Raw genomic sequence first — 72089 nt, forward strand, 5'->3', positions numbered from 1 at the left:
CACTGTTGGTCCTTAATAAGGACACATGCTAATGCTGGTTCATTCTTTCCTGCTGCTCGCCGATTTGCTGCTCTGACAACGATTTTGCTACCAAACACTAGCGGTGACCAGTGGCAAGCCGATATATTGCTCACTCCACCACTTTGTCCAAAGCGGCAGATCACTAGAGTTGTTGAATTTAGGCGTTGCTGAGTGGCAAAATTGCTTTCAAAGTCATGCCACTAACGCTCCGCTTGCAGACAAGTACAACCGGCATGATGAAGCAGCTTGCTACTCAGCGGCAAGCGGCAGAAAGTATGAACCAGCATAACAGCATGTAAACTCATCTGTGGAAAGAACACTGAGATCATACATACATACACGATGCACTAGCCAGGCCAATAAACTGAGACTATACATCAAATATAAACAGTCTCAGCCAACCCAATGGGCACTACTGTTTCCTTTCTTACAGTGCCTCTGATTGGTTAATTACATGATACAATCTTCTGAGTAACCAATCAAATTGGAGCTTTCAAATCTCTTAGCAAATTTAAGCTTGATCCCCTTCAGCCCCACGACTCTTACCACATCTCTGATTGGCTAAATACATGATAGCCCTCTTTGTAACCAATCAAAATAGTTCATAGAAGCTAATCATTTAGCCAGTAGTGCCCATTGGGGACTAAAAATAAAGAAACTACATCAAATGTGTTGCAGTCTATGTATTAGCTATAAATACAAATATTATGTTCAGTATAATGTGTGTCATGATCAGGGAAATGGGTCTGTTACTAGAGACTTTCAAAAATGCTACGTTTTGATACAAAATGCATGGAAATTGATCTTCTTGTTTCCAATTTGAAGGTAATTTATCAGTTACCGAGCACAACAGGAAATAGAAGAATACCTTGTTTGCCTGAAACTCAAGAATCACTAGATATTAGCGATATTAGACTCTTCCCTTGATCATGTCAAATATATACAGCTCACAGTTAATCATCATAATCCCCTCATAAGACACTCCTATAGCGCAATCAGTGCCCGGTTTGGTACCAATGACTCTTTCTGTTATACCCTGGTGATGTAATAAATTGTATCAAGCATACTAATTAACATTTGCATAGTGTTATCATTTTCAATTTTAATCAAAAACGAAAGCACTGTGCAAGTGTTCAGGATACAATAGTTCAGCCATCAGTGCCTATCGGGGCACTGATAGCGCTATAGGACCAAATTAAACATAGTGCCTTATTTTCCACTACATTTTAAAATACAATATGTGTGTTAAGATGGTAGCCTACTTTCGAATGTAACTTACAAGCGAGCCATCAATTAAATTATGCTACAAGTGAGTGTGTGCTCACACGGGACTTACTTGTTGTAAGCCAACTCACAAGTTAGCCGTCAAGTTAGCGTGACCTTCACTGGTAAATTACGCCATGCTTATGCACAATCACAATAGGATTGGATCATCAAGGTCATGCTTACATGCAAGTCTTGTTCACACTGGTCTTACATTCGTAAGTAGCTTACATGTAAAATCATTTAAAGTAACTTGCATGTAGCTACATGCGAGTGTGTTTAGACAGACACTACTTGTAAGTTTACATTCAAAAGTACTTACAAGCGACTTTACAAGCGATCGTCTAAACAAGTCTAATGTTAACGTAACTGATTACTGTCACCACATAGTTTCTTCCCATAAAGTTTACATATATAAAACATATGAAATTATACAGGTCCAATATCGAGAAAAAATACGGTTTCAGCCAGAATTAGTAAATATCAAAGTAAGAAAGCAATGATGAACAGTAGGACAATAGGATGACTTTTAGGCCCCGTATCCATAGGCTGTTCCCTTGTGGCGTGTGCCCTTGTTCCGTGTTCACTTGTTCCCATGTGACCTGCTACACAGACAACCTATGTATACGGCCACTAAGCACTAAGCAAAACAAAGGTTCGTTGTCTGTGTGAACAAGTGAACACGGAACAAGGGCACACGCCACAAGGGAACAGCCTATGGATACGGGGCCTTACTGGTATTTGTTGCAGCATGCACAACTCAACTTTTGTTTCACAGAAAAATAATACATTTTACTATCTTCTGATTAAATTTGGTTATACTGTTGTACACAAACAAATTATTCATAAACAAAGTGGAATTCACTGGCCAGTGGTGTTATATATATCGTCGCTGGGTGGGAATTTCAAAGATAAAATGCAACCTCATATGTATCAGTTACATAAAACCTCATATCATGTAACAATTTTGTCATTTTGCATGAGATGCAAAACAATGCTCAAAATCTATCACAGGATTTTTAGAAAATAGTGTTGGTTATTTGTTCATTTACAGACACTAATGGAAGTACCACAAAACGTGTTGGGGCATTTTCTTCAAGTTGTCATGTAAACAAAGAATTTGACCAAATGTGTACATTTGTGACGTGTCATGTCAAAAGGAGACACTTTTGGGCAGGTTATCAAATTTGAGGTTTTTACACATCTTAAATATACAGATATTTTGCTCCACAACGCGGTTTTCCCCAATGCAATCGGACATACCTAAGCGAAGATATTGAGTTCGTAATTTATGGTATTATAAAATTGGAAATTGAGATATCGGCCTTTGAAAATATTATTGACAATGTTGAGAGTAGGAATTACCTTGAAAAATGTCTCAAAAAATACAAGATGCCAATTATATTCCGGTCTGAAACTATCAGACAATATTGTACACATTAATAACATCACAAATTCGCAATAAAACCAAATTGTGAAAAAATCACCAACGGGCAGATTTTGGGCTATTTCTCCATTTACAATCCTGCCCAAAAGTGTCCCTTTTGATATGACACGTCACATTTGAGGTTTATGTAACTGGGGCCCACTTGTTTTACGAGGTTTTGCATTTGACACTAGGTTTTTCCCACCCAGCGATGATATGTTATTTTGTTACACGAGAAAACAATGTATCATTTTGAAAATAAGATATAATATAAGATATGTACCTTGTGCTTTCATCTTCCATCATATAATACTATAGAAAACTTGGGTACTATACCTTCATGTAAGTAGGGGTGAGTTGCCTGACAGTATGCGCACGCATCGTCACAATTTCCATTGTATCATATTTTGTTCAGGGCTCATGTTTTTAAAACTCTCGCCACATCACAATAAGGCTATTGAACAGTGTAGTGGTTGAATGGGGTTCACTCAAGCATATTGATTTAATTGCCACTCCCTTGCCTTTGTCGATAAACATTGAGGTCAACTGATCTATAAGGCGACGAAAAAAGAAAATCCTGTTCTACGGGCCCGACTGACCCAGAGTTTGAACAAATTGGGAAAATTTTTTTCCTGTTTTGGTGATTTTTTGGGTCATTACAAAAAAAAAAGCCGACCGACCCTACTTGAAAGGTCCGTCCGCCCATAGAACAGGGTTCCATTTCATTTTTTCGTCGCCTAATCACAAATTTTAAGATTCGGTTTTAGGGTTTAGGGCTAGGGTGTAGGATTAGGGTAAGGGTTGGGCTAGGGATACAAAACATTTTGTGATGCTTACATGAAGGTAAGCCTAATACTTGATACAAGTTCACATTGGTAACTAGTCAAATTTGGTATGACAAATTTGAAATGCCTTATGGGACGGTTTTTGCCACTTTTAGTACAGCTGAACGAACATTGGCCAATTGGAAATATTTCTTTTTTTGCTTAAAAATATTGTTTAAAATGATTTATTACAAAATTTAAAAAAGAAAAAAATACTGTAAACTCACAAATTAATTTTGTAATCTACTACATGTACAAGTAAAAAAGAATAACTAAAGCAATTTTCCCGATAGGTCACAGTTCAACCGTACCAAAACCGTCCCACGATGCATTGCAAATTTGTATTGCAGAATCAACTTATTTCTTGCACTTGTGCTGAAAGGTATATACAGGGTGTAACAATAAAATTTATACAATTGAATTTTGACTTCTCAGGAAAAACCTAAAAGACTTATGGCACAAATATTATATGTAATACAATCAGTAATATCTGGGCTAAAAGAAGACGTTTAGTTGGTTTCTTTACTAGCTTGGGCTCAAAAGTTATGTCCGATTAATTAAAACGTCCAGAAAACGTGTTGGGCCACTTTTGCCATGTTTGCGCATATCAAGTTTGAACCGCGTAGATATGTTGATCGTGCATTAAACATCAAAGAACTGCAACAAAAGAAATATAAGTGGTGTTTCTTCATATAATTAAAATGAATTTAATTATAATATGATATTTCTTTAAAATCTATGGAAGTCTTGAAATTTCTTTCAAATTATCTTATAAATAAAGTAATTTCTCATATCCCTGAGATATCATTGGTAAAACTGAGAACAATTTTTGCATCCATAAGTACAAAACAATAAGATTTTGTTCAGCTGGGCTTCTAGCTGTTCTGGGGCGACCACTATTGCCAGCATTTCTGTTAATTCTACATACTTCTCATAGTTATATATATGTAATTGTATGCCTTGATGGAAGACGTGAATTTGGAAAATGAGCTATGAACAATCTTATGGTTTCTGCTTGACTCTATGTGCTACCGAATGTTACAACCATAAAAATACGCTCTTCCAACGTGAATTGGGGTTGAAGTTGTTGAGCCATGATTTCTAGTAAATGATTTCTAGTAAATGATTTCTAGTAAATGATTTCTAGTAAATGATTTCTAGTAAATGAGGTTGTTATGTCAGTGCTTAGTTGTGACTTTCAAAAACTCAAGGAGATATTCTATTATGTAATCATTTCTACCACTTCGAATACCCCATTGTTTATAACTACCTATCATAAGATCATCGTCCATGGTTCAACTCTATTCAGTCACGTTTGTAACACTTTAGACAAAAGTGGCCCAAGCGGTTTTAAGACTAGGTTACATAATTGGCCATATCTTCACTTTTATACCGTCGGTTTTATTGGAACAACGCTTAGCTGGTGGCTAAAGAAATTATCTTGATAGACATAAAAATATAAAACCACAAAATAACGGCATACTTGTGTCATTCTAATTTCAAAATTGTACAAATTTTATTGTTACACCCTGTACATGTCAGGATACGATTCTACACCTCCTTACTTCAGCTTGATCCATCGCTTTTCTTCTTCAGTGGTGGTACCTTCCAGATCTCATAAAACACCCACCTTATTCCACACAAAAATATGGTTAAGGAAAATATCTCTAATATTTATTAATTTATTTGGCTTTGTAGACTTTTATAACAGCAATGCACACCTAAGCAGCCACCGCGGTGCTTCCAATTAGAAAATAAAAGTGTTGTTTTAAGACCCAGCCATGTATCTATCGCCTGATATAACATGCCTTTTTCGGGGTGGGGCAAATAAATTCCAATGGGGTCAAAATTTGACAAAAATGGTCAAGAATAGGCAAAAAGGTACAAACAAGGCCTGTAATTCTTATGATTATTAGGACGGTTAGCAACTAACAGTGGGGGGCAAATGCAATTAGACTTCACAAGGAAGGTGGAGTGGGGATGGTGGGGTGGGGTGGGGCCCTGGTTATGCCAATGCCTCTGATTCTTACAAACAGTGCACCATACACTGAATAAAGCACAGCTGGTGGGTGGGATACCTGGTTGTACAACCTAGTCAAAATTTGACCTGAAACCCATACTGATAAAATACATCAATCTGCTCTTTCTTACTGATGTCATTTTTTCCTAAAGGGTAAGGCACCAGAAACAAATATGTTTGATCTTTGGATCGACCATCGATGCTGCTTCAATGCTTGTTATTAATGAACTATCAACTAATTAATCAGAATTAACGCTACATTTATATTGGTCAATATCTATACTAGCACAAATTACTATTTTATTACAAATAACAATAGTAAATTGATTGATTTAATAAATAATAAGGATCGACCAAGCATCGATGGTCGATCGAAAGATCGAACTAATTTGTCTCTATTGCCTAAAGGCAAATTAGAATTGCACACAGACCTTGTTCTTCACAATGGGCTATAGACATGACCTTAATATTCCACACAGGGAGTATCATGTGTGAATATGATTCCAAATGGAGTTACCTGAATGGTGACTCCATTTGAAATCCACACTTCTTGTGTGGCAGATACGCGGTGTAGGGAATTCAAATGGAATAGCCCATTTAAGCTATCCCATAAATTTCAAATATTTTAACACTTTAACAATGATTAAGGCTGGCATTTTCGGTCGGGTAAACGGGTACCCGCCGAGATTACATTACCGGGTAGTTAAGTTTTTATTTTTTCGGTTTTGTAGTGTCCCTGGACCTAGACCTAAATGCTAGGATCATTCATGGTTGACCTAAAAAAAAAAAAAAAAAAAAAAAAAAAAAAAAAAAAAAATTCAAGATATTTTGTTATTTTTAATATGAAAATTGATAATTTGTATTCATGTCATAGTCTATTAATGATTTCAAAATGCATTCAAATTCAATGCACACCTGAGCAGCCACCGCGGTGCTTCCAATTAGAAAATAAAAGTGTTGTTTTAAGACCCAGCCATGTATCTATCGCCTGATATAACATGCCTTTTTCGGGGTGGGGCAAATAAATTCCAATGGGGTCAAAATTTGACAAAAATGGTCAAGAATAGGCAAAAAGGTACAAACAAGGCCTGTAATTCTTATGATTATTAGGACGGTTAGCAACTAACAGTGGGGGCAAATGCAATTAGACTTCACAAGGAAGGTGGAGTGGGGATGGTGGGGTGGGGTGGGGCCCCTGGTTATGCCAATGCCTCTGATTCTTACAAACAGTGCACCATACACTGAATAAAGCACAGCTGGTGGGTGGGGTACCTGGTTGTACAACCTAGTCAAAATTTGACCTGAAACCCATACTGATAAAATACATCAATCTGCTCTTTCTTACTGATGTCATTTTTTCCTAAAGGGTAAGGCACCAGAAACAAATATGTTCGATCTTTGGATCGACCATCGATGCTGCTTCAATGCTTGTTATTAATGAACTATCAACTAATTAATCAGAATTAACGCTACATTTATATTGGTCAATATCTATACTAGCACAAATTACTATTTTATTACAAATAACAATAGTAAATTGATTGATTTAATAAATAATAAGGATCGACCAAGCATCGATGGTCGATCGAAAGATCGAACTAATTTGTCTCTATTGCCTAAAGGCAAATTAGAATTGCACACAGACCTTGTTCTTCACAATGGGCTATAGACATGACCTTAATATTCCACACAGGGAGTATCATGTGTGAATATGATTCCAAATGGAGTTACCTGAATGGTAGACCCAGCCATGTATCTATCGCCTGATATAACATGCCTTTTTCGGGGTGGGGCAAATAAATTCCAATGGGGTCAAAATTTGACAAAAATGGTCAAGAATAGGCAAAAAGGTACAAACAAGGCCTGTAATTCTTATGATTATTAGGACGGTTAGCAACTAACAGTGGGGGGCAAATGCAATTAGACTTCACAAGGAAGGTGGAGTGGGGATGGTGGGGTGGGGTGGGGCCCCTGGTTATGCCAATGCCTCTGATTCTTACAAACAGTGCACCATACACTGAATAAAGCACAGCTGGTGGGTGGGGTACCTGGTTGTACAACCTAGTCAAAATTTGACCTGAAACCCATACTGATAAAATACATCAATCTGCTCTTTCTTACTGATGTCATTTTTCCTAAAGGGTAAGGCACCAGAAACAAATATGTTCGATCTTTGGATCGACCATCGATGCTGCTTCAATGCTTGTTATTAATGAACTATCAACTAATTAATCAGAATTAACGCTACATTTATATTGGTCAATATCTATACTATAGCACAAATTACTATTTTATTACAAATAACAATAGTAAATTGATTGATTTAATAAATAATAAGGATCGACCAAGCATCGATGGTCGATCGAAAAGATCGAACTAATTTGTCTCTATTGCCTAAAGGCAAATTAGAATTGCACACAGACCTTGTTCTTCACAATGGGCTATAGACATGACCTTAATATTCCACACAGGGAGTATCATGTGTGAATATGATTCCAAATGGAGTTACCTGAATGGTGACTCCATTTGAAATCCACACTTCTTGTGTGGCAGATACGCGGTGTAGGAATTCAAATGGAATAGCCCATTTAAGCTATCCCATAAATTTCAAATATTTTAACACTTTAACAATGATTAAGGCTGGCATTTTCGGTCGGGTAAACGGGTACCCGCCCGAGATTACATTACCCAGGTAGTTAAGTTTTTTATTTTTTCGGTTTTGTAGTGTCCCTGGACCTAGACCTAAATGCTAGGATCATTCATGGTTGACCTAAAAAAAAAAAAAAAAAAAAAAAATTCAAGATATTTTGTTATTTTTAATATGAAAATTGATAATTTGTATTCATGTCATAGTCTATTAATGATTTCAAAATGCATTCAAATTCAATACATTTTGAAATCATTAATAGACTATGACATGAATACAAATTATCAATTTTCATATAAAAAATAACAAAATATCTTGAAATTTTTTATTTTTTTTTGTTTGTTTTTTAGGTCAACCATGAATGATCCTGATGGCATTTAGGTCTAGGTCCAGAGACACTAAAACCAAAAAATAAAATTTTTTTTTTTTTGCAATTTGGTACCGGTTACCCGCCCGAAAATTATGGCGGGTACCCGGTACAAAATTACCCGAAAATGCCAGGCCTAACAATGATCACTATTAAATAGTCCCAAACCACAACCACCTTTGTCCATCTATGTCCACAATTACATGTTACTCATTTCGGCAACAAATGGATGGTTTATTTTGCCCTCCATAATAAATGTGACCTGATCCAGTCCACTCAGGCTAAAGTCATATTTTTTGAGTTAATTTCAGGTTTACATGAAGTCAAGTAAAAAATTCTCTTTCTATCTGTCAAAACCCTGTGTTTATAACTGATTTGGTTGCAAATATTTCAACATGACAATCACGGGACGTGTTAGCAAGCACTCGATCAGTGAACTCTGAATAAAACCAGAGATCTCCGGATTTAATATAAAAACTTTACTTTAATTAAATTTTACTGTAATTAAAGCAGGTTTAGTCTTTCAAGTGGTATTTTAGTACACCACTGGATATTACGATCATGCAAAAAGTAAAAATTCAAGAAAAACTGAGGGCAACGCTGAGAGCAAATCACACATTATGTCCTTTATATGCAATGTTGACCAATTCAAAGGATACATTTCCATGTATGATGGTACACAGACAGTTTCTTTGCTGAATTCCACATCACACTCTAATTGCTGCAACTGTTTCTCATACATCTCCAAGGCAGATTTCATGATGGCTCCATTGCCCTGCATGGGTACAGAAAACCAAGATGACAAATCAGGAAAGGAAGTTTATAAAAAACATTTTTAATATTAAGGACATCAAATATGGGAATGAACCAAGAGGTGCAAAAAAAACCTGTAAGGTGACAAAAAAAACCATGTTCTACAGGCGGACGGACCTTTCAAGTACGGTCAGTTGGTTGGGCTCTTTCTTTTCTTTTCACAAAAAAAAAATCACCAAAATCTGAAAACAATTTGCAATTTGGGGAAAATTTGGCTCCTGATATTTTCGAAATTTGGGTTGGCATTCATTTGCACAGGAAAAATGTGTTTCCCAGTTCTTGTAAAATCTGGGTCAGTCTGGCCTGTAGAATAGGGTTTTCTTTTTTCGTCCCCTAATGGACCACATTAAACACCGCTGACCCCTCTCCTTCCATCATCTATATATAACAAAACAAAATGTGCCCCCCTCCCCACACACAAACACACCTATGTAAGTACTGTGTGTCAACCAGGCACAATTATTGGCAAACCAGAGACAATAATATTACACAGTTTAAGATTTTAACGCCTAAGAGGCGACATTTTGCAAATTTATTTTTTCACCATGGGGACCTAATAAGGGACTTCATATACCCCTCCCTTAGAGGTCGGCAGTTATAAAAAGGTCAATCTTTGGCATATTTAAAAGGGGTAACATAGTGAGAGTGCATGGTGACAATTTATATGACACCAGTTTGTTATGAAGTCTCTAGAGAACAGATCTGTTCGATGTAAAAAACACACAAATGTCCCCTTATTCAGGAGAAACTTGCAGAAACATCCATACATATATACTGACCTGTGTGAAATATTTTCCATCTGATTTCAGAACTTTCATTGACAGCTGCAGAATAAGGCGTAAAAAGTCCCACTGTGATCCTGAAAAACATGAAATATGTGGTTAATTTAATATTTGTGATGCGATCAAGCAAAATAAGTTGGAACTCGGAAAGTTTTCGGTTTCTTAAAGGATAGTAAAAAGCATTTGCAAAGCTGCATTTTGCAGAAAACCCCATTGAAATCGAAAAACTAGTTCCAAAGATATGAGCATTTAAAAGAGTTTCCAAAACGACAGGAAATATTGCCTTTGTTTAGCTATACCTCAAAATCAATACTTCCGAGTTCTGACTGTTTTGCTTGATCGCATCACATTTACTGTTTTGCATTACAAGTGTGTGGGCTGATGTTTTTGAAATGGTGTTTTCTATACTTGATGCCTATATCACCCAAACAATCTGATTCTAAGTGTTAAGGTGAGTTGGAGCAATGCATGAGCTACCGGTGTTCGTGCCCAAATATTGCAAAAAATAAAGCCCACACTCATAGGGAAAGGTATGGGTGGTTCTAATACTCATTATAATGCATGTCAGGTCTAGGAATTATATATTATGATATATGTACATGCTCTCCGGAATGTGGACCAGAGACCATGAGCGCCCATCCATCTTACATGTACTTCAATCAGTACATAGTGCTAGTGATGAAATGAGTTTCATATCTCTGAATGCATTTGAAGAGCGTTTTTCCAAACCTCACTCAGTCCACCACCACCATGTTCCTCATTTACTAATACTTGGTTGTAGGTAAACAGGGAGCATGGTGGCCGAGCAGAATGGGCTTCGACTCATAATCGAAAGGTTGTGGGTTCGAGCCTACAACCTTTCGATTAGGAGTCGAAGCCCATTCTGCTCGGCCACCATGCTCCCTGTTTACCTACAACCAAGTATTAGTAAATGAGGAACATGGTGGTGGTGGACTGAGTGAGGTTTGGAAAAACGCTCTTCATTTGTGTTCCTGCATAGCCAGATTTAGTAGTGAGCTGAATGGGCAGTTTTGGATGCTTTGTCCAAGATGTATATTTAGTATGTTCTATCAAAGGTTTATTATAGTAAATTCGCCTTCTCTCACTGATATTACATCAATAAATGATGTCGACTATTTGACTTACCTCTGGCTTCTGTTGTGATGGGAATGGCTGTCAAGTCATTGATTACATAATCAAATTTCTTGCCCTCTTTAATGTAGGTTTCCAAAATTGGTATGCAGTCTTCTACTAGAACCTGTTGACAAAAGAGAAATATGTAGTAAGTCTTTTGTACATGATTTAATTATCACTAAAGCTCACTAAAACCACTCTGCGTGTATGCATTCCATGTGACGCAATCAGCCGAAGTCATAAATACCCAGGGAATTGATGCCCGGGGCAGCCAAACCTCTGCAGCTATATGTCGGTGATCGAGTGCGTGGCATGCGAGGGGTCCCGGGTTCGAATCCCGGGGGTACCAAGTGACTTCTTTCTTCACCTTCTCTCCTTTTTCGTTTCTTCTTTCCCTTCCGATAGCAAAAAAAACCATGTGTAGGATTAGGGTTAATCTTAAACAAGGTGCTCTATCAAACAAAAATATATATTACATACAATTTCATTAATCTTTAGGCAAGAAAATTTCAACGAGTGTACTATCAGATTGTTATTGTTGTCAAGCATTCGTCAGGCGTGACTCAGGTGTGTCTCCGACTTTCACCAGGTGTGACTCAGACTTTACAAGGCAGGGCAACAGAATGGCCACCACTGCTCGAGTAGAGCACCAACCACATCAGATTGATATATGTGGGAGATCACCTGGAACGCAGCAATAGAATTATGAAATGAAAGGCATAAGACCGATCTGCAAACTTTACAACCAAGGCAGGACAGAAGAAGCACCGCCACTGCTCAGAGAGCACACTCCAGATCAGATTAACAATGGGAGATCACCTATGCACAGCTCTGAAATAAAAGGGATAAGACTAACGGCAGACTATATGGCAGGACTGAAGAATCACCACTACTCGGGTAGAGCACCCATCACCTCAGATGAAGAATGGAAGGTAATCTGGTCCAAACAGGAGCATTGCCTTATGACTGGGTTACAACAGTTAGTATCACTACCATATTCAAGAAAGGCAACTATTTGACTAATTTGATCCCATACAGACTAACAAAAAAAAGCAAAATACAATGGTAAATTATCTAGAAGTACAATTTCTATGGCACAAATTAAAACTACCCTTGAATTAGATTTAAATTGCTGGTTAACATCCAGATCACAGTAGGTCCATGTGGAAAGAATATTTGACCCAGTTCATTCACAGTCTAGCCTGGAGTTACCTTAACTTTTAGGCAATTAATCAACTGTAATCTAAAAGTATCTCTTACCTCATAGTTGGGACCTCTTAGTGAATCCATAGCATTATAGCAAATTCCCCTTAAGTGCTTGATGGCAGCATCAATTACTACTTGATCAATGTGATTGGTATGGTTAAGGAAAAATATAATATGATGAAGTACATACATTATCAATTATTAAGTAACAGAGTTTGCCTAAATCCTAAGGAAATGTTTTATTTTCCCCTTGCAAACTGACACTACACCAAGGGTGATAATATAAAAAGAGCTTTTCTACCAGGACTCTGCTTGGGAAAAAAGTGAGTCCTGGTTCACCAGAATTTAGTCGCACGGACTAGGACTCACTTTACAAAACAGGACTCACTTTTGTTTTAATAATCAATAATTAATAAATTCTAGCACTATGCAAATATAAATGTTTACAGCATTACTTCTTGACTTGTCAAACAATTCATAGAAAGGATATTTCCACCATGGTGATAAACTTAGGTTTTTCTTTGAGAACTTCATGCAGTATTCCGCCATCTCCACCTCCTAGTATAAGTACAGTCTTGTCTTCAAACTTCTCACGTCCATTTCCTGTGATAGCTTTGGTGTAAGAGATATCACTCTCTGCCAAATCTGCATGAAAGGTAGGTAAAACATTAATGGGTTTGGTTAGGGTTTTTAAAAGATTCTTAACTTTATAATCATGGTTATCCTCTTAGCTTAATTAACACTGAAATTAATCTTTGGCAGAATCAAACCCTAGCAGTTAGTAGTACTTATTTTGTAATGATATTGAACATTGACTAAATCAATTTTCAAATGTCCAGAGAGCATATCTGGGAATAATACTGATGAGCAAGATTTGCAAGATGACACCTGTACATTTTCAACCAAAGAAGATTTTCACATCATCCCAGAATACACCATGTGCTGCACACACCACTTAAAGAAAAAAAATTAAAACTTTTTTAGCCAGACCAAACCATGACATATTTTTTATACACACAAGAGCCAGGAAAGTACTATATTAATGTCCTTTCATGTGCAAATAACCAATTTCACACTCTAATGGATTTGAGTATCTACCAGGAACTAACCTATCACTATGCTATATAATAGCCTTCTAAAATTTATGGATTCTAAATACATCAGTGAACATCAAAAGAGAAGCTAGGTTGATCTCTGGTGTCAAAAGATTACTGGTTCCCAATTTTCATTTCAAATTTCATAACCCTATTTTGCCTTAAATTTTACTTTTGCAAGTTCTTAACTTTTGAACACTTGCAATGAGTGCATGATATCCCAGTTACTTATAAATACCATCCAAAACCCAAAAGCTCCAGTGCTAAGCGAAAATTCACATCCATAGGCGTGGTCTCTAATAAAAATAATAATAAAATAAATTGTGTACATGTTTAATGGGATCTTGCATGCATACACTGCTTGTGTAACTTTAATTGCACAGAGTATGTGGCACACTTGCAGCGTAACTTTAAGTTTCCAAAGTTCATGAATAAAGTACTTACTAGGATCCCCATCCAGAATAAGCATATTGCCATACTGTGGTGAATGCATTATCCGAACATGCTGGTATTTACTGTCAGCGTCAAACACAACTCGATCAAAATCATACTCTATCAATCTGTTGTCTACAGTCGGGACATAACAATCAACAGCGCCCCCTCTCTTTATCGCTGGAAACCTGCAGATGACAGGAATGACAAAATCAGAAGACGTTATAACTTTACGACAATCATGTGTATAAAAACAACATTATGCTGATCTGGCCATTGCAGCATTTTGAAAACCATTTGTGACCATCCAGCACAACTGAGCCCTGAAGTCGCCAATCATCATTTTTGAGATATTCAACCAAAATATTCTGCTTGAAATTAGCTTTAAAATGATGTATATCATGTCTATAGTACAAGTTTGACATTTAAATAGTGAAAAATCAATAAAACAGTCAATAAATCCTTTGTTTCCTATTGTTTATTGTTAAGTTCAATGGAGCATATCTCAATAGTGGCACTGCGACATCCGGGCTCAGTTGTGGTGGGTGGTCACATTTCATAAAGCATGTAAAAAGCCCACTCTGTTATAAATATAATCAGTGTCTAATGCTAGTGTACGTAACGTACCATGCTAAATTCAACAGCCTAACTCACACTATAAGAAAAATAACTAGAATTTTGCTTTTGCAGTTCTCAACACAAAGCTACTGTTGCAATACATCCACCTTGACACACATCCTTGTAAATAATCAAGGTGATTTCACTTGGAGCTGGGGAGGGGAATGTAAAAAGACAAAAATACAAATTAAAAAAAAACAATAAATGAGAAATTGAATAAAATAAAAAATAAATTTATACAAATAAGCTATATCAAATTAGCAAATTTTGTGACAAAACCGAGTGGAATTTGTAGACAAACAATTGTCACCCCTTGCAAGTCACATGCCTTACCAGTTCTGAGAAACTGCATGCAGGGTAATTTATGCAAATTAGCTACCAAATTAGCATAATTTATTTTGCGTTGCAAACCTAAATAGAATTTGAAGACCTCCACCAACTCACATCAGTATACGCCTTACCAGTTCCGACAAATTTGCACTCGCAACCTCGGACGCAGCCCTCGAATTAATCCCCAGTGCCGTAATGCCCTCAAAATATGTCATTTACCCAAGGCAGTCACTTGCCGTGCCCTCTACAGTCTGTCCACCTCGAAGTACAAACCAAATCTGTGGCATTGGGGGTCGATGCTTTGCGTCACACGCACTGCGTGTGAAAAAAAATGTGACGCCAGAAAGAGAGTGGTGCGCTTTCGGCAAGTACAAATCGCAAGCGCCAGCAGTTATCATGTGAAAAGAAGCATTTACACACGCATTGCACTCTCATACCTCCCGTTTCCGAGGTCTGTTTACTTTGTACTTCGAGGTGGACAGACTGTAATGAAGTTGCCATCGGTGCCCTAGCCCTGCCCCTTTATTATAAAATCATCTATCAAACTGTTTGTGTGTGTTTTCTTCACTTTTGAGAAATTGCCTTGGTGCCCTTCTCAAATTTTCAACAGTTGCCATGATGCCCTCTTAAAATATTACGAATTGCCGTGCTGCCTTGCCTTTTCAGTGAAAATCTAAGGCAATTATCAACTTGCCCTAAAAAAAGTTGCCGTGCCCCTTCAGATCCTTAATTTGAGGGATGCTCGGACGGACAACCAGGAAACTTATACCTCCAGTGGAGGCATAATAAAAGTAGATCCATACTTTAATATTCCACCAAACCTTCATTTTTGATATCAGATTTGGTCTTTTATCAGATTCTGAGGCTCTCCAGCTTTTACTTTAAAAAACCTGAAACTGGTGAGAAAAATCTGAAAAAGCACATCAATGGTTGCCAAAAAGCCCCAGAATTATTGCTTTAAAACTTTAAAATTAAAGCCCTGTGAAATTTCCTATTATACCTTCCTACCTTTTGCTCTTATTACTTTTAAGCACTTCACTGATTTTCTTCTGCAACTCTTCAATATCTTCATCCCCAAAGGACTTGCCATGCTTGATAGGATTTCCTACTCTTTGAATGTTGACAGTCACCAGATCGGGTCCACAGCTCTGTACCACAGCATTCCTGTTCAAACAAACAAGCAGTGATTACAGAACAGAATGCACTCTCAATAGGGGTTATCCGTGTTCTATAAGCTGCATCCTATCAGCGACTGCTATACCTTGTTTAGGACTTTCAAAAGAAGTACCTGCATGTGCAACCATGACTGTTTCATAATAGCCCGCCAAAGTCATGCAGGTAACTCCGAGGTCATGCATTGAATTGGTTTGAATAAGGAATACTACGGGAACCAGGGCCTTTTGTTCAAAGTCACACATGAGTGAAGTGGATAACCTCTATTAACAGCCAAGTGAAAATCTGGAAAATGTCAAGTAACTACTGCTTGTAACCACTGGGTGGTGACAGAAATAAGTGTTTGTGATCAATTTATTTTTTGGCTGGTATAAAGGACATCTGTGGTGGCAAGCCTTGAAAAACGCAGGCACTGGGAGCAAATTTGCCCTCGTAAAGCCCCAATTGCTTCTGGTCCTTGTAAAATTCACATGAACCAAGAACAATTCTCTAAAACAAATTGCTCCTGGTTCCAGTTTTGCACTTGATGCAGTAGTGCTGATATGCTGTATTAAATGCAGAAAAGGGTTTACTATTTGAAAATTGCTCAGAATTTACTCCTGGTGTTTGTAGAATCCCATTGAACCAGGAGCAATGTTCAAAACCAAATTGTTCCTGGCTTATTTCAAAGCTTGTGTGGTGGGTATGTGTCATTGAAGATTTCACATCACCAAATAATGTCTCTTGTGGGATTCCGTCCTGATCTGCGGTGTTTTTACACCTATAAATCAATATTAAAAACCAAAAAAATTGTGCAAATTTTGGGGAAAATTTGTGCCAGGTAATAAATGTAGGCTTGAATCTAAGCATCTGCCAAGATTGGAAAAGATTCTGGGCTTTAATTCAGATTTTTCATGTATTTCTCAAACCGGCCGCTTCTAGGTAAAATCACAAGTGCTTCTGCTTTGAAAATTGGGTGAAAAAAGTGTATTGCATTTGTGGTCCGGTAGCTCGAAAATTCAATGGTCACCAATATATTTCATTTGTTTGTTTACTTGCTTGTTTGTTTGTCAGTCAGGAAAACATCACTTTGAAAAATTGAGTCGCTTCGTAAGGTAGGTAGAGCCATTTGAATAGAGGCCATTTTGTACACTTAAAGTATAGGGAAATTTATTAGTATTGTGCACCCTCAAACTACATTATAAACCAGACACGCATTCCAATTGGGGCACACAATGGAAAGGCTCAGGCAGGTCAGAGGGAGCAGGACTTACAAATTACATCGTAGTGGTGTTTGCACTCTAATATTGAGATAAATAAAGTTGACATGATATGGTATGGAATGGGTTCTATAAAGGAGATCCTAAAGGCTTATACATGTATAAAGGTGCCACTTCCTGCCCATGTGCATTACTTTTAATTTTCACAGGGAAAATGCCCAAATCTTTTGTTTTGATATATTATTGGCCTTGACTCAACCGCAAGACCTATGGAAATATAAATGCAAGTATTGGCTTTCCTATTCCTATACGATGAATGTATGAATATTAAAATTAAAGGAGTATTTCGTGATCTTCGATTTCTTTTTATGACATTTTTCAGTAGATATCCACGAAAAAAGCTTATTCCCAAAATTTCAGTTGATTCCGATTTTGCGTTTGCGAGTTATGCATGATTTTGTGTATTACACTGCTCCATATGTGTTGTAATTTCGTTCTGGTATACCATTCCAGAACGAAATTCAAATTTCACGATATCTTTGCTAAACGAATTCATCTGCAAGAAATGTTTTGCACATAAACATTATGTACATGTAGCCAGAGGTTTCCAGTGGTATAAAAATCTCAACTTTTTTTGAGAAAAGTGGGGGATGAGGCTGTGGATCACGAAATGCCTTTTAAGTACGGTACCTTGTACTAGGTTTTAGGTAAATGGCTAAATGAAGCAAAAAGGTCACTTTAATGAAGTAAAATGAGAAACAGCCTGTCAAAGTTGGCTTTTTAAATCATGGCTCACTTCAGCAGCCAAGATTTAATTGTCACTGGCTCCCAACTTTGAAAGCACATAATTCCTTTGGACCCCTTACTTAGCTACATACGATACCACAACATCATTAAGTCATCTACCATTCAGTGGCTTTGACCAAATCCAAGCGATATGGAAACTTGGCTGGCTCATGATCAGATCAATTGGGCTGGAATGACTCCTCACCTCGAAGGTCAGTATTTCACCTTTGACCTTTTCATACGTGTTACCGTACCTGCCATCGTCTCCACAGAACATGAGAAGGAATTCTGCCTTTTCTGTCATGTGTCCATTAGTACAAGTAGGAAGATTAACTATGGTTAAATGGTTAAATCCATAAGCATTGAAGATGTCAGCAAGAGAATTCTGTGCTTTATCCCACTCATCTGAAATAAATAAACCATATTCAACCAACCTTAATAACAACCGTAGCTTTTTTAGGCTAAAAAAAAGAGTTAATGTCTCAAAGCCGCCGCATGAGTTTGTTTTTCTACTCGTATCAAAATTTAGTGATGAAACAAAAATTATGAGCACCTCAAGACACATGGCCTTATCTTTTCTTAAACTTGAAGAAGGTTTATAAGACCTTGTTCGAAAATTCTAACTTTATAATCAAATTAAGTAATTCTTGGCCAAACTGGAACATGCGCGTTGCGTCCATGTAGTGTACTAAGCGTGTACGCAGTGTAAGGTCTTCTGTACTGCGCTATATTCGCGTGTGTTTATCGCGGAGCCACTAGCGTTCACAGTGTTCCAGTTTGGCCAAGAATTACTTAATTTGATTATAGTATGAACAACCGATAGCTTGTGATACTAAAGTTAGAAGGTGCAAGTATTTGTTCTCATGTCACGTACCTTGTTTGGCACATGTACACAGTTGCCATGCAGGGCACAATTTCATGCATATGAATAAAAACTTCTTCCTCAAGTTTATAATTGTCTCAAAAATATGAGGATATTGTTCTTGACATATTTAGTGACACATGCGCTATATACCTTCATCAATTCATCATGATTGTACTTACTAAAAGCGTCATTTTGTGTCAAATTTCCTGGCGTGATCGTAAGACATCACATAGTCCCCATTGTAATTGGTGATCAACACGTGTAGTGCTGGGCTCACATGTTCAAGAACCGGAAGGATATCACCATCAGTTTGCAATGACAAGTCAACCTTTGCAAATCCAGCACTGGATTTTCTCAAATCTTTAATCAGCGCGCAGTTGACAGGCGCCAAAACAACTTTGATCAAGCAAGGTTGCAGAATTAAACAGACTCATATAAATATGGTCGGAATTTGTACTTCAGCGCCTGTGTTTCCGGTTTAAAGTAAGCAAACACTTCAGCTAAGATACATAAATGTTAGTCCAGCCAAATTGGACATTCGGAACAATTGTTTTAAAAGCGTAGAAGAAGTGACAACGCTACACAGACGAGTTTTGTAATACCAGCAAGTTCTATCTTATGCACACAGTAACTATTGTGTCGGCGTGCATAAAAGATAGAGTTTTCGATCAAATAAAACCTGTCACCTTATAATGCAGCTATAATTGGAACTGGTAGGGCCTAATGTCATACAATGGTGAACAGTTTCACCACCGCCTTTGTTGGAAAGAAATCTTTCAAAGTTTACCGTAATGTTTTCAAGTCTGTTAAAAAGTTTTCAGAAAATGTTTTTCACTGACATTGTCATTAATGTCATTACTTTTTCAGAACTTTGATGAATAAAACATGTGGGTTGTTTCCCATTAATGTTTGATTGGTAGACCCTGGAAGATAGGTTCTATGGTTTGATAGAAAATGTTTAAGATCACACTCACCCCCCCTCTCTCTCTCCAATAGGCCTACACATACCCCCCCTCTCTCTCTCCAATAGGCCTACACATACACCACACACACAAAAATAAAGAAAATCTCAAGTAAGGGGCAGACACAAAACTGTTCCGGTTGTCCTAGACGTACTGCCTGCATGTCTTAGGTCCTATCCTTCAACATACTGACATTTACTGGGCCCTTTCAGTAATCAGATAATGTCATAATGTTAAATAAAGATTACTGAGTTACAGTTACTGGAACTACCGGTTGTCCAAACACTCAAGCATCAGAAGGATGGTCCAATAGACTAGAGTGATTCAAGCAGCATGAATAGGGGATTAAAAAGTTGTGAAGCTGGACGGACCATGGGCTCCCAAGCATTGCCAAGTATGTGCTTCTTTTGTCCAATTCATGATGAATTTGCCATGATGATTTCGAATCATGGAATGTAAACAGTTCAGACCCGGCAGGAAATGATTATTTTGTTCTGGGATTGATTCTTCAGACTAAACAGATTCCTGCAAAAAATAACAGTTTTTGAGAAAATCTCAGAGATTTTTGACAAAATTTGAAGATCCTGACTCGATCTACACCCATCGTATGTGTGAGTTACGGCTTTTCACAATCCTTTGGTTTAGGCCTACATGTATACATATGTATACCGGCTCCATACATTCGAAGGATAGACTCGATCAAGGAAGTACATAGAGTGGTAGATACTACATGTAGTACAAGAAACTTATACGATGTCCTTATTCACAAACTGATACTATCTGTCCATCGTATAAGACTGTTACCGTACGGCAATGTGGTGAAGGAATATTACACAGTCAAGAATAGGCTCCATCATTTTTTTATTATGATCCCTCCCAGTCTCCCGAAACATCAAAACATCAAAAGCGTTGCACTTATACTTACTTAAGACTGTCCTTTTTCACATAAGGCCGTGTAAAATTAATATTTTGGTTCTCGTCCCGCCCTCCTCAATTTCTGGGATTTGTCAGATTTTTTTTTTTTTTTTTTATAGATTTTTCAATTTTTTTAGACTTTGGAATGATTTATGAAATCTTCATACATATAAATAAGTTTATTAGAGAACAAGCATCACTTCCAAGTCTTTTTGTGGTACTCTAGGGGGTTTATCCCTCAGAATCTCACATTTGAAAAAAAAAAGGGCCTCATCGTTTCCTCGAGCACTGTTGGAGAAGACCGAAAACTACTGACAATGCTAATTTTACATTGGAAAAAAAAAAAAAAAAAAAACACCTCCTCCCTCATCAATTCATGAAAATCCTCTGGGCGAGAACCAAAACATTAATTTTATACTGCCAAACGCAGACAAAGTAGGGCCAACTTGCCTAGAAATGGTCAAATTTTGGCAAGAAATATCTCTGTGTAATCCTATGTAAGTCCCATATCACATCGTTATCGGCGATCGAGGTTTTTTTTCTGAAGTTTGGTTGGTACCCACCAGCGTCATGCATCATACGTGTGCATGTGACGTGACACAGCTAAAATAATCGACCGGGAATCGGGGATCGTTAAAACGTCAACAAATTTCAAAACACAGAAAGCAGTAAACTTAATGGCGAGCGGTCCGAATTTTGAGCCATACAAGTTTACGTGGTGAACTAGGTAGATACATCAGGCTAGCGGCACTCTGTACAAATTGCCTATACCGATTCCAAAGACAAAACCTGTGGCACAGTCGCATCCCCTGCTTGTACGTGTTTATCTAGGTCGACGTGACGAACAGTCAGGGTCAAAGAACAGCGCAATCTGTCTGCTGCCAAGATCCGTAATATATTTCTATTAGTCACCTTTTTGTACCGTTCGCAGATACATGTAGTGTGACGTCTGCCCAACAACAACAATATGGGCATATTTTATTTTATTTATTTATTTGAACGGACGCTTTTAGGCCTATATCAGTGGCACACGCCTTAATTGGCGGTGTGCGTTCATATAAAAGACAAAAAAAACAAACATTTAAAACAACAACAACAATAACTCATAGGAAAATGAACCACATACATCCAATGACAGCGCCTTTTCGTACATGCGTAGCTACGTCACATTATAGCTCATTCATATCATATTCATTACATATTCAAAATCACCTTTCAGGATTTGTGGTGTGACGAACAGACTCTTATACAGGTATCGAGCTCACGCTGTCCTCACTTGAGCGATCGATGTAGCGCCTCTCTTAATTCAGTACTCTCAGGATACATTACATGGAATAAACTTCCTATTTTAAAGAAGTAGTGAATGTTAAGACAACAAACCAATTCAAGGGCAAAATTGACAAGTTTTGGAGCAAGAATGGATATGGGGAACTAAAAGGCTTAAAGCTATAATTTTAACCCATCAAATCTAAGTGTAAGTGTAAGTTAGTCCGAATAATCAGACCCAGAACAAATTATTAATTTCTGACATTATCGTGTACTGGGTCTGAACTGTTTTCATTCGAAATCTTGATGGCAAATTGGACAATAGAAGCACATGGTGCTACTTCACAGTTTTTAATCCCCTATTCATGTTGCGTGAATCACTGATTTAGTCTCTATTGTGGACCATCCTTTTGATACTTGAGTATTTGGACAAGCGGAACAGGTTTGACAGGCCCCTTTGTCTACCTCTCTGTTTGTAAACAAACGAGGAGGTCGAAATCGTCCTCCTCGCCGAATACGAAAGTCAGCGTAATAGTACGGCACTAAGTGTAAGTGTAATTCAGCTTCAAATATGTACCGTATGTAATTTTAAGCTTATGTTATTGAAAAACTCATCATCATGAAACATGTGAAATCAATCATACAGTCATCTTATCTCTTTCTTCATTCAATCATCGCAGCATTTGTCTCATTCTCACTAACCTTGATCGAGATCAGCAGAAGGCTGGATATTCAATAAGGTTGTAAATGCCATCTTCGATAATGTACTGAATTTCCTGATCGATTGAATTTTGTTATTTACATCCAGCTGCCAACACATGGGAAGCCTTTTTCGGCACCACGTAGAGCAGGTTATCAATATTAATGAAGTGACGTCATGCACCGTGTTTCGTTGGATACATTTTCTAGAAATTAGAAAATGTTTTGAGCATGTTTTAAACAGATTTGAATAGGAGTACACTGATCAATATGCCTTTTGTTTGGAGTAAATCGGACATACGGTTTTCATAATACATCAATTTATATTTTCTTTGTATCCTATTGTTTTTGTCAATAATCAATATAATGAGCTAAAAGGACTGGAAAGGCTCATTAATATGTAATTTTTGCCAATATTTTGCTAAAAATCAATGCATAAATGTTCAGGGTACTTTTATTTTGCATACTCATTTGCCCTGAAACTTGGTCAAAGTGTTTCTAATATGTTCTAATGTATTATACAGTGAAGCCGCCCTCTAATTTGCATATTTGCATAATTAATGAGCTAATTTGCATAAATGCTAATTAATTATGCAAACACATGTTCGGACTAGCGAACCCTCGGACTAAAGAACCTTCGGATTACAGAAGCGTCGGATTATACAGCAGTCCCCTGTGGAACACCATTGTAGATAGCTGTAGATCTCTGCTTTGGTTTTATGTTCACGCCAGGATATATTTCGAACCCTCATCAACAGCCGGGTGTAGGTACCATCAAGACGGTCCTGAAGATCTTTCTTCATTGTCCAGGTCTCACTTCCATAGAGGATACTCTCTACGCAGGCTCTAAAGAAGGCAAGCTTGGTATTTCTTGATATGTTGGACTGCCAGATGGTGTGCAGCTTGTTGCAAGCTTTCCATGCTTGAGCTACATGGGGACTGCTCTATAATCCGAAGGTTCTATAATCCGAAAGTCCTTTAGTCCGAAGGTTCGCTAGTCCGAACACGTGTTCATAGCATTCGCTAGTCCGAATTTTAAAAGAGGTTCGCTAGTCCGAAAAAAAATTGAAAAGGGGTTCTTTATTCCGACGGTTCTTTATTTCGAAGGTTCTTTAGTCCGAATTTTAAAAACGTTCTCTAGTCCGAATATGAAAATAGTCTCTATAGTCCGAATTTTAAAAAGGGTTCTATAGTCCGAATATAGAAATAGGCTCTATAGTCCGAATTTTAAAAAGGGTTCTATAGTCCGAATATAGAAATAGGCTCTATAATCCTAATTCAAAAAAGGGTTCTCTAGTCCGAAATTGCAAAACGGTTCTATAGTCCGAAACGGATACCGTGTTCATTAGTCCGAATCAGTAAATAGGTTCTATAGTCCGATTTTTTAAAACATTAACATAACCTCTAGCTAGATAAGACTAAAGCAGAGTTTATGATAAACGAGATGACTCTACTGCTAAAAGGGCGTACACCACCAAATCACGATGTATTATGTAGGCTAGATGGATTCCAGTAAAAATAAAAATCTTTTTAGAGATTTTTTGGCCTTTCTGTGGAAAAAAGAGAGGCATATTATAGCTTAAATAAATATTTGAGACCTACACATGAACTTGAATCGCCCAAAAAGTTGCATAACACAATTTTTGAATAAAGTAGGCCCTCGGATTTAAATATGGCCAGAAACGGGTTTTCAGGGTAGAGAACGGGTCAAAAATGATGATGATTTAATCACAAGACTACCCGTACATTGAAACATTTTTCAACCTGGGCACCACCCCCCCAAGATAAAACTATACTTTAACTATTCTATAAACTCATTTGTTTAAATGACTAAAATTTGTTTAAATGAAAAAGCCGCAGCATTTACATGCCGGGATGGCGCTATAAAAATTTGAACTCGACAATGCCCGAATACATCGTAGAGTATTACTAGTATATAATATTATAATGGAATGAAAAACGGATAAAAATGAAGAAAATATCACCAGAAAAAAATAAAGGTGAACGTCAATGTACGATACGGAAAATATCCAGAGAAGCAACTATGTTGAACAGCAGCGGATTTGTATTTAACAATTGATGAATTGACACTGAAACAAATGATAAAAATAACATTCGGACTATGGAACCCGTTTACCAATTCGGACTAAAGAGCACGGTGTCCGTGTCGGACTATAGAACCGTTTTGCAATTTCGGACTAGAGAACCTTTTTTTTTAATTCGGACTATAGAGCCTATTTTCATATTCGGACTAGAGAACCGTTTTTAAAATTCGAACTATAGAACCTTCGAAATAAAGAACCGTCGGAATAAAGAACCTTCGTAATAAAGAACCGTCGGATTAAAGAACCTTCGGACTAAAGAACCGTCGGACTAAAGAACCGTCAGACTATAGAGCTTCCACCCTCTACATACGAGGGTTGGTCAATAATATCCCGCAACCATTATTTATCTCCGCTCATGCATGACTTAGATGACTGTTACTTACGATCAATAAAGTTTGTACCTTTGTCTTTCAAAACGCACAACAATTAGTATCAGAGTACCTTTAATTACGTAATCTCATTTGCATAAAGTCATTGCTTTATGTACACTGACAATTGTCAACATTGGCGGGAAATTTGAATTGACGTTGAGGAACGTGTAATAAAAAGAAGCAGAAATAAGGACCAAAGCATTTTACAAGCCTTATTTTTGGTATGAGGTAATCTGAGTATATTCAATTGATAATTGTGAAAGAAGAAATGTATCCGTCAGCAGATGAGGAAAGGGACCGTCTTTGAACTTTACCAAAAATAGGCCTATAACAACAAGCAAAAATGGTGTAAAAATCGCAAAAAAGAGCCCACACGGCAGAAGAAAGAATCCAAATTATCTCCAAAATAAAACAAAACCAAATATGGTTATTGGTATGGTATTAGAGATCATAGTCAGGACAATAGAACTTGTTGCCACAAAAATGGAAATATGCGCATGCGTTGATGGTATGCATGATTGAATGTACCAAAAATGTATGAAAAACATAAAATTTCATCAAAAAAGCGCTAAAAATATGACTAATACATGGTTTGCGGAACAGTAGCTTTGTGAGTGAATCGCTATACCAAGTATTATGCTAAAATTAGACACACCTTTCGAAATTCAAATTTCTTATTCAATCCAGAGCCTCTATGGTGTGATACTTTAATTACAAAATCAAGACCTTTTGAAAACAAGGGTTCATTAAGAAAGAAATGTTTATGATTTCACCACTGGGACCTCCCTTATTAATAATCAGTAGATCCCCAATCAAACCAGGTACCATTGGTTAAATTTTGTCATCGATTAATCTTTCTATCTCATTATGTAAAGAACAATGGGTGATAAAGCCTACTCAAAATTGGAGATATTCGACACGATTTCTTTTCTTTAATAAAAATGGTATATGTCTAAAAAGAGTCCACCATCATGCCTATGTTATCGGTCTATAAAGCTGCAAAAACCGGGCCATATTTCATACTTTTATTCTCAAGATATTTGGAATTATGTAACAATACTTCAATTTGGCGCGAGATTTTCTTGACTACTTTTCACCATAAATCAGGCAGTGCCTATACGCTATTGTGTTTATGCTAATGTCATTACGTAATCAAGCATTCAGCATCGCTAATACATATTCGTTTTGAAAGACAAAAGTGCAAACTTGAATTTAGCGTAAGTAACAGTCATCCAAGTCATGCATGAGCGGAGATACACCTTAGTTGCGGGAATTTATTGACCAGCCCTCGTACATGGTACATTGTAAGCATAGTCCACAATTAATGACATGGATCGAAAGCAGTATGCAGACTCCGAGTATTAGACGTACAATATTGTATGTAACATATCTACGTTATTTAATCTATTTCCAGTAATGTTTAAGTTCTAACGAATGTTTGATGACGTAAAATCAATAATATGTTACGTATAATATCTGGTAGAAATATATTATCGATTTTATGTCATCAAACATTACTGGAAATAGAATGGCAATAGATTAAATAACGTTATGTTACATACAATATTGTACGTCTAATAAAAAGTCTGCATACTGCTTTACTTTAGTTAACACAGTTATCGAACTATTTAATTGATCAATTGTATCACATTTTACTTTTTATTTCTACACGTAACAATAATTGTTTGAAATAGAAATAGAATCATTTTTGGGCGGGTGCGGCGTGCCGCACCCGCCCTATATTCTCTGACTATTGACCTACTTTTTCACATGCCGCAGTGTTGAGAAAATATTCGTGCCGGTTATATCCCAAACACCCACAGAGGTGATAGTTTACGGCGAGTTTTGTAATTATTACTTGATTTTGATATGTAAGTAATACGATTAAGTCGTCATAGGCAGGAATGTGTTTGTATTAAAAGAAATAACAAAAATAATTATTTAAGTAATATAAAAACTGCCAGGCACACCACTGGTTCAATCGTGAGCGCCGTGGCGCGAAGACGTATACGGGTGTATTGCGGAGGCCCCCTGATTGGATCCAGGGGCAATGCCCTGGCAGGGTCCAGAGGTGGAGTCTCCATGAAGCTGATGGATTTGAGCCTAGGGGCACAGTGCCCCAAATGTTAAAACCAATGGATATTGGAGTCCATAATATTTGACCTTTGGAGCTTATGTACCCAGTGATATCAGTGGAACTACTTAGAGACCTGCCCGGGAGACCTGAAGCTGCTTTAGGCGAGTCTGTACAATATCGCCACCCACGGCGTGGTGACCACGAGCCCTCGCCGTTAGCTCGTAACCCAACCGCGCCGAGTTGTATGCTTGGCCACTGTAATGTAGGCCTAAAATTAGAGTAGTGAGATTGCAAATTTTCCCTTCGCGAAACACAACTTTCGCTTGCAATAGTACGAAGTCCAGGAACACTATAGAATTGAACTCCTCACTATTGGGCCCGCGCTAATTTGCTGACAGGGCCCTAAATCCGCCACAGCGTTTTGCCGCCATCTTTTTGAATCGCGTCGCGCTTTTACCCGATGCAGGGGACAAAATTTGCTGAAAATATTTCTCGTTCAATAGTGGTTTCTGCGTACCTGAATGATGTGTGGCACAGTTTTGTATCACCGAAGCATTTTTAAAATCTGATCTATAGGTAATTACATTTGGTAAACTACAAAAGTTACCCCTGATGTCATCGCCAATAAAACCATCTCTATGTATAGTTGTCCAATTGTAACGCTGTGCAATAACACCAATGAAGATAGGCGGGAAAGGAATTAAAGTCATATTCCAAGAAACTTGGAAAATTCTTTCAGTTGCTTTCCTTGTAAGCACAAGTCCAGCTTCTAACGAACACAATGGGTGATATGAAATATTGGAAAATACGGTGACAAGTTTCCCTTGTAGCATTTCAAGGTTTGCGGGTTGTACTTCACGTAGCATCACCAGAAGCCGTTCGTATGACACAAAAAGTAAGTCATCACCGACGAAAATAAAATTTGCCCGGGAGCATTTTGAGTGTACCCACTTCACACCCATCAGGAGTTTTAAAGTTGAATTCAAATTAGTGTCTAGAAATTGTCCTTGAATTACATCTTGATATCTTTGGCTTTCCTTTATTACCAAGTCTTGTATTTTGCTGGTATTTTTGCCTTCCACAGAAGGTAATCCGATAACAAATACCAAGCTAACTTGCGATGCAACAGTATCAGTCCTTCTGCCTTCATAGATAACAGCTTTCCGTAGAGCTATTCTGGAATCAAATGATTCTGGTGAGGAAAAAATGACTGATGTCAAAATTCTGTTGTTGCCTTTTCGACATTCCGGTAATAACGTGACGGGAGTTAGCGTCTGTGTTAGAAGAACATCATTCACGTTTGGAAGACCTTTAATTGCCTTTCGCAGCGGAGCTGAAATAGTAAGCTCGGGTTTGATATCATCATTACATGCATCACGTGTATTTACCATAAGAATAATACCAATTTATAAGTAACATCATGAGTACATATCTGACAAGTCGGTTTCCTCGAACCATTCTGAGACATACAGTGCCACAGGATTGAGTGACGTGAGAAAGAATGTCAGTGACGCTTTAAGTTATATCGCAAAATGTGTTATACAGCCTGTCTCAAAAAAAATTGTGCAAGTGAAAAGCGCCCTCTCTGGCAATTAGAAAACACCGTTGTGAAATAATGCTTACATCAACGTCAAGGGTGTAGTCTTAGCTCTCAAATGCCGTTTGTTCTGTTCAATTTGCTTGTTTAAATCTCGAGATATATTTAGTTTAAGACAAAAGGGTAAAATCACAATTGTGCCACTTTTACTAGGGAAAAGGGCTTTACATGTAACAGTGATAGCATCAAGTTTATCAAGAGTTCCTTCGTGAAATCAAAAGATTGTATCAATTACACAATACAAATATTTTTTGACTGTTTTAACTGTTTCGTCATGATGCAGGAATGATGATTCTCTTTTTCCACTTAAAAGAGATTAAAAGATAAATAAATATTTCACATTCTGCTGTAAAAATTGATTTCACATTCTGCTGTTCTGCATGTGCATGTCAATGATTTTAACATGGTAAATACTGTTCTCTTAGTCACTCAAGACATGTTAAAAGACAAACAAATATTATGCACTTATACATTATGTTATAGGTTAATGAACGCGTATTACTTGTTGGGAGATATATTAGACAGAATAATGCACGCGTGCTGATGTTGATGCGTCTAATGCATGCGCCCCGAAAGGGGGAGTGCATATTAGACGCATCAACATCAGCTATCATTGATTTACATGTACAGCTCTCTTCCCTAGTAAAAGTGGCACAATTGTGATTTTACCCTTTCGTTGTTAAATAAACATATCTCGAAATTGGAACAAGCAAATTGAACAGAACAAACAGCATTTGAGAGCTAATACTGCGCCCGTGACGTTGATGTAAGCATTATGTCACAACGGTATTTTCTAATTGCCAAAGAGGGCGCTTGTCACTTGCACAATTTTTTTTGAGACAGGCTGTACAAGAACAAGTATGAAATTTAATTGTTTCACTTGCGCAAATCTGGCACACTAATATACGCATTGAGAGGTCAACACAAGTATTGTCCAGGTGTTAGAAAACAGTGAGATTGATTTAATAACACATGCATTATTACCTACTTTATTCACAATATTGACAAAATCCCAGCTGTTGGTAATTTTTAATTCATCATATTCTAAAGTTCTTTGGATATTGTCCCACATTGTATGTTAAATTTCATTCAATACTTCATTCAAATAAATATATGAATCTTAAGTATACCAAATTTTAATCAAATTAAATTCTACATTTGACCAGGAATTACCTAGGGCTTAGAATCGATCAGTCCTGTTGTTGCTATGCACATCCGATTGGTTCAAATATCGAGTACGAGTATCTGGTCGACTCGCACGCGCTGAATCGTGTCATATTACACGGCTTAGAACTAATAAGATGGCAGGAAAGCTCAGGAACGTTGTCAAGTGTTTAAGAATTTATTTTAATTTACAACTGTGCAGGTCTCTCTGTTTACAAATTCATTCATTCCTTCTTCATATATACCCTTGTCTCAAAAACTATGAGAGGAAAACAACTTGTCAAATGCTTTCCGAAGAGCCATTTTGAGTTTAGTGAAGAAGAAATCACCATTACCAACATCATGTGTTTGTCTTTCCGACACTCATGTAATGATTACCGTGTGTTTAGATGAACGTAATTCATATGACGTTAAATACAGTCTTTTAATTGTTTTTAATAGCGGAGCTAAAAAATTATTATCACATAATCGAATAATTATATATATATAAATGTATAAAGGGAACCCTTTACAACTTTTAAAAGTATGTATCCTGGGGTACTTATTTGTGTAGAATTCAAATCTGGCATCAGAAAACTTGTAACTCATTTACTTTAAAAGATGTAGGACCCTCACAATGCAACTTCGTCCATCCAGGACCAACTTTGGGGGGTCAGAACTCCAAAAGTAAAAATAATTTTATGTCCATTTTTTTGCCAGTCAGAGCCCTTTGGTAGGACATTACTCTTATCCAATATTGAACCTATTAGAATACTTTTAGCTGAGATATTACCCATGCAAAACCCCATTTTGTACATTTTGACCCCCCTGAAAACCAATGTCAGACATTTTGCCCCACCATAAACTTCAGGTATGTTGAAGATATGTCCTTGGACAACATTTCTGAGAGATATTGGCTTGGGGTCTTGATGGCTTCAACACATCACTTAGGTTTGCCTACTCCATAGAGTTGTACACATTTTTGATTTCGCATGTATAATGACTTATGTACAACTCTATGGAGAATGCAAACCTAACTGATGTGTTGAAGCCATCGAGACCCCAAGCCAATATCTCTCAGAAATGTTGTCCAAGGACATATTTTCAACATACCTGAAGTTGATGGTGGATCAAAATGTCTGACATTGGTTTTCAGGGGGGGTCAAAATGTACAAAAAATGTACAATTGGGGTTTTGTATGGGTAATATCTCAGCTAAAAGTATTCTAATAGGCTCAATATTGGATATGAGTAATGTCCTACCAAAGGGCTCTGACTGGCAAAAAAATTGACGCTAAAATTATTTTTACTTTTGGAGTTCTGACCCCCCCAAAGTTGGTCCTGGATGGACGAAGTTGCATTTTGAGGGCCCTATATCTTTTAAAGTAAAGGAGTTACAAGTTTTCTGATGCCAGATTTGAATTCTGCACAAATAAGTACCCCAGGATACATACTTTTCAAAGTTGTTAAGGGTTCCCTTTATACATTTATGGACCTCCAAACGTCGTCTTTCGCGTTGCGACACATTTTTTCCCCCTAAATTTCAAATTGATGCCAGCCACGGGAAACGAAATGGAGCATGAAGCTCAAATTTTCGGGATTTTACCCTGGGATTTTACTTTCTCATCAATATCTACCACCACACAGAAAAAGAAAAAAAAATTGAAGAGGTGCTGCGGTGCACATCCCTGGAGTTGACATGGAATGGGTCAGCATTGGGTCAGCATTGCTGATCTGAACCACAAACTAGGAGCTGCCAGTGAAAAAGGCTCTATCACTAGCACCCTTCTTCTTGGAAAGAAGCACCAAGAAGGAAATACTCGTCTGATCTTGTCTGGTGTTGATCTTGTTAATGTAATATAGGTTTATGTAAACTCGTTTGACAAAATTCAGTAATTTGGCAATTATACGAGAGTTTGAATGAGAATCACTTACTTTTTATAATTTACTTTTGAATATTTATGGTACAATTTGTGCAAGGGGTATTTTTTACTCTTAAAATACAACAAGCTGCGATTTTTTACACCAGAAATGGAAACTAGAGACCTCTGGTAATTGATCTTGTAAATATATAAATGGTATAAAACAAGTTCAATAAAATTAGGAAATATAGCAATTTGTATTTTTTTCATTTTATATTGCTGTAAACATGAGTGTATGAGTTTAAAAATGAAAATCATTTTAATACTTTTGAATATTATGGTACACTTTGGTTATAGTGTTAAAGGGGTATTTCGTAATTTTAGCATCCTATTTTTAAGATACGGTTCAATAGATATCCACGACAAAAGCATAAATTTAGTTGATTTGCACAATTGCATATACTCTTATTACACGGTTGTTTGATGTGATCATTTATTAATTTTCTAACAAAACATTATTATAATGTTCAATTCTTGACCTGAATAATACCAACAGCTAGCACACTCATAAACTGTACCTACACATATATTTTGTAGCAATTTTTAACATAGGTTTTCGTTTCTATATCAAATTATTCATCTTTTTCTGCGGTAATTTCAAGTATATAAACTGCATATTTGTGTGCAAATTGAGGGCGCTATTTACATATATTTTAAATTTAAATTAGACAAATAATTTGAATTATTCCTTACATTACATGATAAAAAGTTTTTTTGAAAATTCCCTTGTCATTTGTTAGTCTGTTTGCTGATGTTCTAATACCATTTTACAAGTGTAAAGAAGCAAACAAGATTTTAGATAAATAGCGCCATCATTGTTCAACTTTTCTTTAAAATGACACAGTTTTACATGCCATCAAACAACCGTGATTACCATGATTACGGTGCCCCATGTGACACATGACCAGCCCAGCGAGTCAATTGCCTGATGAAATCTGATGGTATCAGACCCAACGTAGCAAGTTGTAAAAGTAATTTCCTGTAAAAGATTTAATTCAAAACTTTGTGATTTTAACAATGACTGAGAATATTCACTATATAGAAATAGGTTTTATTATAAGTATCTATAAAAGACATACAAGCAACATAAAAAGAGAAAAAAGAAAAACGGATGTTGAGCAAAAATTGATAATTTGCATAAAACAAAAATGCCCGCTTATGCACTTTTCAAAGTTGGTCGAACCTAGATAAATGTATTCCTCTCATCATCAGGATAAAATATATGAAAATAGTTCGATGACCGAATTGAAGCTGATAAAGTTGTTATTTTGCAATTACTTAGAGTTCTTTGACCACTAACACAACAGATGTCTTTAGTTGAGTTATCATTGTTATATTATCTTATTTTGTTTATTCGGAATGATGGTTAGCATGGTTAGGGGTCGGTGTCAATCGATGCCAATATTACGTTAAACTTTTTTTCAATCTCACGTTTGACGGTAAAAAATGAACTGACATCTCAAGAACCGCAAGGATCAATATTGAGTCCTCTGCTTTTCATTAGAAATGAATGAATGATCTCTGTAATGTAGGTCTACTTAAATTGAGGTGGAGGCTATAATACTGTACGACACATCAAGCAATAATGTGTGATTTGCATAAAGAATAGATTCCTATTTAAATGTTAGTTTCCACTGATCACATTATCCCATTTTAATTTCGAGCCAAATAAATGAGGTATGCACACAGTTTATACGTCAAGACGTAAGACGAATACCGATATGCACAAATTTTATACGTCAATGATTCAATGCACGCGATGTGTTTAGCCATCACTAGATCGGTGAACTATGAATAAAACCGGATATCTCCGGATTTAATATAAACTTAAATTATACTGTAATTAGAGCACTTAAGACTTTAATAGTCTTTCACGTGGTATTTTAGTATACCATGGACATTGCAACCTACAATGCATGTATAAGGTAGAAATTCGACAAAAATTGAGGGCGTCGCTGTGAAGAAAATCACACATTATGGCTTTAACTGGAACATTAATTATTACCTGAACAAAACCGAAAAGGCTCACTGGGTTTACCCTATTTTGAGCTATGAACTGCGGAATCCTACTTTCGGGTATTCCGTGACAGATCATCCAATGGGCTTAATCTGCCCATGATGCAGTCATGTCTACAGTAGAATTCACCACGACCTTTGCAGGACTTAAACCCCATTAAAAGCTATTAAACCAAGATAACACTCATTGAAAACAGCTAAACTATGTTACGATCAGATCTTCTCTGGTTAAATCCACACACACATGTGTCTGTTTTACTTGTGCAATGAGCAATAAGCTGGTATTATAGTTTCAGTTGGGTGAACGATTATAAAGCAAACGCAAGGTAACAATTACCGTGTGGCCTTTGTTCACGAAATGAGACAATACTGTGCATATTGTTAACCACATTCTTGAAAATGAGAAACATAATGGCTGTGGGCCGTAACACGGTTTGGAAATAATTTCTTCATATTTGTTGGTGTTATCTGTCGTTTACATATCCTTCCTAAAACACCAAAGTGCGAATATTTCCGAACACCTAAATTAGCTATAAATTTAGGAAATGTTACAAAACTATATTTTCGAGAATTTTAGAAGAGTACTTTAAATATTGGCCGGTTATTTTTCACACAGTGACGTTAACTAGGCAATGTACTATAACCTATAACATACACTAAAACACCAAAGTGCGAATATTTCCAAACATCTAAATTAGCTAAAAATTTAGGACATGTTACAAAACTATATTTTCTAGAATTATAGAAGAGTACTTTTAATATTTGCCGGTTATTTTTCACACAGCGACGTTAACTAGGCAATTACCCATACTTCTAACATACGCTATTTGTAGAGGTTACGCGTCAATGGTAAGAGCACTGTGTATTGTGTATAGGAAAACGGCCAGTAACTGCAATATGCCCTTTCAAATTGGCTATCTACGACTAAGACTTATCAGTCTGGAGATATAGGTGAACAGTTCAAATGTCCTCTATATAACCCGATATTTTAAACGTTTTCTGGCAACCTTTTGTGTTTGCTGGGATGGTATCAAATATCGCTAATATCATTTGCCATGCGTATCGCAAACATTGGTTAATAAACACGTGATTAGAAGTGCATAAAACCAGTTAAACATTACCCATCAAAACCGTTTCCAAAATTTCACTAAGAAGAATGGATGCAGTCAAATTCGGTACGGCGGTGCTCCTGTGTATCACAACACTTGCGCTTCCAGTTATCACTGCTGAACCCTCTGCAGAATGGTTATGGCCACCAAGACCAAACATAATTCTTTTCAATGCTGACGATATGGGATGGGCGGATATAGCTTCTTACGGACATCCTTCACAAGAGTGGGGTCCCATCGATGATATGGCGATACAAGGAATGCGATTCACAAATTTTTACGCACCTTCTTCAATTTGTACTCCAAGTCGAGCAGGTCTTCTGACAGGTTAGTCTCACGTGGTAGTGTGATGGAGTAGTGGTACGCGCGCCAACCATGAATGATATCATAGAATAGGCCTACTATGACCGCCTGACTGTCTATTTGTCCACCATGAATATTTTGGACACACAATTCAATAATTTCTACAATTTACATAAATTTATTTCTCCAAAATTCATATTTTCATTTTTTTTGCATTGCATTGCATATTTTTTTGCGTATTCAATTTGATATTTCTCAAACACGATACATTGATCGCCCCTCGGGATATTCCTCGGTTCCAAAGCACAATGTTTAGATATTTCACAGTACCCTCAAAACAACTGATGCGCAGTCATTAACCTCTAATTATGATGAATTACGCGATATGTTTAATCCAATCACAGATAATAACTTTTAAATACGCGGTCGCAAATTCAGGTCATTGAAAAAGTATAATAACCGCGTCTCGTGACGTAGCTAAAAGTACCCTTTACAATGACCGCGTTGCGTGACGTGTTATGCATTCGAACAACTTACGCGGACGCTGGCCACCGTATTTGGGCATCAAATACCCGCTTGGGCTTGGTCGCAAGCCAGGGGCTATTTTAGAAGAAAAAAGTCACTGCACGTTAGCAAAAGTAAAATCTAAAAGATCGGCTAGCGGAGACAAGCTTGAGGGGAATGGGTTGCTGGCAGAGGGGTTGTCTCCCCTCAAGTTCTGTAAACTTTTACCAATCACGCGTTACAATCACGCATTTTACTGACTCATTTTTGACGTTAAGGGCTGAGAGCAGAGAGCACATCACTCAGACATACCAAATTGCATTCTGAATACGAGGAATAGCCTTAACTGATATCAAATAATTTTGAATTTTTGAAATTTGCGATATAATACAAATTTTATGACAAATTATATTAAAAATGACATTTTGACATTAACAATCCCCGAAGTTAAGTTTATCAATCTAATGATATGCACTTAAAGTTGAAAATTGATTCATGTCTGGTTCACTAATGTATTTCACTAATTCATTTCATTTATAATTACCTACAGCTCCATGAAAGTACACACTAGGATCATAAACGTTATTAAGTTTATGGTATTGATATGCAAAAACGAATACAATCTCTGCAAAAATGAATAAAATGCGCACAGGTGCCTAAAATTGCACAAATTTATATCTGTAAAATATAATAATAATATAAAAATCCTTTTGATTTACTTAGAAAGGTAATAGGTTTCATTTAAAATGTCATCCATTTAATTGAATTGTCATTTTTGAAAACTCCATAAAAGTACACAGAACCTCTTTATTAAATGTTGAATGAAATGCACATGTGTCCCTACCATCTTTTAACTTGTCGCACAGTAGCGTAAAGTTCTCACAATGTGAATGTGATAAGATTTCTGCAACTTAAGTAATGCAAAGGTGCATAAGTTGTCGGCAAATTGCATAAAAAAGTTGCATACAAATTCATTACAAAAGATTAAACACACTCTTCATGAACTAAATGTCTATAGTGCTCAACTTAAAACACTAGAGCAATTTACAGGGTGAGTCCAAAAAGTCCATCTTTATTTTATAACCAGATTGAACTTTTAGGATTTAAAACACATGATAATTAGCACTTGCCGTTCTGTTTTTATGACACATTTTACAGCTTTTTAATGCTTGTCCGCGAGACATCTAAACTTTGAATGTCAGCACACTTTACTATGATTATACTATTTGGAACAACTGCCATTTTCTTAACCTCATTGGCACTGAAGTAAAGTGGAGCACCCAAAGTTTTATTGTCCCTGGTCTTGTATAAGTAGAGGAAACATTGCTTTTAATTGTTGTTATTTTCCTATTTACCCTTACGTAAAAATGTTCATTCTCTATAAAAGAAACATACAAATATATGCGCGGGTTTTTCAAATGTCGAAAGGAATGTGTGCAAATTGAAGTGGTGTAAATTACAAAATATCCAGTATAAGTTGGACACATTACAGGGAATCGAAAAATTGGAGTTGGAGTTAGATGAGGTATGAAGGACTTTAAAAGTACTATTAAAAAGTTAGTTTGAACCGACAAAGGAATTGAAAGAACGCAAAAATCAACCTTGATTTAAGTTAAAGCCAGTTTAAGATCTGGTGTCCTTATTTCGCATTGTGTGCTCTCATTCAAATTATGGTGCCTCGTGGACAAAGAGTTAAAATGGGTATCGCCGTAAATTGACTCATAAAAGTTTAAGGGTTCACTTGGTTTTTTTTACAAGTTGTGTATGATGGTGTGGCATTTTCAATAATGGGAAAGTTCAACATGGTTCTTACGTGGATATTGATTCGTTGACCTTTTTTACTCACCCTGTATATACGTTTAATACGAAAATGATTTGAAGTGTTTATGTGTTTAGTTAAGCGTTGAAAGTGTTCAATTTAGTATTTACCTCTATACGTTTACCTTGTAAGCACATAGAAGAGTTTAAACCGGCTGATATCACATGCATTTAGCAAATGACAAAACAATCAATTTTTTTAAATAATTATCATATGGTTAAGCAGTGCTTTTTTCACTGATCTGGACTCCACTCTACTAATATATCGCAAACAGGCCCATAACCAGGATTTTGAAAAAGTGGACCTTTTTTTTAGAATTTTGACCTTTTCGGACTGGGACGGATTTTGAAAAAGTGGATTTTTTTTTCCAAAATTTGGACCTTTTTTGACCAAGAAGGCTTAAAAGTTTTTCGCTCGCTACGCTCGCAAACGGGACTTTTGGGAGTAAAAACAGGGATTTTTTTGGCCATTTTGGGATGGGGGCATCATCCCAAATTTCCCCTGCCAACTGAATGTTTGACTGATCGCCACAAACCATACAATATAGGATTTCCCGACTAGATCAGACTTACTTTGTGGAGGAACTTCTCTTTAATTTCTTAGTCATTTTTCGGGCTGAAACTATTTTAGCACGGATTTTTTATTCTCACTGCACGGATTTCTATTCTTACTGCACGAACGTGCCAGGAGGCACGTTAAAATAGCCCCTGTCGCAAGCGGTATTTCCCTACAGGGAAGATATGTGTAGTTAGAATTGTCAAATTTAAAGGAATAAAATGTGATGACATGAATTGAATTAAAAACGTGAAAAGTGACGGTTATGAATGAGGTTAATGACTTTGCATCAGTTATTTTTCTAAACATTGTGCTTAGGAATATCACTCGGGCTGCGCCCCTCGAGATGTTCCTCTGTTCCAAAGCACAATGTTTCGGGGAGCAACGTGGCATACTGGTTAAAGTCTTTGCCTTTGGTGCAAGAGGTCCTGGGTTCAATTCCCCGCAGGACCAAAAATAAATAAATAAATAAATAAATAAATAAATAAATAAATAAATAAATAAATAAATAAATAAATAAATAAATAAATAAATAAATAAATAAATAAATAAATAAATAAATAAATAACAGTCGGTTCCGATCATGGTGATAAGCCCGATTGTTGGCTACACTTGACTGTCCTGCAAAAATTCTCTACGGCGACACCCTTCGTTCACCAGGTCACTTGTTTCGTCAGCGTTATCTCCTAGATTTCAGCTGTTAATGCCTAGATATGCTCGACATAAAAAAAGAAGATATTTCACAATACCCTCAAAACAACTTATGCGCAGTCATTATCCTCTAATTCATTCATGTCTTCAATGTAATGCACTAATATTTCTATCACGTGGAATTTATCTAATCCATTGTATTATTCAGCCAGTATTTTATGGAGTCTTAGACCGTCGGTATTGGCTCTCATATCAAAAGGGGTTGAAATGCGCGCAGGACCGGAGTGGAACCTTATTGTAACATATAATTCAAATAACCCAAAGCTCAACTAAGGTGGAAATAGCACGAATGAAAGCTGATAATCTTCCTTTAATAGTGTGCCAAAAATGATTAACGTTGGAAACATTGGTGGTCATATTCATATTTCACACTTTTAGTCATCCAATTATAAATAATTGCAAACGTATGTTTTTCAACAGGAAGAATGGCACAACGTAGTGGTGCATATGGTCCTGGCAGAGTGTTCTGGCCAACTTCTACCAACGGTTTGCCTCGGGAGGAGGTAACCATAGCAGAAGCCTTGAAAGACGAAGGTTATGCTACAGGCTTCGTTGGCAAATGGCATTTGGGTATGTATATCAGTACATTTTATTCAAAATGATTATGATCAACCCATGTCGCAGTAGGACCTACAGGTCCGGGATGAAGAGGTATTTGTAAGTTGAAATCAAACAATTTTAAATTTTATTGTGTGCACTCAGCCGGATTCGAACAGGCAACCTGCGTATCTGCAGACCTATAGTTTGACCACTAAGCCACGTAGGCATATTGATACCGTATGCATAATACACCTATTATGCACAGGGTGCCTATCTAACCAATCGGTTTTGTATTGGAAGCTTAGAACAATAATATAACTGCATTTTGTGAGTTGCAACAAAAGTTGCGTGTCACTCGCCCAAAATATTATGGAATCTGTATCGAAGCTGTAAGTAATCGAGGGTTGTGGAGACGGAGCTTACGATACAATAAAGCAATTAATAATATTGAAATAAATGAGCAGGTTAAAAATGAACAAATGTAATTTGGGGATTTTGTTAAACACTACTACAAGTGGTATTAGTTTTCCCTCAATTAGGAAAACAAGATATTCCTGAGAAAAATTGGTGTCAGTTCAATCGGACACGGTTATTATTATTATTCAATTGCGTGAGATAACAAGCAGACTTTTAATGGAAATACATGTATTGCAGAATTTGTATTGAAGGGCTGGTTTGCATTCATTATAAATAAATAAATAAAATTTCTTTAAAAAAAAGTAAAAAAATAAATTTAAAAAAATCTCTTATTCACAGTGAAGCTATGCAATTTGATAGATTGAAATTCACAATATGCAATTTGATTAGGGTGAATCTATTCCAGAAGGAGTATGTAAATTAAATTGAACAGCCATTTCAGAGGGAGTATGTAAATTAAACGGAACAGCTATTTTGGGGCCATTATATCAGAGGGAGTATGTAAATTAAATGGAACAGCCAATGACAATGGGTATATAATTTTAACTGAAACAGCCTAATTGATATCGATATCAATATTGACGTCACAGATTCGATTTGTCACATAATCGTCAAACCTGAATTTGATAGATTGAATTTCACAATCCGGGTTCACAATATGCAATTTGATTAGAGGAAATCTATTCCAGAGGGAGTATGTAAATTAAGTGGAACAGCCATTTCAGAGGGAGTATGTAAATTAAATGGAACAGCTATTTTGGGGCCATTATTTCCGAGAGAGAGTATGTAAATTAAATGGAACAGCCAATGGCCAATGGGTATGTAATTTAACAGCAACAGCCTAATATTGACGTCACAGATTCGATTTGTCACATGATCGTCAAACCTGTATTAGAAGGTGTCATTTCTCAGGAACTGACACAAAATACCCAACCTGGTCTCTTTTATATTCAGTCTATATCGGACGGAACCCACATTCGATAATCAGTCGATATCACACTGAATACAGGGGGGGGGGGCGGCCAAGATTGGCTCAATTTTGACGTCGTCATTGGTTTTACACGTAAACACAAAAATGTCTCAAATTATTCCAAAACTGTACCTATGTTATTAAGCACTATTTTATCAGTCTAAATCCGTTGAGGTTCGCCAGTGAACCTCATTGTAAGTACTGTTTTTTTTAAATTTTTGTTGTATGAATAACGCACGATATGTTACGATATATACTGAAAATTTCCCCTACGTGTATCAGTGACTTTACGTGGTGTAATGGTTACGGATCTCGCCTCCCACGCAGAGGGTCCCGAGATCGATTCCCATCTCCGGCGATGATTAAAAATTTATCTTCTTCTTTTTTCTTTGAATTTAAAATTATTTATTTTCATGTGAAAATGTATATATTGCACTGGGAAATATAATTTTGTGCAATTTTTTTGTAATGGGGCCACCCGGCCAATAGAGCTAAAAACGGATCTTGGCTCCGGGAAAAAATAATTGCATCCATCGTGCAGGCAGTGTTGCCGTCATATTGTCTGTTTTGTTTACGCTTTTGGCTGTTGCCACATTGAATAATGTAGTCCACCGTCGTCTGACTGAATATACGGCATAAATAACGCCCTCTGTTGGTGCAATGTTACATTAAGGATACATTTGGTCAAAATTATGGGGTGAACTTTGTTGGGAAACAGGCTCACCAATTTTCTCTTTCATTCTTCGTCAGAGGGGCAACTTTCTCTTTCATTTTTTGTCAGGGGCGGTGTGCACTCTTCCCCCACCTGCACCACCGCTGGCTACGCTACTGGCTTATACGTCATTCGCGGAGGAGACAGGAAGTTTTTGATATGCTTATCATGTACATTTTGCGTGGTTTCAAAAACCAATCCCAGACGGGAACTACTGCTAGTGTGACAAAATCATCAAAAGAGTCCACACAATAGTGATTAAAATTAATATTAAGAGGCGTCGTGTTGTTTCCAAAATAATATAGTACCTCCATCTAACTACAGGTGTCAACGCACACAGCCACAATGATGGGGAACATCTGCCTTACAACCATGGATTCGATTATGTTGGCACAAATCTACCTCTAAGTAATGGCTGGTTTTGTGACGAAGAAAAGGTATATATTGGCTATAATTATAGGCGTGCCCAGAAACCGGCTACCCGTGATTGAAGTGCACCGGGAGCTGAGTGGTTGAAATATGCCCAAAATATAGGCTGATTTTGCATGATTTCTCAGAAAACCCGGCCCCTAAAGCCATCACTGGACACGCCACTGCTGCTTGATACCTTTGTAGCTAATGCACATATGATGCCCTTCCTAAGACACTTCTCTTCAAAGGAGGATTTCCTGATTCTAGCATCCTCTTTTTATTCAATCGGGTAAAAGGTCATCGACCTTTAAACAGGGGCGAATTTCAAACTTGTTCAAATTGTGTTAAAGGCATACACATACATAATCTTCTGATCATAAGTATATAGAAAATATTCACATTCACAAACGTCACACTCGACAACACGCCAATTGACAAAGTGGACGACTTTGTTTTTCTGGGTAGTAATAGGCAAGAATATGCACACAATAGAGAGGTGAATGTCAAATGCCGTAATAGACTACCGGATTAACAGACTGGGCATTTGAGCGACTAAAAAGTTCCATCTGGTTGAACCAAGACATCTCAAGATCATTCAAAATGAGGATCTACATAGCTCTTATTCTCCTTATCAAAACAAAATATTGTGCGGACTGTTTTTTCAAAAAGCAAATCATTGGTTGAATAACAACGGTACGGTATCCCAAACATTGCCGAGTATTAAAGCAATGGCAAAAGAAAACTTCTCTAGAATAAAATCTATTACTAAACTAAATTAATTTGATTAAATCACAATCTAATATTGGAATATATTTCCCATTTCATTGACAGTGGCATATGTCCAATCCAGAAACTTTGATCTGCATGCTGTACAAGAACGCCACCATTTATCAACAGCCATACTCGCATTACCACATGAGTGAAGCTTTCGTAGATGACGCTATTGACTTCATGAGGGATTGTCAGCAACAAAGGAAACCATTCTTCTTGTACTATGGTATCGCCCAACCACACGTTGATGTATACAGCAATGATGAATTTAGAGGTTCATCTAAGAGAGGTAAATAGATTACAATTTAAAAAAAATTGTTTAATTGGCGTAACATTGCAAAAATGGGTTAGCTGGGCTGTTTTTACTTGTTTCATAAGTTCAGAAATCCATTACTCGGTGGTCACTCGATAGTTGGCCCAACAATAACTTAAAAAATACTCTTGACCCTTCACACAGCTCAAAGAGTTTGCCATGATTTGCCATGGATAAGTTCTGTAGATTTAGTCCATTGATTAAGGTCAGTGACCATTGTTGAGGAGCTTTGAGGAGTTAAGAAGATAAAATAATAAATGCCAGAAGCTATTCTATTGTGGTGGATATCCAACTTACAGTTATGTCAACATTTGGTTACTCATCCATAATAAAGGCAAATAATGATTATGTGTTTCGGTTATAATCAAATCACTGTGTATACATCCATTGTGTATACATCCATCCCAATCTGATTGCTATTATTATATGGGTGAATGGACAACAACAAAATTGGTTTCTCCATAGGGCCTGTACTTAAGCAACTTTTGTAACTGGCCGGTGAATTGGGCGAATTATCATGTGTCCAGCAGTAATGCAAAGATTGTCGGTCAGGTAATGCCTAATCATTATCATAATGGTATGCTAGGCATCAAGCTGCCGGCCTTGAAATATCCGGAGTGGGAGTTCTCCTACAGACATTTTCAGGGATAAAATGGGGACGACAAAGAGTAAAATGTCCTCTTCGTCCTTAACCCTAACCGCCTAAGGGCTTTTTGGCGACGGCAAGTGAAAGAAGGAAAGCATAAAGAGAGAAAAGAAAGGAAGAAGTTGTTTGCTCTGGGCATGCTGGGTGGGATTCGAACCCGAGACCCCTCGCATGCCAAGCACTCGGTCGGCGACACTTTGCCACGGGTTTTGGGCTTCGCTGGTCAGCGAAACCGTGCCTATATATCACTTAAAAGGGCGATTGCGTCATCACACCACGTGGGATGCACGCACGAACAGCGCATATATCAAGTAGTATTTTGTAGTATACAGGAGGGTTAGGGTTAAAATCATTAAAAACATGAAGAATGGGACACAAAATGACAAAAGGGGACTAAAATCACTACGCTACTGCTTAGGGATTTCAATGGTGCTACGCTACTGTTTAGGGATTTCAATGGTGCTACACTACTGATGTTAATGAAAGGTCCAAAAATATAATACATTCTCCTCTTCCACGATCTTCTGTTCTTTGTATACATTGTTTGGGTGGTTTTTTTCTCTCAAAATCATTAATTTGCCGATTCATGAACTTGTTGATGTCGTACTTACATTTTGTCTTATTAATAACAATAGGTCGTTACGGTGACATGATTCGTGAAATGTCGTGGTCAGTTGGCGCCATTATGGACGAAGTAAAACGCTTGGGTGAGGACTTCAACACCATTTCGATCTTCACTGCTGATAATGGTCCTCATTTACAACTCTGCAATGAGGGAGGTGATGCGGGCGTACTGAAAGGTAGGTTATCATTAGACCCATCCTGGGGGAGACCCATACTAGGGGCATAACCATGGCATAACTGGGTTATGTTCAGGCCTTGAAATAAGAAAAAAATCCAAGAGTCCTCCGGACCCTTGCCGTTGAAATTTCAAGGGTCCTCACCAATTTTCAAGGGTCCTCAGTAATTTTCAAGAAAATCGAAAACCTGGGTTGAAAACTTGATGGGAAACTAAAATGAAAGTGTACCCAGGAAGCTGGACGTATTATGTGAACCATATTTTCCAGTGGAAAAACAAAACTAGGATTTTCTGCTCTTTGCTTGGTTCAATTTTTACGGATCACACGGACCCGTACCGTAGGAAATTTGCGGGTCCGCGGCTACTTTCACGGGTATTTGACACAAGGACGCGCTGTACCCTTCAAGGAGGATCCGAAGAGGCCAGAAATCGCCTATTTCCTTGTATATCTAATCAAGGGGATTGTGTCCGTAGCTAAATGAACGCTGTGTCCACTAGTGTGCAGTTTTTCTGAAGTATTGTCAAACTTATGTCTCATGAAGTCCACTGTAGAATTGGAGACAACTGACATAATCCTTTGCATACAAAATCCTTGCACAGTTGACAATTTCTGAAACTAATTTCAATGCTAAAACGGTGTTGCTTTCACTATTCACTCACTTTAACCAAACAAACGTGCTTTCCTGTCAACAAATTCCCTTAGTATAGGCCCAATGGTTCTACTTGAGCGTCCAAATTCGTTATTGAAAAAGTAGTTTTAACTGTCGGAAATTTTCTTTTTGATATAACATCATTGCTCTTTAATACAGGTGGCAAAATGCAATTCTGGGACGGCGGCATCCGCGTTCCTGGTATTTTCCGCTGGACAGGCCATATCCCACCAGCAAAAATTAGTGATGAAGTAGTCAGTCAATTGGACATCTTCCCAACGTTGATGAGCATCGTGGGCGGTTCGGTTCCTGATGATAGGAAAATGGACGGGCAAGATATTTCTTCAACGTTGTTCAATTGGTGGCCAGAACCGCAACCAGAACCAGTGGCTGTGAAACAACTATACAAGCAGCATGAAGTGACAAACAGTGAACCTCGCATGTTGGTATTCTATTGTGAAGCACAACTGTTTGCAGTCCGGTATGGCAGTTACAAGTTTCATTTTACTACTCAGCGAGCTTGGACAAAGGAGGGTCACCACGCTGAACCAGGTCGATGTGGTGATGGCGGGTTTCCATTAGGTAATAACGTCGAATGCGCGAGTTGTGGTAACTTAATGCCAGAATGTTTCACCTACTATGAAACCCCATTGATGTACAATATTTACAAAGATCCCAATGAAGCATATCCTTTGAATGGTTCTCTTCCCGAACACAAAGCTGTTTTGGATGAAATGATGCGCAGATTGGAAGCATTCAAGGCTGATATGGTCATCGCGCCTCCCTTACTAGCTAGCAGATCTACCGCTACTATTCCATGCTGCACCCCAGAAACCTTCCCAGTCTGTACTTGTAACTACGTCTACGAAGGGCCAGTCCCACCTCCTGGTAGTGCATCCCAAACAGAATACACGTCCGAAGAGTTTCTTGAAATGATAAGTAGCCATGATTATGATTATAGCATGTGGTATGATTAAAATATAATGCCCCGGTCCCTCTGACTCCATTTTGCTCTTTCGCTTCATTCTATTGTCATCACTCATGAAGGATTTCTACATCCCGGTCTTTGTTCTTTCATCGATAACTCTCATTATAAGTTGAATTTATGACTCTTATTTGCTTCTTCCTCAGTGTTCTTGAAGGTCATTATAAATTTGAGAAATACAAACTTGCATAATTACGGCCTGAATTAATTCACCGTTTAATATGTAACTTTGAATTATGTTTTTGATTCATTTGAATATGAATATAAAGGTATAATTACTGTAAGATTGTAACGGATAGTTCTAATTGGTTTTAACCGCAATGATAGCTGAAAATCAAATGGTAAATTTTGTAAATTATATAATCGAATGATCTTTGCTCTGTACAATATATAAGGTGGTTGAGCTTTTATTTATAATAACACGTTTCTGTACAAATTGTATTAAACATGGATTATATATTAAGTTAATCTGTAAAATTTCGTGTGTGCAGGACATGACAACATCAATTAAAAGTAAACACATTGGATTTTGTATAAAAAATTGGATATGTAATGTGTATGTATGTGTCGTGTTGTGAAGTGTACAAGATAACATTAATTAAAAATAAACAAATCGAATTTTATGAGATAATAAAAATCACACATTCTTCTCAAATTGTTAAATGCTAATATCATTTAGCGAAAGAGGGGGAGGGGCCACGGGTCTCGATTCCCACGATTGCTCAGAAATGTTCGTCAAGGTCCAAAAAGGGGTGTGGTGTGTAGGGTTATACCATTTTCCCCCAAAGGTTGTAATTGTTCATTATTAACTACTTTTAACCGTGTTGCTATTGCCTATTGCAACCCCTCCTATTGACGGCCCTGTCCTAATAATTGGTAGCCCCATATACCGAGCCCCATACATGTCTCCCACCGGGCCTCCAACTAGGTACATTTCCCAAAACTAGGTACATTTCCCATGACTGACTGACAAAAGTGGGAGAGGGGCGTGTAGATTTTCCCCGACAAGGTGCATTTCCACAGACTAGAGAGATTGCAAAATTTATATTTTATCCTGATGATGAGAGGAATACATTAATCCAGGTGCGGATCCAGAGGGGGGGGCGGAGGGGGCGCAAAAAATAACAAAAGTAGGAAAGATGGGGCGCACGCCCCCCGTAAAACGGGAAAAGGGGAAAGGAGAGAAAGAGAAAAGGAGAAAAAGAGAAAAGAAAAGCGAGAAACAAGAGAAGAGAAAGGTTAAATTGCGCGTAATTAAATAGGCCCGTGCCTAAAAACTGTACAGTTGGGTCGATCGAAGGCCTAATAGGCGTAGGTTATTTCCCTACGCCTGTGATTATTTTAGGCATTGCTTGAAGGCAGGTCCTCGGCCCAAAAGCACGTGAAAATCATAGTACTGCGAGCCCGCTGATATGCAGGGCCCACCACATGTCACCAAAGTCAGTATTATCAACCATGTTGACATGATTAGAGTCAATGCTGACATCAATCCATGCATGCTTTAGTAGCCCTAATTGTGTGTCTCAAGTCTTACAAAGTGTCAGCATGGTCAGGGGCTGTGCAATAATTATGAGCCCCGGGGTAAAATTTCCAAACGGCTCGCCAAAAACCGCTTGCCCCCCCCCCCTACGAAATACCCCTTTAACACTATAACCAAAGTGTACCATAATATTCAAAAGTATTAAAGTGATTTTCATTTTTAAACTCATACACTCATGTTTACAGCAATATAAAATAAAAAATACAAATTGATATATTTCCTAATTTTATGGAACTTGTTTTATACCATTTATATATTTACAAGATCAATACCAGATGTCTCTAGTTTCCATTTCTGGTGTAACAAATCGCAGCTTGTTGTATTTGAAGAGTAAAAAATACCCCTTGCACAAATTGTACCATAAATATTCAAAAGTATAAAAGTAAGTGATTCTCATTCAAACTCTCGTTGCCATAATACTGAATTTTGTCAAACGAGTTTACATAAACCTATATTACATTAAAGCCTTATTATAACATTTTCAAAAAAATAGATTAGCCCCGGAGATTAGCATTTCTTTGGCATAAAATGTTAGCTTTTACTGTCAGATATATCCCTTTTATTTTTGAGCCGAACAACTACGGCAAAGCAAAGAAAATTGAATTTACTACCAGCGCACATGTCGCCAATACGTACCACTCCTTCGGTCATGTTGTGGTACGACCCTTTGTTGTGTATATCACCGTCCCGCACGCCGTGTACGTACTGTGTGTTATGAACATCGTGTATGCGTTCGACTAATAATTCCATCGTAATAATTCAAAATCTCGGATTTTCACAAAACTACAGCACCTAGAGTCTTGATTTTTGCAGGGTATATTGGTTTAATAAAGTACAATTTAATCGTGTAAAAAAAGGAATTTTAAAAATTCAATGAGGGCGTGTTCCTTAGCAAATGTTATAATATGGCTTTAACAAGATCAATACCAGACAAGATCAGACGAGTATTTCCTTCTTGGTGCTTCTTTCCAAGAAGAAGGGTGCTAGGGATAGAGCCTTTTTTCAATGGCAGCTCCTAGTTTGTGGTTCAGATCAGCAATGCTGCTACTCTGGAATCATTCAAATCTATGCTATAGCCGGAATATGGGAACGTTGCGCCCGAAACTGGGCGAAAAGCATATCCGTGCAAAGACCGCCCGCTCATTATTTTATTAGTAAAGATATTGCAATTGTCTTAATTTTCCATTTTGATCTTTTTTCTTTTCTTTTTTTTTTGCGCTTTGAAGCCATTGGAAAATGTAATTAAGTTAAAATAATACATACCATTTACCAACAGCCAAAATTCTCGTGCTTTGTATGCTGTGAATTCTAGCATATTCATGAGGGCTGCGTGCATTTGCATTACGCAATAGAGCGTTGCCCGTCTTCGCCGTATGTGCGTGGCAGTTTCGTCCCTCGCAGTTCATGGAACGATTGGCCCTCATTAACGGATGCTGCTGTGACATAACATGTTGGTGAGCGGGCTGTTAGTGCAGTAGTCTGTGACCAGATGTCTCTATTCTCCATTTCAGGTGTAAAACATCACAGCTTTTTGTATTCAAAGGGTTAAAATGATTTTTATTTCCGCTCTATATTATAGAACAATCGAAAAAAAACCCGTGTTTCCCACCAGATACGTGCTATATAATATATAGTACATATGTTTCATCGCGGTTTATGATTTGATGTACGAAAAATGTCAAATTTTACTATATATAATTATTCGATTATGTGATAATAATTTTTCAGCTCCGCTATTAAAAACAATTAAAAGACTGTATTTAACGTCATATGACAGACGTTCATCTAAACACACGGTAATCATGGTAGTCGGAAAGACAAACACGTGATTTTGGCAATGGTGATTTCTTCTTCACTAAACTCAAAATGGCTCTTCGGAAAGCATTTGGCAATTGTTTTTCTCTCATAGTTTTTGAGACAAGGGTATATGAATGAAGGAATGAATGAATTTGTAAACAGAGAGACCTGCACAGTTGTAAATTAAAATAAATTCTTAAAACACTTGAGAACGTTCCTGAGCTTTCCTGCCATCTTATTAGTTCTAAGCCGTGTAATATGACACGATTCAGCGCGTGCGCGTCGACCAGATACTCGTACTCGATATTTCAACCAATCGGATGTGCATAGCAACAACGGGACTGATCGATTCTAAGCCCTAGGTAATTCCTGGTAAAATGTTGAATTTAATTTGATTAAAATTTGGTATACTTAAGATTTATATATTTATTTGAATTGAAGTATTTAATGAAGTTTAACATACAATGTGGGACAATATCCAAAGTACTTTAGAATATGATGAATTAATAATTACCAGCAGCTGGGATTTTTGTCAATATTGTGAATAAAGTAGGTTATAATGCATGTGTTATTAAATCAATCTCACTATTTTCAAACACCTGGACAATACTTGTGTTGACCTCTCAATGCGTACTATATATTGGGAATCTATTACTAGTAGTGTGTCAGAGTTGCGCAAGTGAAACAATTAAATTCCATACTTGTTCTTGTATTACACATTGTGCGATATAACTTAAAGCGTCACTGACATTCTTTCTCACGTCACTCAATCCTGTGGCACTGTATGTCTCACAATGGTTCGAGGAAACCGACTTGTCAGATATGTACTCATGATGTTACTTACTGCTTTTACGCTAAAACTTCTTGATTTGTACATTGGTATTATTCTTATGGCAAATACACGTGATGTATATAATGCTGATATCAAACCCGAGCTTAATACTATTTCAGCTCCGCTGCGAAAGGCAATTAAAAGACTTCCGAACGTGAATGATGTACTTCTAACACAGACGCTAACTCCCGTCACGTTATTACCGGAATGTCGAAAAGGCAACAACAGAATTTTGGCATCAGTCATTTTTTCCTCACCAGAATCATTTGATTCCAGAATAGCTCTACGGAAAGCTGTTATCGATGAAGGCAGAAGGACTGATACTGTTGCAGCGCAAGTTTGCTTGGTATTTGTTATCGGATTACCTTCTGTGGAAGGTAAAATGCCAGCAAAATACAAGACTTGGTAATAAAGGAAAGCCAAAGATATCAAGATGTAATTCAAGGACGATTTCTAGACACTAATTTGAATTCAACTTTAAAACTCCTGATGGGTGTAAAGTGGGTACACTCAAAATGCTCCCGTGCAAATTTTATTTTCTTCGGTGATGACAAACTTTTTGTGTCATACGAACGGCTTCTGGTGATGCTACGTGAAGTACAACCCGAAAACCTGGAAATGCTACAAGGGAAACTTGTCACCGTATTTTCCAATATTTCATATCGTCCATTCTGTTCGTTAGAAGCTGGACTTGTGCTTACAAGGAAAGCAACTGAAAGAATTTTCCAAGTTTCTTGGAATATGACTTTAATTCCTTTCCCGCCTATCTTCATTGGTGTTATTGCACAGCGTTACAATTGGACAACTATACATAGAGATGGTTTTATTGGCGATGACATCAGGGGTAACTTTTGTAGTTTACCAAATATAATTACCTATCGACCTAGATCAGATTTTAAAATGCTTCGGTGATACAAAACTGTGCCACACATCATTCAGGTACGCAGAAACCACTATTGAACGAGAAATATTTTCAGCAAATTACTCAACTTGTGCACGACCATCCAGAAGCATGCTACAACAGTATTGGCCAGCCTGATGATATTTATTTCATAGTTCTTATACATTCAACTCCAAACAAATTTAGTAGAAGGATTGGTATTCGAAACACATGGGGCTCACAACAATTCATCATGGGTAAAAAAATCAAGGTTTTATTTGTATTAGGACACCCAAACGGAAGGTACTTACAGAATTTAATAGATATTGAGGATGCGAAGCATAATGACATAATTCAAGGTAGATTTAGCGACACATACCGAAATTTAACATCAAAATTAATCACAGGCTGGAAGTGGGTTTCCCAGAACTGCCGACATGCAAAATATGTCTATAAGGGCGATGATGACGTATTTGTTCTCTTCTATAAATTAATGAGGTATATCAACAGTTTGAATTCAAAGGGGAAAATGATCCAAAAATCATGCCTAGGGCATATACAAAAGGGTTCTCCGATAGTTAGAAGGAACGATTCAAAATGGTATGTGTCTGAAGAAGATTTGAAGGGAAAAGTGTATCCGCCATATCCTGCCGGTGCAGGTTACGTCTTGACGACAGACATAATCCCAGATTTATACCAACAAGCATTGAACACCACACTTATATCTGTGGATGATGGATATCAAGGTATCGTAGGGGAAAAACTGGGCGTTACATGGTTAGAACATAATAGAGGTTTTAAAATCTATGGATGGAACTTTACAAATACGTGTTCTCTGCGTAATGGGGTAGAATTGACAATGCACGACAATGCATTTAAATCCCGCAATCATGTTTGGAAGGTTTGGAAAAAATATACAAATCTCACTGTATCTTGTGACAGACAAGACAAAGGAAACTAGTTATTTTAGCATTTATTTTTGAGGAAAATATCGTGACTGTGTTGAAATAAATAATTACCTTGCAGAGAGTCTGCTTTAAAATCATTGAAATTGACCAAGTTATAGCATTTAATATTTTTAGCATATAACATTTTGGGGTTTGATGCTTATATTATGGTATATTTTCTCTCATTATATGACATTTTTGTTGAAAATTTACTGTAAAATTCATCCACACGGCATCGGTTTTTAGTAAATATTCACCCTTTGCCTAATTGTAACTTTCAGCTTTGAGGGCGCGTTGCCATTTAAAAGGTGTTTACGGTTCAGTGCCTTAAAACAAGAAAAGTTTCATGTCAACCTATGTTGAGTTTTTGATCATTTAACATCTAAATAATCTCATTTCACCTGATGTTGGTGGCAATTATCTGTGAGAGTTCTGAATATGAGAAAATTCCAGCCAGAATTAGCTATTGAAATCTGCGTAGTAGGTAATTAGTGGTATTGAACCTCAGGTGTCTGAAAGTGACATTTCGGAGATTATTTCTCTTATTTTTCACTATTTGACAGAGGAATGCAAATGTCGGCTCGATTTTCATGTTGTGAACATTGGACAGTGTTGGACGTGCGCAAAAGTAGCTCACTGTTCTGCCACTAAAATGGCTATTCATTCACTGGTGTGAAAAAGCAAGAAACTGCAAAATAAACTGCAAAATTAATGTCCAGCGCACATCAGCAAGACTGATTTTTCAGGAAATGTAAGTCTGACTCCGTCACTTCAGAACTCATAAATGAATGGCTTCCCAACGCATTGATTACAAAATTATAAAATATATAAAAAACTTCACGGGCAATATTGAAATTCGAACTACTCAAATTTAGCTTAGATCATGGTCAGATGACCAGTGTGTTACTTTTGGTGACCGAATATTCCTGCATATGCTCCCAGAATATGGAATTGAATAAATACCAGATCAAATCTAAAATTGTACTTCTAAATAGTTCAAGAAGTGATGCTTAGCAGCAGTAGCTTTTGAGCAAAAGAGCGCCGGTGAGTTAACTTTGTTCTCGCTTTCTTAACTTCCGCTTGATATTCCGCAAGCCTAATTCCGAACAAACAAGAGGTCTCGCCAACATAACTGAGATCGCAGTTTTGGCAGCCGATCTCATAAATGCAATTGCCTGTCTTTAGCGTGTCTCTGTTGTCTTTGGATTGGACCAGTATTTTTGAGGGTTTGATCGGTGTCGACTTTGTGCTTTTTCGAAATTCTTTGAACTCATTCACATAAAGGGAGCACTACCATCATCCCCTTGCTTTTGTCCTCATTCTTTTGATCTTTCTTAGCGCTAGGTTTCACAGCAGGTATTATTTTTTGTTGTATTTTTACTTTCACGTAATCCACTGCCCATTTGGAATAGCCATAGTTTTACATGCTGTACATGCGGTCAAAAGGGGTTAAGACTACACCCATTTTCTGATGGAGGGGTGTCCGTCCTGACTTTAAACTAAGATATTGGTCAGTGTGAGTCGGTTTCCTGTACCAGTAGATTTGTCGAACCGTCAGGTTACCAGACAATTAGCATGTCCAGAAATGGTATTTTTTCCTTCTTTCTCTTTCTCGTAGGTAAATTTTATATAGTCTGTTTTGTCAACTTTGTTGAGATGATCGGTTAGGTTTTTGACTCTGACCTGTTTTTATGATTTCAAGCACATCATCCACATAGCTACGTGACTTTTAATTAGGACAGTCGCGATTGTTTGTTGTTCCAGAAATTCCATAAAGACATTTGCTATGATGGGGTTGACTGGGCTACCCGTCGCTGCGCCAAACCGTTGCTGAATATGGCACATCTATATAAATTCAAAATATGTGGTGATGAGAATAAATTCGGGGAGTTCGATGATATCTTCAACAAGTTTGGTGCGCATTTTTAGATCTTTGTCCTTTGTCAGTCTTTGTTTAACCACATCTAGGCCGTCCTTTATTGACGTGTAAACAAGTGACACCACGTCGTGCGAGTTAAAAATTTCATTTTATTCAATATACACTCCAGTCCTCCGCCAATTCATGATTTTTAACGTGGTGTTCCATGGTACCGATTAAAGGATTGAGCAAATCTGCAAGGGCTTTAGATTTCTCACAGCCGAGGGAATCTGTATAATCGACGAGTGGTCTTTTTAGGTTACATTGTTTGTGAATTTTTGTAGTGCAATACAGACGTGGTGTATTTAACGTAGTAGGCTACAGAAACTTTATTTGTTTGTCATCAATTATGTCCTCTTTCTCAAACGAGAATGGAAGTTAACTTTCGCTTATACTTTGGGGTAGGGTCAGCTAGCTTTCAGTTTTTCGTAAGGAAAATAAGTCATTACGGAGTTTATGGTTGGGGTTTATGGTTGGAGTAGGGCAGTCCTGTAACAAGACTACTATAGTTGCCCCTATTCGGCAATCGCTCCCATATCGTATTATGATATTACAATAATATTGACACTACGTCGTGCGAGTTAAAAATTTCATTTTATTCAATATACACTCTACAGTCCTCCGCCAATTCATGATTTTTAAGGGTACTGAGCATTAAGTAGGCATTCTCCGAAAAATGTTTCGATAAATTCATTAATTTCTCAAAAAGTAAAAATCTCAGTTTAACAAATGACGGTTAAAATTAAAGCCACTATAGTTGGGGCCTAATTATCGTATCATTACAAAAGGCCTGACACCAATATAAACATTTGTTTCGGCGTCCCAAGTTCATAGTCATTAAAGCTCACGCACTTTTTTACAGATGGCCAGGAATTGCATATCTCACTATTTTCTAACACCTGAACAATACTTGTGTTGACCTCTCAATGTTTTATACCATTTATATATTTACAAGATCAATTTCAGACGTCTCTAGTCTGCATTTCAAGTGTAAAAAATCACAGCTTGTTGTATTCTAAGAGTAAAAAGTACCCCTTGCACAAATTGTACCATAAATATTCAAAAGTATAAAAGTAAGTGATTCTCATTTTCAAACTCTCGTATAATTGCCATGTTTCTGAATTTTGTCAAACGAGTTTACATAAACCTATAATACATTTACAAGATCAATACCAGATCAGATCAGACGAGTATTTCCTTCTTTCCATATCCATTACTATTTCATAATTAGCCACAAAAAAGGGAGTTAATTCGTGATCCTAGGTGCTCCCACTCAAAAAGTACATTTACGCTCTACCAAATGGGGCCATCTTGGATTTCTGGGCAAAAATTATGTTATAACGTCAAATTAATGTCAGATTCGGATTTCATGGGGTCGACTTACCCGAAAAAGTGTCTTTGTACACGATTTTAGGTACTCTGGTTCAACACTTATTTTTTCAAGATGGCACCGGTGGCCGCCATCTTGGATTTCTGGGTAAAAATGAGGTCGTAATGTCAGATTTGAAATCCTTGTGGTCGATTTATCCAAAAAATGTCTTTGTACACGATTTTAGGTCCTCTGGTTCAAAAGTAAGTTTTCCAAGATGGTGCCGGCCACCATCTTGGATTTCTGGGTGAAAATGATGCCGTAATGTCAAACTAATGTCAGAATCGGAATTCTTGTGCTAGACATACCTGAAAAAGTGTCTTTCTACATGGTTATAGATGCTCTGGTTCAAAATGGTGGCGGCGGCCATTTTGGATTTTGGTCTCTAGCGAAAAATGCCGGGATTTTCGCGAGGGACATGGGGGCTAATTTTTTTTCTAAATAGTCCATAGAAGTCAAATCAATCGTCAATTGACTACACTATCACCCTGATGTGGCAGTGAGGTCAACGTCTTGAAGCAGCTGTTTCGCTCGCGCATCTACGCGGCGGCTTCGAACGCGTGCGTGTATACACCAGTGCGATTTGAGCGAACGCTAGCGATTTGAGACTGCTCCCAATGAAATGCGCACTGACGTCACTGCCACATCAGGGTGAAAAATGGTTTAGTTGGTTTATTCTTTATTGCTAGATCATGCCTGCACCGATTACTAGCGTTGTTATTCTCATGGTGATGTTTTCACCATTACTAACCATGGCTAATTATGGCCATATGGCTATGGCCATAGGGCATTCGCTGTTTGTGGGCCAGCACTCTGGAACGCTCTGCCATTAGAGATCAGAAATGCTGCTACGACTGACCAGTTTAAATGCCGTCTGAAAACATTCCTTTTCAAGGATTACTATGATTGATTGCACCATGCTGGTACATTGTTTTGACTTTGTGCTATATTTTTACCATATTTGTGTTGATTATGATATTGCTTTTGTTGTTTTTGTATGTATATGATATATGCTATGCTCTTTTGAAATTACTGAATTCATGTGATATCTGTAATATATTTTATTGTTTAAATTCGCTTTTTATCATGTTGCCTGTACAGCGCTCAGTGGCTTGCTTGCTGGCAATGGGCGCTTATAAATCCCTCCTTTATTATTATTATTATTAATTGGCCAGAAGAAATGGAAGATGACATTGAAAGGGATCGGGGGAACTACCAAGATGAACCTAGCTATGGCATTTCCACTTTTCTTTCCATTCCTGTTATATTGTGAAATACCATATACCTGACGTGTTAGTCCAATATGATAGGAAAATAAGCTGTATTTTCGCTGGAAAGGGGCCGGGACTTGTCGGCCATTTTGTTTGCAAAAGGCATGTTCTTCCTCCTGCGTTACCCGGAAGTGACATCACCAGAACAAATGACGTCATTTCTGGATTTCAGGCAGGATGGTTACGTTCAGGCCATGCATCAGTATACGCATAAGCGTATCTAGGTTTTACTAAAGAAACATCTTTGGCTTTAATACAATTGACCTTTTCGTTAAATCCCTAAAGTCTTTGTGAGTACACCTGAGATATCGTCATTTGACGTCACGCCGATCTGCGCCGATGCGCACATCGTTTAGCGAACATCATGACTACGCATTGCAAGTCAGCGTGACGTCAAATGACGACATATCAGGTGTACTCGTGGGATTTACCGAAAAGGTTAATTGTTTGTCAAATTGTTGGTATTTCTGTAAGCATATTTGGCCATAGAATGGTTGAATGAGTTACTACACCTTCGTTCAGCTAAAATGTCTGTCAAATTCGCCGTAGAATTAGTGATGTTACATAATTAATTACCTTAGTGACAGGTGAAATGTATTGCCCTGCACTATAAGTGGGCTGCACTCATCATGTGTATGTGTGCAATCATAGATTGAATACATTACCGCTCTTTTCAAAGACACTAATCGTACAGGTGCGAGTAAAAGGTACATGGACTCTGCATGTATAATGTGAAAAAATGTCCATAGAATTACTATCCAGGTCTGTATGCCTTTTCTTTGATAATCAATGGTGCGATGCAGAGTTACAGCGTACGTCTAGTGGCAGTACATTCAAAAATTGTTTTCACCAATCCCTATAGTAAATAATCCTGTTACATCACTACTTCCACGGCGAATTGCACCGTTGTGTTTAGGGAATATGTAGCATAATGATCGAGCTAAATAATATTCTACCTAAGGTTAACTTTATTAGGCGCCATTGTCTATAGTGCCTGTTGTAACCAACAGTCTTATTATTATTAGTGTATTCGGTGATTTCATGTATACATTGTACGATGATATTAACATTATTTAAAATGTTTTATTACCAGAAGTTTAATACCATAAAAACACATTTAGTCTCCAATTTGCCGTATAAGTGGTGTAAGATTCGGATTAACAACCATAGCAATAGGTTAAAACAATTGAATATATTACCGCTCTTTTCAAAGATACGTATCTTACAGGTGCGAATGATCAACATGATATGCAGAGGTTTCAAAAATTTCAAACTATTATTATGGTAGTTAATCCGATTATTACATGTAATTACTTCTACGGCGAATGACGTGTTAGTATAGATGAGTTGACCTATGATGTCACATGTTTACATTCAGACCGCCCTCTGTTGTTTCATGCCAGGCAAATTAACACAGGAGTGTCTATGGCAGACCACATAAATCTCTTCAAAACTCAGCTTTTAAAAACATTTGAAGTTTTGTATGATAGTATGTATATAGCTTGATGCATTTGTAAACAAGTTTGATAAAATGTTTAGTATTATTTGCTTTGAAATCAAAGAAAATGAATAAAAATCAACTTCTTCCATGTAAACTATAGTGTTTTTTGCCTGGCAGTTATGATCTCACACCAACAGAGGGCGTATCAAATGTAAACACATGTCAACTCATCTGTAGTCATGAAATATCGTATAAGATAACTAAAAGACTTTTAAAATAAACATTTGGGTTGTGGACAATCTATCAGCATCATATTTGATTTTCTGATTGTGTGTATAGGTTTGTAGGAGGCATGATTTCATTTTCAGCTGAGATTTTGGTTGCATAGAAAGAGAAGGCAGTACGGTAATGAATAAATGGGTATCGGCCCACCCTGGTCGACTCATTTTCTACGTGGAGACTCACTCTTAGAAAAAAGGTTCTTGGCTGCATTGTATGTAGAACCCTCAAAAGAAAAGGGTTCTGGAAAATAACCCAAAATGGTCCTTTCTGGACTCGAGCCTATTCTTGTCTAACATGGTTCTTCTGAGCTTTTCCAGAACACTTTGCGGGCCTCGAAGTCTTTTAGATTTTTAGAAGCCTTTTTTTCTAAAGAGTGTGAAAGCGTTGATTTCTTGAAAACTAAGCCTTATAATAAAACAAGATCTCCCCAGCCGTGTGTTGAAAGACAACGTTTTACCAGATGGTTTGGTTTAATTGTTGGAACGCACGTTTGGGACCTGATGGTACCAGACTCAAACAAAATGCTCAAGCGCAGGTAAAAAGCTTATTAGCACGCTGGCTTGTATATAGAGAAAAAGGCAAGCAGAATTGAAGGAAAGGAACAAGGAAACTAGACAGCTGGAGGGTCTTACATTTGCACACAAAGACGGCTATACATGTTCATCTGGGTAGCCATGAGAATGCTGAAGGGGTCTATTCAGTGTACCTACTCAGAAAGGGACCTTACTATTCGACATACGGGGTTCAAATACTCCTCCCAAAATATAATGTCCAGGAGCTCAGTAACAATTAAGCAGTTAACATAGGTTGTAACTTTTTTGCACACAATATTGTTACCTATAGCACATGAACTTTTACCTTTGGGTCGGGAATTATAGCACTGTTGCTATTGCAGTTTCTGAGCTACAGGTATGTTAAGTTGAACACGTATTGTACTTTCTATAGCCATGAAATATTACTTATAATTTTAAAAACTCTTCGGAAGTTTGGCCTGTTTGGGACTATGTACTACCAGGAGGTGGGACAGACCCTTCGTAGTCGTAGTTACAAGTACAGACTGGGAATGTTTCTGGGGTGCAGCATGGAACGTTAGCGTTAGATTTGCTATCTAGTAAGGGAGGCGCGATGACCATATCAGCTGGGCATCATTTCATCCAAGACAGCTTTGTGTTCGGGAAGAGATACGTTCAAAGGATATGCTTCATTGGGATCTTTGCAAATATTGTACATCAATGGAGTTTCGTAGTTAGTGACACATCCTGTTTCATTACAACCCCCACATTTGACGTTGTTATCCAATGGAAACCCGCCATCTCCACATCGTCCTGGTTCTGCGTAGTTAGCCTCCTTTGTCCAAGTTTGCTGCGTAGTAAAATGGAACTTGTAATTGCCATACCGGACTGCAAACAGTTGTGCTTCGCAATAGAATACCAACATGCGAGGCTCACTGTCCCTTACCACATGCTCTTTGTAGTTGAAGTTGTTTCTCAGCCACTGGTTCTGGTTTAGGTTCAGGCGACCAATTGAACAGCGTTGAAGATATATCTTGCCCGTCCATTTTCCTATCATCAGGAACCGAACCGCCCACGATGCTCATCAACGTTGGGAATTGACTGACTACTTCATCACTAATTTTTGCTGGTGGGATGTGGCCTGTCCAGCGGAAAATTCCAGGAACGCGGATGCCGCCGTCCCAGAACTGCATTTTACCACCTGTAAGAGTAAATATGTTATGACAAAAATAAAATACTTTTGGTTGAGGTGCTTAGGCATAAATTGGACCTTGTATTTAAAGTAGTAAAGATATGAGCGAAAACCACTTTCAGTAGCGGTGTCACAAAAGCTTTTTCACATAACTTCCCAATATAATTTTAGCAGTGGCAGCGAAAGCATTAAAAATTAGAGGAGGGGTGGGAGTCTTTGGACCTTCATATTTTACTCCTGTTTTTCTGGGACTTTTGTCAATTTCAGACCATTTTCAGACCAAATAAGGTAACTTTTGCTATTTTGGGGGCAATTTTACCTTATTTGGTCCCAAAACACGGCGTTTTTCGTACAAGATATTCACAGGACAATAATAGCTTTGTTTTTTCTTCTGTTATGATTTTTAGGGGGGACGTGACGTATCACCCCGTCCCCAACCCGCTTCCGCCACCTATGAATTTTAAAATGACGACCGAGATCAATAGTAACAGCATTTTAGCTTGTGTATAATGTGATGTGCTTCCTTACAATCAAGGGGAAACTCCATAATATTATTATGCAAGAGTAAACCCAACATATTGTGTACAATAACATGATCAGTCACATATTTGTGTATTGTAGGAAACCTCCAGATATCAGAATGTTTTACAATATAAAATGGTTAAGTCTGTCATCAGTGGCAGGAAATTCCCAACTTTGGGCTTTGCTCTAAAAGCGAGAAGAATTAAGCAAGCCATTTTCGTGTAAGATTTATGGATTGTTGGATTGGCTGTGAATGTGATTGCAGCCGTGCTTTCAAAGAAGAGTACGTGACGTGCAAACCAGTCATTTGTTTTCCGTAGCCAATTTGTTACTACTCCAACTAGAACGAAGTAGATTTAGAGTACGCCAAACGTGTACATATTTCCCAAAAATGGGGATATTTTTTTTCTGTCGACATGCTGAAGTCTGGTTTATAAACAATACATTATGTCATCAGTTAAAATGAAAGAGCACTTGCAATACTGTTCCTAAAGAAAGTGAGTGAATGGTAAAAGCGGGGCACTCACTTTTTTTTGGTTGGGGTGTACCACCGCCAGTTCCGAACTTGGAGTCTAGGGAATTGATCGGTCGGACAAAAAAGGTTTTAGCATTGACAGTAGTTTTAGAAATTGTCATCTGTGCTAAGATTTTGTATGCAAAGGATTATGTTAGTTGTCTCCAAGTTTACAGTGGACTTCATGGGTCATAAGTTTGACAATACTTCAGAAAAAATGTACCGGTAGTTTGCGTAACGTTGCATGCAGAAACACTAGTAGACACAGCGGTTTTTTCTACGGACACACTCCCTTGATCCCCTTTGCTCAACTTTCTAGCGCCTTCGCCCCGAAGGGTGTGGTATTCTGTATCCTTGCACTGGGTGCCACACCCGGCGTCACTTATCCTAGCTACGCCCCTAGTATGGGCCTGATGGAAACCTACCTTTTAGAACGCCCGCATCACCTCCCTCATTGCAGAGTTGTAAATGAGGACCATTATCAGCAGTGAAGATTGAAATGGTGTTGGAGTCCTCACCCAAGCGTTTTACTTCGTCCATTATGGCTCCAACTGACCACGACATTTCACGAATCATGTCACCGTACCGACCTATTGTTATTAATTGTTATTAATATAAAGACAATGTAAAACTGTACGACATCAAAGAAAGTTATCTGCAAATTAATGACTTTGAAAATGCAATGTATACGAAGAACAGACGATTAAGGAGCCGTTCACAAACACTTGTTAGGGGGGGGCTTGATGCAAAAGGGGGCCCTTAAAATTTGACCCTCCTAAGGGGGGCCCTGACAAAAATGACCACAAATTTTCCTGGGATTCATAGGTTTATATGCTTTTCTATGGGGTTGACCCATAAATTTCACGTCAAAAAGGGGGGCCCTGAAATTTTTGAGACCTCAAAAGGGGAGACCCCGAACAATTTTCACGATGACATTTTTTTGCATCAGGCCCCCCCTAACAAGTGTTTGCGAACGGTCCCTAAGGAACTTGGGGGTGGGGGAAGAGGAGAAACGGAGAATTTATTATATTTTGGATCGCTCATTAACATCGGTAGTTATAGCACCATTGAAATTAGATGAAGATTGGCTATTTCAGGGACGGTGCCTAACATACCAATCAATGTTAAGAAATAAGACGGTAAAAAAGCAGACTAGCTGGCCTATTTTTTTGCCTAAATGTAATCTATTTACCTCTCTTAGATGAACTTCTAAATCCAAAATTACTATATACATCAACGTGTGGTTGGGCGATACCGTAGTACAAGAAGAATGGTTTCCTTTGTTGCTGACAATCCCTCATGAAGTCAATAGCGTCATCTACGAAAGCTTCACTCATGTGGTCATGCGAGTATGGCTGTTGGTAAATAGTGGCGTTCTTGTACAGCATGCAGATCAAACTTTCTGGAGAGGACATATGCCACTGTAAATGAAATCCAAAATATTAAATTATATTAAAATGATAGATTCCGGGGATAGATTGTGATTGGATTCAATGAATTAAGTTTAGTAATTGATTTAGTTCTAGAGAATTTTTCTTTATTTTGGCCATTTTTAGATCATCAGAAACTCAAGACCATACATTTTATGTACAACACCTTTCTTTACCGATCCGGTCGTTTGACAAATACATCGTTCGATTTGTATTTCCTGTTTGTCAACAGACAAAAATTACAACACAGTGGAGTGACCTATGGGCCGGACATATTGTGCACTGTAATCCACCAAATCACACGTAAGCCGCAAAGTTCAATGTCCGAATGAACTGAAATTTTCGAAAGAGACTTTTTTTCGTGAATAGCTATTGCACCATACCATAAAAAGGGGATGCGAGAATCGGGAAATACCCTTTTAAGATTAAGAAGTGCCCGCGGAAGGGTATCATATTACACTTATAGCTATCAAGTATCAAGCAGTAGTGGCGTGTCCATGGTTGGATTTGGGGCTTAAGTTTCAATAGACCTTTTTTTGGTAACTCCCATAAGCCTTTGCGAGTACACCTGAGATGTCGTCATTTGACGTCACGCCGATCTTAGCCAATGCGCACATCGTTTAGCGAACATCGTAACTTCGCATTGCAAGTCGGCGTGACGTCAAATGACGACATCTCAGGTATACTCGCAAAGGCTTATGGGAGTTACCGAAAAGGTCAATTTACTGCCACATCATCTAAAAACAGCTTATATTTTGGGCACATTTCAACGGTGCCACCGGGTGTACTCCGAGCCCCGGGATAGCCGGTAGCCAATACCGTAAAACTCGATACTATCGAGCGCTTTTGAAAACATGAAAGTCCGGTGCTTTACCAACTGAGCTAATGGGGTTGAGACACAAATTTGCTGGTTTACTTGTTCGTATATAACTATGTGTATCGATGATTTGCTCAAAACCCTTTTTGTGGATCGGGCACTTTATGTTTGCATGTTTTAAAAGCGCTCGATAGTAAGCACATATGCTAACTATCGAGTTTTTACGGTAAACAGTGATATACCTTTTCTTCGTCACAATGCCAGCCATTACTTAGAGGTAGATTTGTGCCAACATAATCGAATCCATGGTTGTAAGGCAGATGTTCCCCGTCATTATGGCTGTGTGCGTTGACACCTGTAGTTAGATGGAGGTACTACTTATTAAAAGATGTCTCCGTCAATCACAACATTATGCCTTATATTATTATCAAGCATGAATCACATGGTTTTATTTAAAACAAATCATATTGACTATAAAAACGAATGAAAACAGTCGACTCTCAACACGCGATATTCAAAATTCCCGCGCCGAAATTGTCTAGTGCAATGACGTCATGGTTATTCATGCTGATTGTTGCCAGCCTTCATTGTATTTATGGGATGTCATTGTACTGGATAATTTTAGCGCACGGGAATTTTGAATATTAGAGAGATTGCGGAGAGGCGTTCACGGGAAACGCCATACGGGTTACGGATTTCTGCATTTTGCGGTAGAACGTCATAGTCCCGTTCACATCCAAACTAGCCTCCTACACAGCCAGTTTGTGTCGGTCCTAACGCTCGTCGTTCCTAGTATGTTCGTGATAGCCACATAGGGTCTGAACCAAGACTACGTGTAAACGCAATTGCAGTCATGATGGCGCTATGCTGAGACAAATAATCTAAAGGTAATACGAAGCACCCATTGATTCACCTTGGGTGCATCGAACCAGAGAAGATTATCTTCTTTCATCGAACTACTTTCCTCGGTATTGATATGTAAATACGACTGGCTGTATCTATAATGCTCTAAGCATTCAGTCCAGATTAGCGATATTTGAGTTTTGCGGGCTATTGGAAAATGAGTATAGGCCTATTCGCCACTTGCACGGTTCCGCCATTATGCACTATATGCGGGAGAGCCTCGAACTGGCAGCATACATGAAAGGAAGAATTACGTAACCTTACACAGAATGTTATATGTCTGGTTCAATTCCCACTCATCTATGCTGCCAGTTCGAGGCTCTCCCCGCACATAGTGCATAATGGCGAAACCGTGCAAGTGGCGAATATGTTCAAACGTGTATGCTATTTGTCTAAATAATCTAAACAGAGTTTGGTGTTGGATGCCTGGGAAGTCTTGGTGTATATTATTCGAATAACAAGAAACAAACTCCATTATCATATAAATAATACCCTGTTTACTTTCTAAAGCAAAATGAAAATAGATAATCTAATATGACTAGTTCGATTACTACCCAGCAAACACAAATATATTACAGAAAACGTTAAATGTCGGGTTAAAGGTTATGTGAGGGTCAAGGGCATTAAAAAAGTTTTAATAACATTCAAAAAACCCTTTGTTCTAAACTTGCTGATAAACGTTCTAACACAATAGACACTTAAATATGTTTGCCAAATGATATTTTACTATAGCATTTCGAATTTTGGCTTAAAATGTTGTTGTATTATTTTTTCAGTATAACACGAGTTTTCATGATTTTTATATAAACATGCATCGATATGTTATCAAAACGTTTTAACAAAAACCAAAAACACATGCATTATCATGTTTTAAAAACATTTTGGAGTTTGCTGAATAGTATCCATAAGCAAAACACTTTGACAGCTGTTTAATGCACAACGAAAAAGCAAGGCGAAAAATAGCGTTGCACGAACTTCTGTTCCCCGTCCCAAACAGACAATTATACCTCATTTATGCCGTAACACGACACAATCTTGCCTAAAACGCCTCTTCGCAAGCTGATTTTTGGACGGCATTTTCCACACACAAATGAATAGGCAATCTGCCCGTTCGAATTCGCGTCGAAAAAAATCGAAACTTGTTCACTTCTTCTTGTCTATACGAGATCAAATTTTAACCCCCAAAATGGATTTTATTACATGTCGGACTCTACTTGTTCTATTAGGATACTTTGATTCGTTTCATAACATGATAAACATAACATTTTTCTGCATTTTATAATGCGTTTTTTTGTCATTTTGGAACGTCATTTTTTGCTACCAACCGCAACGTAATCGCCTTACGGTAATTCCACGATTGACCAATTCACAATAGATTTCACCCTCTAGAGGGCATAATAACCGATTTTCGACTAATGTAGCTTGCTGTTCGCGTTCCCGTGTCACGTTTCACGTAAATTTCGCAATCTCTCTATTGCGTGTTGAAAGACGGCTGTATTAATTCGTTTTTATGGTCAACATGAGTTTGTCTTAAATAAAACCACGTGATTCGTGATTGACAGTTAGTTTTCTAACATATAAAGTATAATTCTAATACCTTTGAAAACAACATGATGGCATCTAATTTGTTAACTTATTAACTTTATTCAGTGTCGTCATGATCCTATGCACTCTCTTGGGCGAATAGTAGTAAGTATCCGTTCGTGACGCGTGTTTATTTTATATGCAACCATAATGGGCCGCAAGACACTAAAACCTGATCCTAACCCTAACCCTAACTTACCCTAAACACTAACCCTAAGGGTTGGTGGTGTTGCGGGCCATTATGGTGTCAGAAAGAAATTAAGCGCAGGGGACTGGTTTTTGACATGATCAAAAACTTCCGCATGTCGCCTCCGTGAAAGACGCATGACCTCACGGTTCGCTTGTTTGTCCAATTCGATATTCCAAATGACAGTAAAACTTGATTTTAGTGTTTCGTCAAATCCCAAGTGGCTAGGCCAAAATTATACACCAAAACAGACGAAAAATGTTCAAAGTTAGCCCAATTGAATAAGTTACCTTACAAGAATTGCTTGAAGCCATATTTTACCATTTCCTCTTTGCTATTAAAGGAGGACGATCTCAATATTGTCTTTTTTCAAACTTCTGATTTTTGCATATTTTTTAGAAACATACCCTGCAAAAATCAAGGCTCGTTGTTGAAGTTGTTTAGTATTGTTACAAAATTTTAGTGATCGAACTAATAGTCGAACGTGTACATGGTGTACGCGATGTATATAACACTGTACATGCTATGCGTGCCATAAGGTCATAACACATTTGACCGACCTCAGTCACGATCGACAGAGTCATACGTATTGGCGACACAAGAGGCGGAAATAGGGTAAATTCAAATGCCAAAATTCACTTTCATTTGGGGCTAAAATAGTTCCAGTCAAAGCGCCATAGAATATGCTCGCCTCTCTCAATTTAAATGCTTCCGCCGCCACTGATTGGCGACATATGTGATATTTCCGAGTTCCGACTGATTTTGCTTGATCGCATCACATATGCGCTGGAATTAAAGACAAAAATAGCCCACGATGATGTGCGTTTAGAGAGTTGGGGAAAATCATGATTCGTCCATGCAATGTCGATCAATATTAGCAACATAGTAGTATTTTTAAAGAAAAATATCCGATTTTTAAAATTGTATTGATTTGAATTCAGCGCGAAGATAATGGCGGGTTTTAGATGTCATAATGCTGGCGTAATAACCATATAATAATTGTTGAGACGTAACTTTAGTACATCTTGTACCTCTAATACCATCAACAATAGTCAAGATATCAAAACTTTCTTATCATTTTCATATTTAATTACCATCAACTACAATTATTTTTACATGTATACTAATAAAACGCCATTAGAATACATATACTAGTATTTGATTCCCGATTCATCAAGTCTGTTTCCATGTCCAAAACGCATCCAGTCTCCTCTCTGGATCAGACGCATCTCTTTTTAAATGGATTTTTATTTTCTCTGATTTATGTCATTTTATAACAGTTTATCAACTTCAGACAATTGTTTCACGCTGATGTCAAGTTGTCTTATTTATAGACAAAGTTAAATATTTACCTGAACTTGAACCGATTTATAATTGCAGGGCTTTTCCGTTCAAAACCCACACTATACCCTTGTGTCAGATGTTTGAAATATCTTCGACAGGGGGAGTATGAATTTCAAATGGAATGAACACATTAGGCAGCTCCATTTGCTAGAGGGTGCATGAAATTCAAATGGAGCTGCCTAATGTGTTCATTACATTTGAAATTCATACTCCCCCTGTGGCAGATATTTCCAAAATCATCCGCAGGGGTAGTGAGGATTTTAAATGGAATTGCCCAATTTACAGTCCCTGACTGTTTAGCAGTATCCATGGTATCGGCCCAGATAAAGGTGTTTGGGGTAATGGCCACAATATACAAAACCCTTATAATACTAACACCATCTACCAATATATTTTTCACCACTACAACACCACGCTTTTTTATTATTAAAGTGTCCTACTTTTTTTTTCTTTTTTTTTATTTCAATGTTTATAATTTTTATTCATTTCAGCAAACAAATCAACAACAAATCACAAAAAAAGCAGCAAGAATTAGAAATATTAGTAATACAAAATTATGCAGTCACACTATACATTCTAAGTTTACATAATAAAATAACCATATCAGTCCCGATTCCCGAAAGAAATAATACAGTTACACATTACTAAACAATACAAGCTAAAACTGAAACTAATATCATTAGATGCCAAATCTCCATTTACGAAAGTGGCAAGAGAGTAAAATTGTCCCACTTAACTTAAGAATACTACACCCTGCCCAATTTTGTGCCTATTTTTGCATTTTTCTCAAAAATTATAGCGCATTGGGGACAAGTAAGATATGTATATTATAGGGGCAAGGAATACAACTACTGCACTGGAAATTTTATTTCAGCACAGGCAATAGTTGTGGAGTTACAGTCAAAAATGAGGGAAAACCAATATTTGATCAATAAATCAATAACTACTTGCCTTGAGTAGCTAAATTTTCAGTGCAGTAGTTGTAGTCTTTGCTCCTATAATATACATATCTTACCTGTAACCAATGAGCTATAATTTTGAGAAAAATGCAAAAATAGGCATAAATTGGCCAGGGTGTAGTACCCCTTAACACTAATACTTTTACATAGAAGCTTTAAAATATTAAATAATGTTAATCATTTGATTTGATAAAGGTCTATGATGATAAAGTTTATTTAAAGTTATATTATCTTGCAAAAATATAGTGCGTATTGCCTACATTGCAAGGATCAAAAGCTCTTTGTTGCATGTGTGGTGCAGGAGCATAATATGACTCACCCATAGGCAAAAGACAATCCAAACCAAATACAAGGTAAAGCGCCTCAGGGAGCCTTAGGGCGCCTTTTAATTACAATAAACACGTGATCAAACGTGCATAAAACCAGTTCAATACTACCCATGCACCGAAACAGTTACTATAATTTCACTAAGAAGAATGGATGCAGACAAAATCGGTACGGTGTTGCTCCTGTGTATTACACTTCCAGTTGTCAAAGCTAGTAAATCCTCTCCAGAATCTGAGTGCGGGGCACCTAGACCAAACATAATACTTTTCAATGCTGATGATATGGGATATGCGGATATAGCTTCTTATGGACATCCTTCACAGGAGTGGGGTCCCATCGATGATATGGCGATACAAGGAATGCGATTCACAAATTTTTACGCACCTTCTTCAACTTGTACTCCAAGTCGAGCAGGTCTTCTGACAGGTGAGTTCCAACCCGAACACGGGGTTATTTTTTACGTAATTTGAAACAAAGGAGATGGATAAAATTAAAAACAAAAGAGATAATTTGTTCACTCGGGACGTATTTTTAGCACTGTGCATTTGTGGGTATTTCATGTCATGTCATATAGAAAAGACGAAAAATAAACAAACTGGTGTTAACCCTGGCCCTGAATTATGAAGAGGCTTTGTGCCTCATTAATGATGGCTATATTTTATTTATCATGTTTATAAAGAACATTTTAGAAATTTATATTGAATCAAAATAATTAAAAAAATATATCCCTACCTAGATCTTGATATCTATAGTTTTTAAAAATCAATAAAATAAAATATTGCTGAAGAACTGAATATTTTGTTAGTAACGCAGCCATTGTAAATACACTTAGCTTCAGAACTAATAAATGTATTCGCAATAATAAAACGATGATTTATTTACGCGCATCAAAATTCAGATTTTGGCACCTTTGTCAATGTTAATATAGATGTGCTAACATAGCCTGCTAGCGGTTCAGCCGAAAGCTGTGTATTAAGACAAAATATAAAGGCATTTACATGTAATCTGTAATTTATATACTGTCAGTAAGCTTCCGTAGGTTATATATATTAGCTACATGTATTTGAATGGGGTTTCAGCTTCGTCAATACTGCTATTTTCTTTGTTTTTGCCAAATTTTCATTTAAAAATACCAAATGACAGTTTGAATGACTTATCCTTGACTTTTAAGCAATTTTAAAACAATTTTTTATTTTTTCACACTTGCGCTGGGATCACTGAACATGCTGAATGGGTCTTAACATTTTTCTCCTCCGCATTTAAACTATATGACCTCTGCCATTGTTTACAGGACCAGCAACATTGTATATAGTAGTCATGCAAAGTACGTATTTTTTTCGTAAATTTCCATGGCTATTATACACACCTTCCGATTTTTTTGTACTAAAAATCACACATATCACAAAACTAAGCGACTTTCCATAGGACTAAGGTCGTCTCGCAATGCACCAGCACCTCTCTGCAGAAAAACTGTCCTGGGAAAGGACAGCAGCGTCACAGCAACGGAAATTGGCCCTTTTTTACTTCAACAAGAAGGGGCTTTTAGAAGAAAAAAGTCACTGCACGTTTATACCAACAGTGCTCAAAGTAAAGTTTATCAATCTAATGATATGCACTTAAAGTTAAAAATTGATTCATGTCTGGTTCACTAATCATGTATTTCCATAATTCATTTAATTGACTCCGGGAATTGACTTGTCAATATTTTTTTTAATTACATACAGCTCCATGAAAGTAAGTACACACTGGAATCATAAAAGTTTATGGTATTGATGGTATTGATATGCAAAAACGAATACAAACTCTGCAAAAATGCATAAAATGCACACAGGTGCCTACAATTGCACGAAATTAATATCTGTAAAATGTAATAAACAATTTAAGAAAATCCTTTTGATTTACTTAGAAGGGTAGGTTTCATAATTGAATTGCTATTTTTGATAACTCCATAAAAGTACACAGAACCTCTTTATTAAAATAATGTTGGGGAAACAATGATTTGTTGTACCTCAAAATAAAAGGGGTAAAGGTTTTGGGCATGTCGAAGGGGGAGGGGCATTTATTTGGCATGGCCAAAGGGGGCAAGCGATTTGTGGCAGACCATTTTGAGAATTCGCCACCCCAGGGGCAAACATGATTATTGCACAGTCCCTTATATATTGACCATTTAAAGTTTGCAAATTGGGAACCCAAAAATTTGGCATGTGCATAGGGGGGGGGGGGTGGGCAAAGATTTTTTGGCAGGCCGAGAGGGGGGAAGCAAGAGGGCACGTCATTTGAAAATTTTACCCGGGGTGCTCATAATAACAGGCCCTTATCAAGGTATTAGTATGTTTGGATATTTACTATGCATGCATTTTAACAACCCCACTTTTTCTCTGGGTCGAAATATGTATAGAATATTAGAATGTAAACATATGTAAGCTTGTTTGACCTTACATTCGAGTAAAATTTTGGTTATTTAAGGATGGAGTATGAACGTTTGGACAGTATTTATTGTGGGACATTAGAGCACATCAGACATATCGAATTGCATTCTGAATACGAAGAATGTCCTTCTGATATCAAATAATTTAGATTTTTGAAATTCGCAATGTAATACACATTTTATGGCAAATAATTAAAATTGATAGTTTTGATATTTAACAGTACTCGAAGTAAACTTTATAAATCTGATGATTTATACTTAAAGTGTATGTAGGTGGGATGAAAAGCCGACGATCAATTGAAAATCTTGACCTTTCGTATTGAAGTTTTTTTCCCAAAACATCAAAAAATATTAGGTCTTCAGGGAAAAAAATCCATATCTTCAGTATGAAAGGTCAAAATTTTCAATTGATCGTCGGCTTTTCCTCCCAGCTACATACACTTTAAGAATATAGCATTATTAGATTTATAAAATTTACTTCAAGAACTGTTATATATCAAAAATGTGAAAAATATTAAATTTTAATAATTTGTCATAAAATTTGTATTATATCGTGAATATCAAAATTATTTGATATTATAGAAAGACATTCTTCGTATTCAGAATGCAATTCGATATGTCTGATGTGCTCTCATGTCCCACAAAAAATACTGTCGAAACGCTCAAGACGCTCATTCCAGATCCCTTAAAAGGTTTTCCTGTACATAAATTGCTATCACTCGGAACGCTCACTGACCACCCTCTATTGTTATGCGTAGTCGTGCTGGAAGTCGATGATACATGTTGAAATGAAACCAACAGTTTTG

General features: G+C 37.4%; 4 protein-coding genes across 4 annotated transcripts in view; 2 read left to right on the forward strand and 2 right to left on the reverse strand.

Moving 5' to 3' along the window:
• Positions 1-2352: 2352 nt before the first annotated feature.
• Positions 2353-22976, reverse strand: LOC140144042 (spermine synthase-like). The gene is made up of 10 exons (XM_072165866.1): positions 22846-22976; positions 18390-18540; positions 15986-16141; positions 14042-14217; positions 12994-13148; positions 12558-12647; positions 11310-11421; positions 10161-10240; positions 9228-9343; positions 2353-5164 (listed from the first exon to the last, which is right to left on the reverse strand). Exons 1-10 carry the CDS (start codon positions 22961-22963, stop codon positions 5101-5103), a joined length of 1218 nt encoding a protein of 405 aa, XP_072021967.1. The 5' UTR covers positions 22964-22976; the 3' UTR covers positions 2353-5100.
• A 12266-nt stretch (positions 22977-35242) lies between these two features.
• On the forward strand, positions 35243-46451 carry LOC140144032 (arylsulfatase-like). Its single transcript, XM_072165859.1, has 6 exons — positions 35243-35508; positions 39494-39643; positions 42037-42149; positions 42955-43183; positions 44489-44653; positions 45462-46451. Exons 1-6 carry the CDS (start codon positions 35364-35366, stop codon positions 46277-46279), a joined length of 1620 nt encoding a protein of 539 aa, XP_072021960.1. The 5' UTR covers positions 35243-35363; the 3' UTR covers positions 46280-46451.
• Positions 46452-60008: 13557 nt separating this feature from the next.
• On the reverse strand, positions 60009-62641 carry LOC140144020 (arylsulfatase-like). The gene is made up of 3 exons (XM_072165849.1): positions 62497-62641; positions 61730-61894; positions 60009-60277 (listed from the first exon to the last, which is right to left on the reverse strand). The coding sequence occupies exons 1-3, from the start codon at positions 62639-62641 to the stop codon at positions 60009-60011; spliced, it is 579 nt and encodes a 192-aa protein (XP_072021950.1).
• Positions 62642-69004: 6363 nt separating this feature from the next.
• The window catches only part of LOC140144021 (arylsulfatase-like), a 10759-nt gene continuing 7674 nt past the window's right edge, over positions 69005-72089 (forward strand). The window contains exon 1 of the mRNA XM_072165850.1: positions 69005-69281. Within this exon, the coding sequence (XP_072021951.1) occupies positions 69005-69281 (277 nt within the window). The remainder of the gene's footprint in view (positions 69282-72089) is intronic.

The sequence above is a fragment of the Amphiura filiformis genome, unplaced genomic scaffold (assembly GCF_039555335.1).
Source record: "Amphiura filiformis unplaced genomic scaffold, Afil_fr2py scaffold_37, whole genome shotgun sequence".
Taxonomy (NCBI): domain Eukaryota; kingdom Metazoa; phylum Echinodermata; class Ophiuroidea; order Amphilepidida; family Amphiuridae; genus Amphiura; species Amphiura filiformis.

Coding starts and splice junctions, on each gene's coding strand:
- LOC140144042 (XM_072165866.1), bottom strand. CDS start 22,963: ATGTGTTGGCAGCTGGATGTAAATAACAAAATTCAATCGATCAGGAAA. Junction 13,149..14,041: donor TATTCTGGATGGGGATCCTA/GTAAGTACTTTA, acceptor CCTTTCATGCAG/ATTTGGCAGAGAGTGATATC. Junction 12,648..12,993: donor AGTTTATCACCATGGTGGAA/ATATCCTTTCTA, acceptor CATACCAATCAC/ATTGATCAAGTAGTAATTGA.
- LOC140144032 (XM_072165859.1), top strand. CDS start 35,364: ATGGGATGGGCGGATATAGCTTCTTACGGACATCCTTCACAAGAGTGG. Junction 39,644..42,036: donor CGTTGGCAAATGGCATTTGG/GTATGTATATCA, acceptor ATCTAACTACAG/GTGTCAACGCACACAGCCAC. Junction 44,654..45,461: donor TGATGCGGGCGTACTGAAAG/GTAGGTTATCAT, acceptor TCTTTAATACAG/GTGGCAAAATGCAATTCTGG.
- LOC140144020 (XM_072165849.1), bottom strand. CDS start 62,641: ATGAGTGAAGCTTTCGTAGATGACGCTATTGACTTCATGAGGGATTGT. Junction 61,895..62,496: donor TAGAAGTTCATCTAAGAGAG/GTAAATAGATTA, acceptor TAATAACAATAG/GTCGGTACGGTGACATGATT. Junction 60,278..61,729: donor TGATGCGGGCGTTCTAAAAG/GTAGGTTTCCAT, acceptor TTACTCTTACAG/GTGGTAAAATGCAGTTCTGG.